The sequence below is a fragment of the Scyliorhinus torazame genome, chromosome 6, assembly GCF_047496885.1.
Source record: "Scyliorhinus torazame isolate Kashiwa2021f chromosome 6, sScyTor2.1, whole genome shotgun sequence".
NCBI classification, from domain to species: Eukaryota; Metazoa; Chordata; class Chondrichthyes; order Carcharhiniformes; family Scyliorhinidae; genus Scyliorhinus; species Scyliorhinus torazame.
The window spans coordinates 85,740,513-85,811,858 of record NC_092712.1 but is presented as its reverse complement, the minus strand read 5'-3'; the positions used below and the strand labels follow the sequence as shown (position 1 = coordinate 85,811,858).

The 71,346-nt window shown below is 48.7% G+C and overlaps 1 protein-coding gene across 1 annotated transcript; it reads left to right on the top strand.

The window, feature by feature from the left end:
• Window positions 1-23,102: 23,102 nt before the first annotated feature.
• LOC140424871 (phthioceranic/hydroxyphthioceranic acid synthase-like) lies at window positions 23,103-54,990 on the top strand. Its single transcript, XM_072508409.1, has 4 exons — window positions 23,103-23,258; window positions 24,097-24,300; window positions 48,114-48,295; window positions 48,414-54,990. The coding sequence occupies exons 1-4, from the start codon at window positions 23,153-23,155 to the stop codon at window positions 53,988-53,990; spliced, it is 6,069 nt and encodes a 2,022-aa protein (XP_072364510.1). The 5' UTR covers window positions 23,103-23,152; the 3' UTR covers window positions 53,991-54,990.
• Window positions 54,991-71,346: the final 16,356 nt, after the last annotated feature.

Below are 71,346 nucleotides of genomic sequence, written 5' to 3'. Positions count from 1 at the left end.
ATTCCTTCTCGATCTGCGCATAGCGCTGTTCTGTGGGGGTCATGGCCCGCGACGCATAGGCAACCGGAGCCCATGACGAGGTGTCGTCCCGTTGCAGGAGGACCGCACCAATACCCGATTGGCTGGCATCCGTGGAGATCTTTGTCTCCCGTGTGGTGTCGAAAAACGCCAATACCGGGGCGGTGGTGAGCTTGACCTTGAGCTCCTCCCATTCACTCTGGTGTGCGGGCAGCCACTGGAATTCCGTTGTCTTCTTGACCAGGTGGCAAAGAGCAGTCGTGTGTGAGGCAAGATTGGGAATGAACTTCCCCAGGAAGTTGACCATCCCGAGAAAGCGCAGCACTGCCTTCTTGTCTGACGGCCGCTACATGGCTGTGATGGCTGCCACCTTGTCGGCATCCGGCCACACACCCGACCGGGAGATGTGGTCCCCCAAAAACTTCAGTTCAGTCTGGCCAAAAGAGCATTTAGCTCGGTTAAGGCGCAGGCCCTGATCTCGAATTCGTGCAAAGACACGCTGGAGACGACTGATGTGCTCCTGTGGTGTTGTTGACCTGATGATAATATTGTCTACGCAGACGCGTACCCCTTCGATTCCCTCCATCATCTGTTCCATGATGCGATGGAACACTTCGGAAGCAGAAATGATGCCGAATGGCATTCTGTTATAGCAGAACCTGCCAAATGGAGTGTTGAAAGTGCAGAGCTTCCGGCTGGGCGGATCCAGTTGAATCTGCCAAAAGCCCTTTGAGGCATCAAGCTTGATAAATATATTTGCCCGAGCCATTACGCTCGTGATCTCTTCCCGCTTAGGTATAGGGTGGTGCTTCCTCATGATGTTGGAATTCAAGTCTTTCGGGTCAATGCAGATCCGGAGCTCGCCGGATGGCTTCTTCACACACACCATGGAGCTGACCCATGGCGTTGGTTCCGTGACCCGGGAAAGCACTCCTTGGTCCTGCAAGTCCTGCAGCTGTTGCTTGAGGCGGTCCTTGCGGGGTGCTGGGACCCTACGAGGGGCGTGAATGACTGGGGTGGCATCCGGTTTGAGCCATATTTTGTACATGTAGGGCAGCGTGCCCATGCCCTCGAAAACCTGCTGGTTGTGCGCAAGGATTGAGTGGAGCTGCGCCCTAAAGTCTACATTTGGAAAGTCAGATGTGCCGTCAGGAGACAAAGTGTGGACTCGCCGAACGAGGTGGAGAATTTTGCATGCCTGTGCGCCTAACAGAGAGTCCTTCGAGGATCCTACGATCTCAAATGACAGCTTGGCCGTGCGCGAGTTGTGGGTGACTTCCAGCTGGCAGGACCCCGTGGCCGGGATGACGTTCCCATTGTAATCTACCAATTGACATTGGGAAGGTAGAATGGGTGGTTTGACCTTTAATGCCTGGAAAGCTGACCATGCGAGCAGATTGGCGGAGGCACCAGTGTCCAGGCGAAATGTGACTTGGGATCAGTTGACCGTCAGGTTGGCACACCACTCATCGTCCGGATCAATGGTGTGAACTGACAGCTGCTGGTGGTGCCTACTTGGGGACAGCCTGTTCTTATGGATGACCGCAACGCAGAAGGACTCGCTGTCTCGGTGTCACCGGTCTGCAAGGTGTCTGGAGGTGAGCCAGTGAATGTAGGCTGAACGGCCCGCACAGTCCTGCGAGACTGGCGGAATTGTTGCGAGTTGGCAGGTTGAGGAGCTCGACAACAGGCAGCATAGTGGCCCAACCTGCCACAGCGTAGGCACGGTTGGGTTCTAGCAGGACATTGCCGCTTTAAATGTGCAGATCCACAGTTGCTGCACGTCGTGATGTCATTATGTTCGTAATGTTCGTTGCGCCACCGTGCATGTGCGGTGCGGTCCTGCGTAGTGTTCGCCTGCGCATTGTGTTCCTCTGCCTCAGCGTCCCCTCTTTCGGCACGTACCAGCGCAGGAGGCCTTGGAAAGCATGCGAAATGACCGCCCCCGTCGGCCGGGAGGTACTCGATCGACTGGATCCGCTCCACCTCAGGGGCCCCGTGCCGCACCATTTCGGCCGCCTGGATGTGTGAGTACCGGCTGGTCGCGTTTTCATGGAAGCCACCGGTCTCGATTGCAGTCGCTAGGGTGAGTTGTTTCACTTTAAGGAGCTGCTGGCGTAGGGTGTCTGACACAACCCCAAAAACTATCTGATCCCTTATCATGGAGTCGGAGGTGGCCCCGTAGCTGCAGGACTGCGCAAGGATGCGGAGGTGTGTTAGGTATGATTGAAAAGGTTCGTCCTTACCCTGCAGGCGCTGCTGAAATAGGTACCGTTCGAAGCTCCCATTGACTTCCACGCTGAAGTGTTCATCGAACTTGAGCAGCACCGTTTTGTATTTTTTTTCCGCCCTCGCCTTCCGTGAATGCCAGGGAGTTGTAGATGTGGATGGCGTGTTGCCCTGCCGTGCAGAGGAGAAGGGCTATCTTCCTGGTGTCCGATGCATTCTCCCTGTCTGTGGCCTCGAGGAATAGCTGGAAGCGCTGTTTGAAAAACTTCCAGTTTACACCTAGAACGCCAGCAATTCGGAGCGGCTGCGGCGGGCTGATGTTTTCCAATGGATCAGGATGGCGGATTGCTGAAATGGTGCAGGTAGGTCTCACAGTCGCTGGTCTGTGTCCACTCGTGGTATCATGTCGTGTTGGGTGTCCTGATACACAAATGAGCCAACACGGCTGTAGATGGTACAACTTGATTTTATTATGTTAACTAACAGATGCAACTAGACTTGGGTACGTTCGCTACCAGCTAACCTATGGACCTAGCCCTATCACTGATGTTGGTGAGGCACTCAGCACATGGTCTATGTCTGAGTGGCGCGCTGTGAGCTCTGTGTCCCGAGCTGTCTCCTACCAGAATGAGCGGGAACTCTCGTGTTCCCCCTTTTATAGTGCGTGTGCTCTCACTAGTGATTGGCTGCGATGTTGTGTGTGTGCTGGTTGGTCCAAATGCCTGTCCATCAGTGTGTGTGTGATTGCACCATGATATGCTGATGTGGATATCATGACAGGGGACAGGAGAGGAGACTGAGGGAGATGCTGTTCAAAGTGGTGGGAGGGAGTTTTAGTTACCTGGGGATTCAAGTGGCAAGGGACTGGGGTCAGCTTCCTAAATTAAATTTGGGCAGGTTGATTGACCAAATTAAAGGGGACTTCCATAGGTGGGATGTTATCCCGCTGTCATTGGCAGGGAGGGTACAGACTGTGAAAATGACCTCCTCCCAAGATTGCTATTAGTGTTTTAATGTCTTCCAATCTTCATCCCTCAGGCATTTTTTAGGAAAATGAATGCGGCGACCTCGGGTTTTATGTGGGCTGAGAAAGCCCCGAGAGTGAAGAAGATCCTTCTTGAGCGGGGGCATGGAGAGGGTGGCTTGGCCCTTCCAAACCTTATTAATTACTGCTGGGCGGCTAATACATCGATGGTTAGGAAATGGGTTGTGGGAGAGGGGTCGGTGTGGCAGCGAGTGGAGGCGGCATCTTGCAAAGGCACGAGTCTGAAGGCTTTGTTAACGGCACCTCTGCCGTTCTCGCCGGCTCGGTACTCCACAAGCCCAGTGGTAGTGGCAGCCCTGAGAGTGTGGGGGCAATGGAGGCAGCACATGAGACTGGAGAGGGCGTCGGTGTGGTCACCATTCTGTGACAATCACCGGTTTGCTCCAGGGCTGCTGGAAGGGGGCGTCAGGAGGTGGCAGCCGGCAGGGATTGAGAGATTTGGGATCTCTTCATTGAGGAGGGTTTCCTGAGCCCGGGGGAGCTAGAGGAGGAGTTTGAGTTGCCAAGGGGGAATGAGTTCCGGTACTTGCAAGTACGGTATTTTGTCCGGAGACAGGTCCCGGGCTTCCCACACCTCCCACTAAGGGGGCTACAGGATAAGATGATGTCAAAAACAGGGGTTGGGGAGGGGAGGGTCTTGGAAATAGATAAGTAACTGATGGAGTGTGAAGGCGTTCCAATTGGGGAGGTGAAGAGAAAGTGGGAGGAAGATCTGGGAGGAGAGTTGGAAGTCGGGTTATGGGAGAAGGCCCTGAGGAGAGTCAATGCATCCTCGTCGTGTGCCAGGCTTAGCCTGATCCAATTCAAGGTGGTTCACAGGGGTGATATGACTGGCCTGGATGAGCATGTTTTTTGAGGAGGTGGAGGACAGGCGTGAGCGCTGTGGGGGAGGTCCTGCGAATCAGGTGCATATATTCTGGGCTGAGGGGATTTTGGCAGGGATTTTTGGATGTCATGTCGGTGACTCTGAGTCCAGAGGTGGCAATATTTGGAGTGTCGGAAGATCCGGGAGCCCGGGGGGGGGGAAGAGAGACCGATGTTTTGGCCTTTGCCTCCTTGGTAGCCCAGAGACGGATTTTGCTGGGATGGAGGGACTTGGAGCCTCCAAAGTCAGGGGTTTGGGTCAGTGACATGGCAGAGTTTCGTAGGCTAGAGAAAATTATGTTTGCGTTAAGGGGTTCATTACAGGAGTTCGCTCGGAGACGTACAGCCGTTCATCGACTTCTTCAAGGAGAATTGACCATCAGCAGGGGGTGGGGCGGTGCGGCGGGGATGTGGTGGATGGGATGCATGGAAGTGACGAGGGGAGGGAATCTAATGTATGGGTAGTTAGGGCCGAGGGCTGGGGGGAGTTGGGTATGCTATTGTGGGGTTTTTTGTGTGTGTTGGATCTCTTTGTTGTTTAAAATGTTAAAATTATAAACGCCTCAATAAAATATTTTCTAAAAAAAAAATTCCCCCATTATTATTTTCACAGTAACTTCATTGCAGTGTTAATGCAAGCCTACTTGTGACACTAATAAAGATTATTATTACGAATAAAGATTATTGCCGTACCTTTCTTGCAAGCCCCCAGTATTTCCTGGTTTTTACTCTGCCGCACTGTAGAACTACTGTTTGGGGACCTATAGATTACTTCCACAAAGGACTTCTTCCCTTTGTTATGTCTTATTTATACCCAGACTGATTCCACACCTTGATCTCCAATGCTTATATAATTTCTCATGACAGCACTGATCCCTTTCCTCACCAGGACTACACCACCTCCTTTTCCTTTTATCCTAGCTTTCTGAAATACTGAATACCCTTGAATATTCAAATTCCAGACCAGGTCTCTCTGTAACCACGTTTCATTTATCATCACCAAAGTCATAACCTTTTTTTCCTATTTGTGCCGTTAGCTCATCAAGTTTGTTATGAATGCTTCTTGCATTTAGACACTTAGACACAAAGCTTTTAAATATATTTTAATGTTAATTTTCCCTACTCTTCCATAATTCCTTGGTGCATAAATTCATTCACCTGTTCTGTCCCTCACTTTTATTTTCTGGTAACCATCCACCACATCGCTAACCTGCATTCTTACCTCCTCCTTTAAATTGGGTTTTCTAGTTTCCCCGACAACTAAACCCCCCCTCTATTTAGTTTAAAGCCCTATGTTCAGCCCTAGTTACGCGATTTGCTGGGACTCTGGTCCCAGCATGATCCAGATGAAGATCGCCCCTTCGGAACAGCTCCCTCCTTCCCCAGTTCTGATGCCAATGTCCCATGAATTCAAACCCATTTTTCCCACACTAATTTTTGAACCACACATTTAGCTCCTTAATCTTATTGACCCTGTGCCAATTAGCTCGTGGCTCAGGTAGTAATCCAGAGATTATTACCTTTTTGGTTCTGCTTTTTAATTAGGGGCTGGTTGAGCACAGTGGGCTAAACAGCTGGCTTGTAATGCAGAACATTGCCAGCAGTGAGGGTTCAATTCCCGTACCGGCCTCCCCGAACATGCGCCGGAATGTGGCAACTCGGGGCTTTTCACAGTAACTTCATGAAGCCTACTTGTGACAATAAGCGATTATTAGTATATATTATTTTTAATTTAGCTCCTAGCTGTTCATACTCCCTTAGCAGAACCTCTGTCCTTTTTCTACCTATGTCGTTGGTCCCAGATGAGATATGCTGAACTCAAGCACCAGGTAGACAACACAACCTTCGGGATTCTCGATCCTGGTCACAGAAAACAGTGTCAATGCCCCTACCTATATTATCCCTGATTCGGGCTACATTTCTTTTCTCTCCCCCCACTGGAACGGCTCTCTGTACCACGGTGCTGTGGTCAGTTTCCTCATCCTCGCTGCAGTCTCTATTCCTGTCCACACATGAAGAAAGACTCTCAAACCTGTTGGACAGGGATAAAGGGTGAGGCTTCTGTAACCCTACCTCCTGGAACCCTCTACCTGCCTCACTCGAAGCCACATCCTCCTGTCCCTGACCACTGGCTGAATTTAAGTTAGTTATTCTAAGGGATGTGACTGCCTCCTGGAATACAGTGTCCAAGTAGCTCTCCCCCTCCTGGATGTGTCGCTGTGTCTGGTGCACAGACTCCAGGTCATCAACTCTGAGCCGGAGTTCCTCAAGCAACCACAGATGTGGTCCCTGGGAACCACAATGGGGTCCACCAGCTCCCACATCATGCAGCAACAACATTTCACCCGACTCTCCATCTCTATTCTGTTTAATTAGTTTTAATTTGTTTTTTAAATTTAAATTTTGTTTTATGAACTGTTTTTTATAATTTCTCCTTATTATCTTGGTCTGAAAGCAAATTATAAACTGTAATAAAGTGGGTTTTCAAATTTAACACAGCTTCCCTATTAGCCAATCAAATCACAGCCTTCCTGTGATGTCACTTTCAGTTGATTTTCTCCCCAGTCGGAACTCTGTCAGTTTCAGTGAGAGAGAGAGAGCGCAAGTGATGGAGATAGAGAGAGAGAGAGCACGAGAGAGAGGGAGAGAGAGATATGAGCACGAGAGAGAGACAGAGAGCGATAGAGAGAGAGCGAGAGAGAGAAAGAGCATGAGAGAGAACGAGAGAGAGAATGAGAGAGAGAGAGAGAGAAAGAGAGAGAGAGGGAGAAAGAACGAGAGAGTGAGGGAGAGGGAGAGAGCGAGAAAGGGAGAGAGGGAGAGAGAGAGAGAGAGAGATGTTAAGTAATGGGTTAAGAGACATTCCAATTAGTTGTCTCATTTATGTTAAGTATCCAATAATTGACACTGATATGTAAAGGGGCTTCAGGTGGCCTTTGTGTCGGGTGATGTGAAGATAGAGTTTTGTGCAGAGTCTGTTAAAGTGAAATAAAGGTGTTTGTGGAAAGGAGAAGAATCTTTGACTCTTTATACAACAGCAGCCAAACATCTAACAAATGGTAGCAGTGGACGGTTGCTGTGCAAATGTGAAGAGTTGAAAGATACAACTTTTCCAGACCAAACCAAGGAGTGAGTAAGAAGAAAAAATAGATATATGGCTGATCATAGGATAAAGATAGCTGGATATGACTATCCCCCTTTGTTTTCTGAAAGTGGATCGTACGATCAATGGAGAAGTGCAGTAGTTTTGTGGCCTGAGGTAACTGCCTTGGGAAAGAGAAAACAAGGTATGGCATTGGCTCTTTCTCTACCTTATGACAGTAAAATCCGAAGCAAAGTGTTTTCTAAGCTGGAATTGGAAGAGTTAGACTCAGAGGAAGATCTGGAGAATCTATTGCGTTATATGGATAAGATTTATAAAAAGGATGACTTGTTAAGTGCATATGAAGCATGGTCGGATTTTGATAGATTCCGTAAAATAGAGGATTTCTCCATGGAAGACTATACAATGGAATTTGGCAGACTATATAAAAGGCTGCAGAATCACAACCTGGAATTTCCACAGTCTGTGTTGGCCTTTGAATTACTTGACTGTGCTAGAGTGAGCAACATGGATAGGCTCCTGGTTTTGACAGGAGTTCAGTTTGTGGATATGGATACCTTATTCGATCAGATGACAGAAGCTTTAAAAAAGTTTCTGGGGAAACATTTGATTCCGATGCCTGTGATAACCCAAATAGGTAAGTCTGCAATAAAGCAGAATATGGAAGGCACACTACTAACAGGATGGAGAAATCGCATGGCTACAAACAGGTTCCAAGATGATAGAAGGAGATCGGGATCTGGAAATTATTTTGCATTTTGTAGCTTTAGTAACCAGATTTAGTCAATCAATGATTGTACGAAGTAAAGAAAAGAGAGTAATTCTGGATCAAATCGTGGAAAAATGGATAGGGACAGGAATGGGCCCACCGGCAAAATTCCTTACAGACAATGGGGGAGATTTGCTGATGATGAGTTTCGGGATATGTGTGAAAACGTGAATATCACAGTTATGAATACGGCTGCGGAAAGTCCATTTAGTAATGGTGTGTGTGAAAGGCACCACGTGGTAATAGATGATGTGCTCCAGAAAATTTTGTCAGATAGACCAAACTGCAAGCTAAATTCAGCTTTAGCATGGGAGGTACATGCAAAGAATTCAGTGCAGACGGTTGGGGGCTATAGTCCCTATGAATTAGTGTTTGGTAGAAATCCTAAAATTCCGTCCATTTTAGATGACCAGCCTCCAGCTTGGGAAGGGACTACAATTAGCTCTGCCTTTGCTGAGCATTTAAATGCATTACATAGCAGTAGAAAAGCTTTTTTGGAAGTATAAGTCTTTGAAAGAATTTGCAGAGCTTTAAGACATAATATACGGCCATCAGATACCATTTTTCAGCAAGGAGACACTATAAGAGAGACAATTTTAATGAATGGAAAGGCCCAGGGAAGATCATAGGCATCGATGGCAAAACTATTATTTTGCAACATGGCAATCAAACTGTTAGGGTACATTCATCAAGGATAATGTGTACAGATTACAAATTTTCAAATTTAGACAGAGCAGACAGACATGACGAGGAACCAGAGTCATCTGGACGCACATGTTACAGAACTAGGAGGACCAGTTAACTGATGTAGACAGGGGACGGGATTCTCCGACCCCCCCGCCGGGTCGGAGAATCGCTGGGGGGCGGCGTGAAACCTGCCCCCGCCGGCCACCGAATTCTCTGGCACCGGAGATTTGGCAGGGGCGGGAATCGCGCCGCGCAGGTCGGCGGGCCCCCCCACCGATCCTCCGGCCCGAGATGGGCCGAAGTCCCGCTGCTGTAATGCCGGTCCCACCAGCATGAATTAAACCACCTCCCTTACCGGCGGGACCAGGCGGCGCGAGCAGGCTCCGGGGTCCTGGGGGTGGGGGGGGGGGCGTGGGGCGATCTGGCTCCGGGGGTGCCCCCACGGTGGCCTGGCCCACGATCGGGGCCTACCGTTGCATGGGTGGCCTGTGCCGTGGGAGCACTCTTTCCACTCCACATCGGCCATCGCATGCGTGGGGTTGACGTCAGCAGCCACTGATGCTCCCGCGCATGCCGGACTTCTGGCTGAGTCCCTTTGGGCCCGGCTGGCATGGCGCCAAAGGCCTTCCACACCAGCCGGCGGGACGGCAACCACTCCGGCATGGGCCGAGCCCCTAAAGGTGCAGAGAAATCCGCACCTTTGGGGTGGCTCGACGCCAGAGTGGTTCATGCCACTCCATCCCACCGGGAACCCCACCCCACCGGGTAGGGGAGAATCCCGTCCACGGTTTCTGTAGAGGAACACAACACTTCTTATGAATTAGAACAGGCCATTTTTCCAAAAGGACAACTGCCAAAAGTTGGTACAAAAGTGACATACTTGTCTGAAGTGTCTAGTCAATGGAAGGATGCAACTGTTATTAGTAGAGCAGGGAAGGCCACTGAAAAGTATAAACATTGGTTGAATGTACAGCATTCAATGTCAGGGGAGGGAGTCAAGACAAAGGATTGGGAACACAAAGTTCAAAAATGGAGTGCACAGAAACGCAGTGCCAGTTCAGATAGTACATCAGACAGTGAACAGGTCCGCAGGAAAAATTCGAGAACTATTGAAAGGACATCCCATAGCAGAAGGGAAAGATTAAACAGTAGCAGTACCAAATGAGATACCAGGCGGGAGAGGCGACGTAGTTAATCAAGATCTCGGAACATGAGTAAGACTACAAATACTAATACGAGTAGAAGCCCACATGCACGTGAGATTTTGGCGGCTTCCAATAAATTAGATGGAAATGTTATCAAAGATGCAAAACAGCAAGAACTGCATAGTTGGAGTGAATTTGGGGCATACACGGAAGTACCGGATTGGGGACAAAGAGCTCTATCCCACAAATGGATTTACACGGAAAAGGTTCTTCCGGATGGAACTTATAAGGCAAAGGCCAGGCTTGTGGGAAGGGGATTTGAAGAAAACTTAGAAGATCAGAATTTAAGGGTAGATTCACCTACGGCAGGAAAGGTTATTTTAAAGATCTTCTTGGCTCTATGAGCCACAAAGGCATGGGAATGCAAATCTATAGATATAAAAGCAGCCTTTTTGCACGGGCATCAGCTCCAGAGAGACATTTTTCTCTGTCTTCCTAAAGAGGCAGCTAACACAGAAGGGGTACTCTGGAAGTCGAACAAATGTGTCTATGAATTGAATGATGCGTCTAGAGTCTGGTACTTTCGGTAAGGTCAGTTTTGTAAAAGTTAGGCTGTTGCCAGTTGAAAGCAGATCCGGCAATGTTTTATTGGCATCATAAAGGAAATTCTCCTGGCATCTTTATGATGTATATCGATGATTTTTTTGTGGGGTGGGACTAGTGATTTCGAAGCTATTGTAATCTCTGGTTTGGGGAAAGAATTCAGGGTTGGAAGTCAGGCTTCCGGTGTATTTAAATATATTGGACTGGAAATCGGCCAGACTAAGTTAAGGGAAACTTTAGGTCAGCATTCTTATTTGGAAAGCATCAGCCCAATAGCAATTAGTCATGGCCGGGTTTCACAAAAAGACACAATGGTTTCAAAGATGAAAAAAAGAGCAACTGCGAAGTTTAATTGGCCAACTGAATTGGTTAGGTAGACAGACTAGACCGGACGTGAGTTTTGATGTCTTAGAGTTGAGTACAAAAATGAAGTGGAAGACAAAATAAGAGCAAATAAAGCGTTGGTCAAACTAAAAATGCAGGAGTGTGTTTTGAGGTTCCCGGTTTTAGATGACCGTAGACACTTGAAACTCATAGTTTATGGTGATGCGTCCTATGCAAATTTATGTGATGGGGTTTCAAGCGCAGGAGATTTAAAAAATTTTCTTTTGGGGAACAATGGTAAATGTTGCCCTCTTGTGTGGGAAACAAAGAAAATAAGGAGAGTGCTCAAAAGCACTTTGGCTGCTGAGACGTTAAGCCTTGTAGAGGCGGTGGATATGGCCTTTTATATATCTCAGATATTGACAGAAATTTTGGGATTAGGGGATTTGGGTAATATACATATTGAATGTCACATTGATAATAAATCCCTGTGGGAAAATGTGCACTCTACAAAAAGTGTCAATGAAAAAAGGTTAAGGATAGACATCGCAAGTTTGAAGCAGATGTTGGACAGAGGGGAAATAGCGAAAATTAAATGGGTCGACAATAGCTATCAATTGTCAGACTGTTTTACAAAAAGAGGGGCTAGTTCACAGAAACTTTTGTATATTGTTAACGAAGGGCACCTGTTTCTGTAATTGTTTGGGTTTTTTTCTTTCAAAATAAAATGAGAAAGGGGGGAAATTGCGAGTATGTTTTTGAGTTTCTTGTAATTTTGTTTTCACCTAATTTTTTTTTCTTTGACTCTTTATACAACAGCAGCTAAACGTCTAACACGAAAGAGGGAGAGAGAACGAGAGAGAGAACGAAAGAGCGAGAGAGAGCGAGAGAGATAGAGATAGAGAGAGAGAGAGAGCACGAGAGAGAATGAGAGAAAGAGATAGAGAGAGAGAGAACCAGAGAGATGGAGAGAGAGAGAGAGAGATAGAGAGAGAGAGAGAGATAGAGCGAGAGAGAGCATGAGAGAGAATGAGAGAGAGGGAGAGATAGATAGAGAGAGCACGAGAGAGAATGAGGGAGAGAGATAGAGAGAGAGAGAAAGCGAGAGAGTGAGGGAGAGAAAGCGAGAGAGGGAGAGAGAGAACAAGAGAGAGAGAGAGAGCAAAAGAGAGTGAGAGAGAGCGAGAGAGTGAGAGATAGAGCGAGAGAAAGAGAGAGTGAGAGCGAGCGAGAGCAAGAGAGAGAGATGGTGTTGTTCTTTACGGTTTGCGGTGGGCACACATACAGCCTCATAAAGAGCCTCACCCACCCACAGCTGCCGGATACCTGGTCGTTCGCCGCGTTAGTGGCCTTAGTAAAGGGACATCTAGACCCGCAACTGCCATCAATCGTCCAAAGGGTCTGGTTTCATATGGCTGCCCAGACCCAGTCGGAATCGACCAGTGACTTTCTGGCTCGCTTTCACAAAATAGCAGAAAACTGCGAGTTTGGTGCCATGCTTTCTGAATTGCTGCAAGACAGATTCATATGTGGAATCCGTGATGCCGACCCACAAAGAAAACTTTGGGTTGAACCCATCCAGCTTTCGTTACAAATGAATGGACATTCCATCCAAATGGTAGTCAGCCGCCAGATCTTCGTATTCGTTCCAGCCTCCACAGGCTGACGCTTGCCTCGCTACCTACACTGGTCAACCACTGGCAATAGCGTGTGCTTCATATGGTTGTAACTATCCTGACATTGCAATGCACTGTGGAGATAGCCGTCTCCTGTGAAGGTGCTGAGCAAGTGGTCCAGGAGCTCTGAGGAATGGTGGTGATGAAGTTTGGTCGCTACATTGTGCGCCACCTGGTTACCGCCCCTGAAGCAGAGTCCTGATGGTGGGACGCCCGCCACAGAGACAAAGGCTTCCACCACTGCGAAGAACACTGCAGAACACCCTCCCGGCAACCAGGAGTATTGTTCCCGGCCGGCGACCACCAGCAGCAGGACACTGAAATACAGCCAGCCGAGAGAGTGCTGTCCGTCCCGCCACACTGCGAGGTGCGACCGCCGCCCAAGGGATCAGACCCACTCCGTGGATGATGAAGAAGAGGCCTATTGTAGGCTGCATTATGTTTCTTCATCTTGGGTCGCTCCCATCTAGCTTTTGTTATAAACAAACGATCCATCCAAATGGAAGTCATCTGCCAGATCTTCGTATTCGCCCCAGCCTCCAGAGGCTGGCCCTTCGGGACTCCAGCGTTTGCCTCGCTACATAAAATCATTGGCAATAGCGGGTACCTCTCTGGTCCTGATGGTGAACCTCCCATTAGTAGTCGTAAATGGCAGTGGTCCGCGTCTGCTGGGCCGTGACTGGCTGCGCCACCTTCAACTGGCAGAGTTTGCTGAATGCACCCGCATGGGCCTGAGGGAATCCTGCCAGATTCCCACCACATTCCAAGAGGGATCAGGCACCCGAGGCTGGTTGTCCTGCATCAGGGTTGACCCATATGCCCAGTCAAAATATTTCCATGCCTGGCATGTCCCGTACACATAACATTTCGAAGTGGACACAAAGCTAGACTGACTTGAAGGTTAAAAATAATACACCCTGTCCAGTTCCCCGACTGGGCGGCATCAGTGGTGCCAGTGCTGAAACCCAATGGCTCCATCCGCATTTGCGGAGATTACAAAATGACAGTCAACCTCAACTTCCAGCTGGCTTGCTACCCTGTGCCTCACATAGATGACATATACGCAAAGCTCAGCGGTGACCACACGTTTTCCAAATTGGATATGAGCCATGCATACCTGCCTTTGGTCCCTGACTCGAGGAAGTTTGTTACCATCAATACACACCGAGCACTATATGAGTACACCCGGCTTTTTTCGGGGTTTCCTCCTTTCGCGCAATCCTCCAGTGGGTAATGGAAAATATCCTGCGCGGAACCCTGTGAGTGGCAGTGTACCTCGATGACATCTTAATCATTATCTCATTGGACCAGGAGCATTTGGAAAATTTGGCCGAGGTCCTCTGGTGTTTTGAGGAAGCATTTGTACGGAAAAATGCATTTTTAATGTAACCGAGGTCACCTGCCTAGAATGTCATGTAGACCGTCACGGGTTGCACCCCATGGAAGACAAAGCTCCGTTGCCACTCAGACTGACTGAATTACACTCGTTTTTGGTCCTGGTGAATTACTGTGGAAAATTGATTCTGAATCTCACACGATCTTGGTTCCCCTCCACCTTCTGCTAAAGAAAAGTAAGTGTTGGGAATTGTTCCAGGCCCAGGAGACGGCTTTCGTATGGTGAAGAAGGTTTGCACTGAGTATAAGGGAGTATAAGGGTTCATTTTTATCTAAAGTCTAGTCTTTCTTTTATATAGTTAATTAACTTAAAAGTTGCTGTTTGGTTTAGAAGAAGGTGAATTTTCAATCAGCTTTAAACAAAGGTTCTACTTGTAAGTACTTGCAGCTGGAGCTTGTTAATTAGTTAATTGGATTAGGCCAATTTTCAGAGGCTAGATTCACAGTATAAAAGTGATCCAACTACAGTGCAGACTTTGTTTGCACTGAGTGCTGAATTCGGGTGCATTTGAGTGCTATGGTGAGAGTTTGGTGACTGAGGGAGTGCTGAATTCGGGTGCATTTGAGTGCTATGGTGAGAGTTTGGTGACTGAGGGAGTTAGGTGACGAGGGAGTAAGGTGCTCCTTTCATTTCATTTCCTACATTTCCACAAAGAGCGTGAAGGGAGCCAGGAGTTTACAGAGAGTGCAACTGACTGGGAGCAGAGTCGGAGGGCGGAGGTCCAGTTGGTCCACAGGGCAGCTATATTCTGTAAGGTAAGAGGGGATGGAGGCTAGGCCAGTTGTATGCTCCTCCTGTAGAATGTGGGAGGTGAGGGATACCATTGGTGTCCCCGCTGACTATACCTGCGGGTAGTGCACCCAACTCCAGCTCCTCAGAGACTGGAGCTGGAGCTGGATGAACGTCGGATCATCCGGGAGGCAGAGGGGGTGATTGAGAAGAGTTACAGGGAGGTAACCACACCCAAGGTACAGGACAAGAATAGCTGGGTTACAGTCAGGGGGAAAAAAACAAACAGGCAGACAGTGCAGGGATCCCTCCTGGCCGTTCCCTTTCAAAACAAATATACCGTTTTGGATGCTGTTGGGGGGGATGACCTACCGGGGGAAGGCCCTAGCGGCCAGGTCACTGGCACTGAGTCTGGCTCTGGGGCTCAGAAGGGAAGGGGGAGAATAGAAAAGCAATAGTAATAGGAGATTCAATGGTTAGGGGAATAGTTAGGAGATTCTGTGGTCGTGAGCGAGACTCCCGGAAGGTATGTTGCCTCCCGGGTGCCAGGGCCAGGGATGTCTCAGATTGTATCTTCAGGATCCTTAAGGGGGAGGGGGAGCAGCCAGAAGTCGTGGTGCACATTGGTACCAACGACGTAGGTAGGAAAAGGGGTGTGGAGGTAATAAAAAAGTTTAGGGAGTTCGGCTGGAAGTTAAAAGCCAGGACAGACAGAGTTGTCGTCTCTGGTTTTTTGCCGGTGCCACCTGATAGTGAGGCTAAGAATAGGGAGAGAGTGCAGTTGAACACGTGGCTGCAGGAATGGTGTAGGAGGGAGGGCTTCAGGTATTTGGATAATTGGAGGGCATTCTGGGGAAGGTGGGACCTGTACGAGCAGGCCGGGTTGCATCTGAACCAGTGGGGCACCAATATCCTGGGAGGGAGGTTTTCTAGTACTCTTCGGGAGGGTTTAAACTAATTTGGCAGGGGAATGGGAACCGGATTTGTAGTCCAGCAACTAAGGTAGCCAATATTCAGGACGCCAAATGTGTAGTGAAGCAGTGGGTAAGGGAACTCTGACAAAGGAGAGTACTTGCAGGCACGGAGATGGGTTGAAGTGTGTATACTTCAATGCAAGAAGCATCAGGAATAAGGTGGGTGAACTTAAGGCATGGATAGGTACTTGGGACTACGATGTGGTGGCCATCACAGAAACTTGGATAGAAGAGGGGCAGAAATGGTTGTTGGAGGTCCCTGGTTATAGATGTTTCAATAAGATTATACCGTAGATTATACCAAAGGTATTAAGGGTTATGGTGTTCGGGCCGGAAAGTAGAGCTGAGTCCACAAAAGATCAGTCATGATCTCATTGAATGGTGGAGCAGGCTCGAGGGGCCAGATGGCCTACTCCTGCTCCTAGTTTTTATGTTCTTATTAGGGAGGGTGGTAAAAGAGGTGGGGGTGGCATTGTTAATTAGAGATAGTATAACAGCTGCAGGAAGGCAGTTCGAGGAGTATCTGCCTACTGAGGTAGTATGGGTTGAAGTCAGAAATAGGAAAGGAGCAGTCACCTTGTTGGGAGTTTTCTATAGGCCCCCCAATAGTAGCAGATATGTGGAGGAACAGATTGGGAAACAGATTTTGGAAAGGTGCAGAAGTCACAGGGTAGTAGTCATGGGTGACTTCAACTTCCCAAACATTGAGTGGAAACTCTTTAGAACAAATAGTTTGGATGGGGTGGTGTTTGTGCAGTGTGTCCAGGCAGCCTTTCTAACACAGTATGTAGATTGTCCGACCAGAGGGGAGGCCATGTTGGATTTGGTACTTGGTAATGAACCAGGGCAAGTGATAGATTTGTTAGTGGGAGAGCATTTTGGAGATAGTGACCACAATTCTGTGACTTTCACTTTAGTAATGGAGAGGGATAGGTGCGTGCAACAGGGCAAGGTTTACAATTGGGGGAAGGGGAAATATGATGTTGTCAGACAAGAATTGAAGTGCATAAGTTGGAAACATAGGCTGTCAGGGAAGGACACAAGTGAAATGTGGAACTTGTTCAAGGAACAGGTACTCCCTGTCCTTGATATGTATGTCCCTGTCAGGCAGGGAAGAGATGGTCGAGTGAGGGAACCATGGTTGACAAGAGAGGTTGAATGTCTTGTTAAGAGGAAGAAGGAGACTTATGTAAGGCTGAGGAAACAAGGTTCAGACAGGGCACTGGAGGGATACAAGATAGCCAGGAGGGAACTGAAGAAAGGGATTAGGAGAACTAAGAGAGGGCATGAACAATCTTTGGCAGGTAGGATCAATGAAAACCCCAAGGCCTTTTACGCATATGTGAGAAATCTGAGAATGACTAGAGCGAGGGTAGGTCCGATCAAGGACAGTAGCGGGAGATTGTGTATTGAGTCGGAAGAGATAGGAGAGGTCTTGAACGAATACTTTTCTTCTGTATTTACAAATAAGAGGGGCCATATTGTTGGAGAGCACAGTGTGAAACAGACTGGTAAGCTCAAGGAAATACTTGTTAGGAAGGAAGATGTGTTGGGCATTTTGAAAAACTTGAGGATAGACAAGCCCTCCGGGCCTGATGGGATATATCTAAGGATTCTATGGGAAGCAAGAGAAGAAATTGCAGAGCCGTTGGCAATGATCTTTTCGTCCTCACTGTCAACAGGGGTGGTACCAGGGGATTGGAGAGTGGCGAATGTCGTGCCCCTGTTCAAAAAAGGGAATAGGGATAACCCTGGGAATTACACGCCAGTTGGTCTTACTTTGGTGGTCGACAAAGTAATGGAAAGGGTACTGATGGATAGGATTTCTGAGCATCTGGAAAGACACTGCTTGATTAGGGATAGTCAGCACGGATTTGTGAGGGGTAGGTCTTGCCTTACAAGTCTTATTGAATTCATTGAGGAGGTGACCAAGCATGTGGATGAAGGTAAAGCAGTGGATGTAGTGTACATGGATTTTAGTAAGGCATTTGATAAGGTTCCCCATGGTAGGCTTATGCAGAAAGTAAGGAGGCATGGGCTAGTGGGAAATTTGGCCAGTTGGATAACGAACTGGCTAACCGATAGAAGTCAGAGAGTGGTGATGGATGGCAAATAGTCAGCCTGGATCCCAGTTACCAGTGGCATACCGCAGGGATCAGTTCTGGGTCCTCTGCTGTTTGTGATTTTCATTAATGACTTGGATGAGGGAGTTGAAGGGTGGGTCAGTAAATTTGCAGACGATACGAAGATTGGTGGAGTTGTGGATAGTGAGGAGGGCTGTTGTCAGCTGCAAAGAGACATAGATAGGATGCAGAGCTGGGCTGAGAAGTGGCAGATGGAGTTTAACCCTGAAAAGTGTGAGGTTGTCCATTTTGGAAGGACAAATATGAATGCGGAATACAGGGTTAACGGTAGGGTTCTTGGCAAAGTGGAGGAGCAGAGAGATCTTGGGGTCTATGTTCATACATCTTTGAAAGGTGCCACTCAAGTGGATAGAGCTGTGAAGAAGGCCTATGGTGTGCTAGCGCTCATTAACAGAGGGATTGAATTTAAGAGCCGTGAGGTGATGATGCAGCTGTGCAAAACCTTGGTAAGGCTACATTTGGAGTACTGTGTACAGTTCTGGTCGCCTCATTTTAGGAAGGATGTAGAAGCTTTGGAAAAGGTGCAAAGGAGATTTACCAGGGTGTTGCCTGGAATGGAGAGTAGGTCTTACGAAGAAAGGTTGAGGGTGCTAGGCCTTTTCTCATTTGAACGGAGAAGGATGAGGGGCGACTTGGTAGAGGTTTATAAGATGATCAGGGGAATAGATAGAGTAGACAGTCAGAGACTTTTTCCCCGGGTGGAACAAACCATTACAAGGGGACATAAATTTAAGGTGAATGGTGGAAGATATAGGGGGGATGTCAGAGGTAGGTTCTTTACCCAGAGAGTAGTGGGGGCATGGAATGCACTGCCTGTGGAAGTAGTTGAGTCGAAAACATTAGAGACCTTCAAGCAGCTATTGGATAGGTACATGGATCACGGTAGAATGATATAGTGTAGATTAATTTGTTCTTAAGGGCAGCACAGTAGCATTGTGGATATCACAATTGCTTCACAACCCCAGGGTCCCAGGTTCGATTCCGGCTTGGGTCACTATCTGTGCGGAGTCTGCACATCCTCCCCGTGGGTTTCCTCCGGGTGCTCCGGTTTCCTTCCACAGTCGAAGGATGTGCAGGTTAAGTGGATTGGCCATGATAAATTGCCCTTAGTGTCCAAAATTGCCCTTAGCGTTGGGTGGGGTTACTGGGTTATGGGGATAGGGTGGAGGTGTTGACCTTGGGTAGGGTGCTCTTTCCAAGAGCCGGTGCAGACACGATGGGCCGAATGGCCTCCTTCTGCACTGTAAATTCTATGATGATCTATGATTAATCTGGGACAAAGGTTCGGCACATCATCGTGGGCCGAAGGGCCTGTTCTGTGCTGTATTTTTCTAAGTATTTTTCTATGTTCTATCTTCTATCCTCGTCCCGGCTAGTGCCTCATTTCGACCCAACCAAGCCGCTGTTGTTAACATGTGATGCTTCGATGCTTCGATGGGGTCGGGGCTGTCCTTGCCCATCGAATGGATGACGGGTCAGGGCACCTCATTGCGTTCGCATCTCGGACATTGGCTGACGTGAAAACAATGACACGCAAATGGAAAAGGAAGGCTTTGAAGTAGTATTTGGAGTTAAAAATTCCATCAATATGTCTACGGACACCGTTCATCATCTACACCGATCACAAGCCCTTTTAGGGTTGTTTAAGAAGACCGGGCGATTTCCTCCCCCATTGTGTCAGCCAGGATCTAGTGGTGGGCTCTGTTGTTAGCGGTATACCAGTCCATATTGGAACACCGTTCCGGGTCCGCAATATCTCACGTTGATGCTTTGAACCACCTTCCCCACCCTGCCAGGCCGCCTGCACCGGCACCGGCTGATGAAGTGATAGCCGCACTTCATTTCATGGATACTTTGCCAATTATGGCCTCCCACATCTGCAGTTGGACTCAAACAGACCTGCTGTTGCCCCAGGTGCGACACATAATCCAAATGGGACCCAACAAGGGATTTGAAGCACCACTCCTAAAATTCATGAGTTGAGCATTGAGGACGGTGTCATATTATGGGTTCCCGAGTGCAGAAGAACGACACTCTTACAAGACCTCCAAAATGGACATCCAGGAGTGTCAAAAATAAAGATGCTGGTCTGGAGCTACATTTGGTGGCCAGGAATTGAGGCGGACATTGTGAAGGTTGCCGAACATCGCACTCCGTGCCAGGAGCACGTGAAACTGCCGGCGGCGGCACCGCTCCAAGCATGGTAATGGCCGGGCCGTCCTTGATCCCGTCTCCACATCGATATTGCGGGTCCATTCCACCATTCCAGGGGGCAGTGTTCCTCATTGTTGTAGGCGCCCACTCCAAGTGGATGGAGATCTACAAAATGCAAAGTACGAGGGCTCGAGCTATTATCGACAGGCTGCGGCAATCTTTCAGCGCGCATGGGATACCGGAGATGCTGAAATTGGATAATTGGATAGCATTTGCAAGTGTGGAGTTTGGGGCATTCATGGCCACCAACGGGATATGACAAGAACACCGCTCCGTGCCACCCAGCGTTGAATGGATTGCCGGAACGCGCCTTCCAGACTTTTAAAAACGGAATGAAGCAGACTTCAGGGCATGGTTCCTTTTTTGCTATAGGACAATGCCACACATCTTCGCTCCGACCGAATGGTTGATGGGTCATCGCCTGCAAACACGTTGGAGTTTAGTCCTCCCGGACATTGGCGGGAAAATCTGCAGGGGCCAGTATCGGGCCAAGGCTGACGCCGGGCGATGTTCGCCCTTACGCACCTTCGTGGTAGGAGAAGGAGACATGTGAACACCAGGCGTCATCTTGGCCCAGACTTGACCGGTTTCATATCGAGTAACGGCACAAGGACACTATTCAAACCGGCATGTGGATCACCTCCGAGGGAGCATCCAAGATACGCCGGATCTGATTCCGGAGGTTTTGGACCAAAACCGTCCCCAACTTGAACTGACGCCTCTACCCCAGTCGCCGCTGTTGGTCTAGGGTGCACCTGCCATAGAGCAACCGATTTCAGACATAGAGGGCACTGAAATGCCGGACAAAGACCCACTGAACTGTGATTTTGTGGTCAACATGGACATATTGCCACCACCAGAGCCAACGGTGTAAACAACTCCGGCCACCGCCTACGACCCTGCCCAGATGCTCCAAGTGGAAGCGCCACTCACCAGTTCAGTACATGGCACTGGATACCACATGTTGGGCCCTTAATGGCCATTCCGGGGCTAGGACACCTAAGGCACTATTAGACCCAGCTAATGGACATGGACAGGAACATATCTCCGGATGTTCGGGGGGAGTGGTGTTGTAACCCTCAAGGAGGTCACGGTATCAGGACAATTAGATTTCAGATGACCTCCTTTGAATATGAGCTACCCCAGTAACCAGGGGGCGGGGTTTCCCCCTTAACTGGGGGAATCCCACCTCCAGAATAAAAACCCCGACTTGGGAGTAGGTCGAAGAGGGAGACACTGTAGGAAGTGGAGACAGCAATAGTGTAAATAAACATAACCTTGGTCAATGAGGAAATTGTGGAGGCATTAGTGATGATCTTTCAGGAATCACTGGAAGGGTCCCAGAGGACTGGAAGGTGGCTAATGTAACACCACTGTTTAAGAAAGGAGGGAGGCAGAAGGTGGGAAAGGTTAGCCTGACTCCGGTCATTGGTAAGATTTTAGAGTCTGTTATTAAAGATGAGATTGCAAAGTACTTGGAAGTGCATGATAAAATAGGACTGAGTCAGCACGGCTTTGTCAAAGGGAGGTCATGTCTGACAAATCTGTTAGAGTTCTTTGAGGAGGTAACAATGAAGTTAAACAAAGGAGAATCAGTGGAAGTGATTTATTTAGATTCCCAGAAAGCCTTTGACAAGGTGCCGCATAGGAGACTGTTAAATAAGTTAAGAGCCCATGGTGTTAAGGGTAAGATCCTGGCATGGGCAGAGGACTGGCTGACAGGCAGAAAGCAGAGAGTGGGGATAAAGGAGACTTTTTCAGGATGGCAGCCGGTGACTAGTGGTATTCCTCAGGGGTCTGTGCTGGGACCACAACTTTTTACAATATACATTAATGATCTGGAAGAAGGTACTGAAGGCACTGTTGCTAAGTTTGCAGATGATACAAAGATCTGTAGAGGGACAGGTAGTATTGAGGAAGCAAGAAGGCTGCAGAAGGACTTGGACAAGCTAGGAGAGTGGGCAAAGAAGTGGCAAATGAAATACAATGTGGAAAAGTGTGAGGTTATGCACTTTGGAAGGAGGAATTTAGGCATAGACTATTTTCTAAATGGGGAAATGTTTCGGTAATCAGAAGCACAAAGGGACTTGGGAGTCCTTATTTATGATTCTCTTAAGGTTAATGTGCAAGTTCAGTTGGCAGTTAAGAAGACAAATGCAATGTTAGCATTCATGTCAAGAGGGCTAGAATAGGGATGTACTTCTGAGGCTGTATAAGGCTCTGGTCAGACCCCATTTGGAGTATTGTGAGCAGTTTTGGGCCCTAAATCTAAGGAAGGATGTACTGGCCTTGGAAAGGCGCCAGAGGAGGTTCACAAGAATGATCCCTGGAATGAAGAACTTGTCGTATGAGGAATGTTTGAGGACTCTGGGTCTGTACTTGATGGAGTTTAGGAGGATGAGAGGGGATCTTATTGAAACTTACAAGATATTGCGAGACCTGGATAGAGTGGACGTGGAGAGGATGTTTCCACTTGTAGGAAACACTGGAACCGGAGGACACCATCTCAGACTAAAGGGACGATCCTTTAAAACAGAGATGAGGAGGAATTTCAGCTAGAGGGTGGTGAATCTGTGGAACTCTTTGCCGCAGAAGGCTGTGGAGGCCAATTCACTGAGTGTTTTTAAGACAGAGAAAGATAGGTTCATGATTAATAAGGGGTTCAGGGGTTATGGGGAGAAGGCAGGAGAATGGGGATGAGAAAATATCAGCCATGATTGAATGGCGGAGCAGACTCGATGGGCCGAGTGGCCTAATTTTGCTCCTATGTCTTATAGTCTTAATGCGTGCTGCTTTACCGGATTCTACAGTAACCATAAATGATCATTAACTCAAACCTCTCTCTCTGTTCCTGCATCTCTTTAAAATTGTGCCAATTAGCTCTCCTTTTCTTCCTTGCAAATAAATCACTTCTCATTTCTCTCACCTTCCTAATTTATCACCATGGGGTAGCGGGGGGGGGGGGGGGGGGGGGGGTGTTATCTCGATAATTTATTAAACTTCAGCAATAGAGCCACAGAAACTCTGGAATAACATTAAATACCCTTTCTGCCATTTTTTCTGCATTTTCAGAGCTCTTCAGCTGAAATTATATCCGATGAGCAGGAGAACATTCCACCCATTGTAAATTCACCTATATGTAGTTAATGTAAACTTGTTATTTTTTTAATTCACCAGGTTTAATGAATTTGACCACAAGTTGTTCAGCATTAACCAAACAGAAGCCAACAGTATGGATCCACAGCACAAACTTCTGTTAGAGTGCACATACAAAGCATTTGAAAATGCAGGGATGCCGATGGAAGACATCAGTGGCAGCAGAACAGGAGTTTTCATCGGTGAGTTCCATCTGTTACATGGGAACAAACCATTCTGCCCCTCAAACTTGTTCAGCCATTCAACTGGATCTTGGCTGATTTGTATTTCAACAACATTTACGCATCTTTCATAACTTTTGATACCCTGACCAAACAAAAACATAACTCTTGAAAATTTCAGTTCACGAAGCATCCATACAGCCTGTTGGGGAAGGGCATTTCTTTGGATGGGTAGTATAGTGGTTAGCACTGTTGCTTCACAGTGCCAGGTTCCCAGATTCGATTCCTGGCTTTGATCACTGTCTGTGTGAAGTCAGCACGTTCTCCCTGTGTCTGCGTTGGTTTCCTCCGCCTGCTCCGGTTCCCTCCCACAAGTCCTGAAAGACGTGCTGTTAGGTGAATTGGACATTCTGGATTCTCCCTCTGTCGGTGTGTGGTGACTAGGGGATTTTCACAGTAACTTCATTGCAGTGTTAATATAAGCCTACTTGTGACAATAATAAAGATAATAATTATAAAGATAAAGACCCATGTGCACATTTCACTTAGTGCTAGTCCACAGGTACAAAAGGAATCAAAACGATTAATATGGAAGTACAGATATACGCCTCAGCAATATTCTTCAGTAATATATGACACTTTATTCTTTATTCTGAGGGGCTGGTTTAGCACACTGGGCTAAATCGCTGGCTTTTAAAGCAGACCAAGGCAGGCCAGCAGCACGGTTCAATTCCCATACCAGCCTCCCCAAACAGGCGCCAGAATGTGGTGACTAGGGGCTTGTCACAGTAACTTCATTTGAAGCCTACTTGTGACCATAAGCGATTTTCATTTCATTTCACTCTTGGCTTTTTTTCAGGACTCATGAATCGTGACTATGAAGGAATTTTAAATAATGCTGCCAACAAAATCACCCATTACAATGGGACAGGGACATCAATGAGTATCGCAGCAAATAGGATTTCTTACACTTTCAACCTTACAGGACCCTCATTGGCTATCGACACAGCATGTTCATCATCCCTTGTTGCTCTACACTATGCTTCAATGGCTATCAAGCAAGGTACGAGTAATTATTTCACGTTTTAATAAGCCTGAAAAAACAGAGGCAATAGGAGCATAAAGATATTATTTGGCCTCTCAAGTCTCCATCGCCATTCAGTAAGATCATCGCCGATCTGAATTTGGCCTCAACTCCATTTTCCTACCTGTTCCTCCACCCCCATAACCTTTTGATTCTCTTATAGATCAAAAATCTGTCTAATTCAGCCTTGAAGATACTCGATGACACAGTCTCCACTGTTCTATGAGGTAGAGAATTCCAAAGATTAACAACCCTCAGAAGTAATTCCTCCTCATCCTCTTAAATGGGAGACCATTATTTGGAATGTTTTTGTACTGTACTTGTTAAAAACACATTCAATAAAAACATTTGGCTGTTAAGCTTCACTTCAGGCAGAGAGGAGATTTGATAGAAGTATTCATGAGGGGCCTGGAGAGCGTACAAAGAACAAAGAACAAAGAAATGTACAGCACAGGAACAGGCCCTTCAGCCCTCCAAGCCCGTGCCGACCATGCTGCCCGACTAAACTACAATCTTCGACACTTCCTGGGTCCGTATCCCTCTATTCCCATCCTATTCATGTATTTGTCAAGATGCCCCTTAAATGTCACTATCGTCCCTGCTTCCACCACCTCCTCCGGTAACGTGTTCCAGGCACCCACTACCCTCTGCGTAAAAAACTTGCCTCGTACATCTACTCTAAACCTTGCCCCTCTCACCTTAAACCTATGCCCCCTAGTAATTGACCCCTCTACCCTGGGGAAAAGCCTCTGACTATCCATTCTGTCTATGCCCCTCATAATTTTGTAGACCTCTATCAGGTCACCCCTCAACCTCCGTCGTTCCAGTGAGAACAAACCAAGTTTATTCAACTGCTCCTCATAGCTAATGCCCTCCATACCAGACAACATTCTGGTAAATCTCTTCTGCACCCTCTGTAAAGCCTCCACATCCTTCTGGTAGTGTGGCGACCAGAATTGAACACTATACTCCAAGTGTGGCCTAACTAAGGTTCTATACAGCTGCAACATGACTTGGCAATTCTTATACTCAATGCCCCGGCCAATGAAGGCAAGCATGCCGTATGCCTTATTGACTACCTTCTCCACCTGTGTTGCCCCTTTCAGTGACCTGTGGCCCTGTACTCCTAGATCTCTTTGACTTTCAATACTCTTGAGGGTTCTACCATTCACTGTATATTCCCTACCTGCATTAGACCTTCCAAAATGCATTATCTCACATTTGTCCGGATTAAACTCCATCTGCCATCTCTCCGCCCAAGTCTCCAAACAATCTAAATCCTGCTGTATCCTCTGGCAGACCTCATCGCTATCCGCAATTCCATCAACCTTTGTGTCGTCTGCAAACTTACTAATCAGACCAGTTACATTTTCCTCCAAATCATTTATATATACAAACAGCAAAGGTCCCAGCACTGATCCCTGCGGAACACCACTGGTCACAGCCCTCCAATTAGAAAAGCATCCTTCCATTGCTACTCTCGGCCTTCTATGACCTAGCCAGTTCTGTATCCATATTGCCAGCTCACCCCTGATCCCGTGTGACTTCACCTTTTGTACTAGTCTACCATGAGGGACCTTGTCAAAGGCCTTACTGAAGTCCATATAGACAACATCCACTGCCCTACCTGCATCAATCATCTTTGTGACCTCCTCGAAAAACTCTATCAAGTTAGTGAGACACGACCTCCCCTTCACAAAACCATGCTGCCTCTCACTGATATGTAGATGGGGAGAAATTGTTCCCATAGGTGGAAGAATTGAGATCCAGAAGGTTCAGATTTAAGTTAATTGGGAAAAGAAGTAAAAGTGAAATGAGAGAAAAAATGTTCACTCAGTGAGTTGTGAGGGCCTGGAATACACTGCCTGAGTTTATGTTGCAGGGAAGTTCAATAGAGGCATTCAAGTGGGAGTTAGATGATTATTTGAAAATAAACAATCTATTGGGTTATGGGGAAGGGCGGAGAATGGCACAAGGCTCATTCATAGAGCCGGTGCAGACATGGGGGGCTCAATGACCTTCTGTGCTGTAACAATTGTGTGATTCTGTGAAAGTGTAGCACAACATCGTAAACTCAAACCCGGATCTGACAACAGTTGATGATAATTATATTAGCATCCAGAAAATGCATTTTACCTATCCGCCTTATATGTATTTCTGTGCCAAGAAGGATGGTGTACAACCATCTCTTCAACAAACTTAATTTCATACATATTGGGTGCGATCTTCCGGCCTTATTACACTCGCGCTCAAGAGTAACGAGGCAGATGAATAGCGGGAGAGGCCAAAAACGGGAACCGCACAAGGCGCCAAACAGTTTGTGATGCAACCGGCCTGCTCCTGTAGGCGAATTCGGAATCTCGCCGTCGTATGGCGAGAAACCAATTATCACCACTTAAGTCCCATTTCCATCCAATTAACGAGAGCCACTCGTCCTCCAACGTCCCCCTGTAATTCACCAGCCTCCACAGCAAGTGGCGCCGATCAGTACTCCTTGTCAGATAATGTGAACCTGACGGAAGGGCTTCCGTGGGGAGCCCAGGAGTGGAGTAGCCATCTCAAAACACAGGCAAAGAAACCGGGGGTACTGACCTTGCCACCCCAGTACTCGGCAGGGGGATGGGGGGGGGGGGGGGGGGGACACACACGGAGGCACGAGAGGGGCAAATAACGGGGCAATCGTTCGCAGCAGCACCATGTCAACCGCTGGATTCCAACACCATTCTGGGGCCAATCCCTGCCCCTGCCTGTCTGCCCCACCGATCACCCATAACCCCCACCAACTGCTGAGGCCTCTGACTGCGCGGCTGAAGGCAACCGCCAATAGGGAATTGGCAATCGTGGTTAAGTGAGCACTTGACATATGCCCAGTGGGTTCCGTGGGTAGGCAGGCCATGTGGCTTGTGGGAGTCATTGCCTAGCATTCCGATCGCACCTTGATGCTTGGACACTATGTGGGAGTCAATACCACACACGCAGCAGACGACATCCGAACATCCAGGAGATGGGACACAGCTCCCGGGACATGACCACTGCCGGAGGGTGGGTGGGTGCCAAGGTGGGGGTTGCCTGGAGAGACAGGCAAAGGGTCTGGGGTCAGCCTGCATTGTGGAAGAAAGTGACAGAGGCATCATAATGTTTGTGCAAAATTTTTTTTAATGTGCTGTAAAATACCCCATTCCTGACATTGCTGCCCCCTCAACCCCCCGGCCCCTAGTCCCAGCCCCTCCCCACCTGCTACCTAACCCCTGAGCCAATGCCCTCAGTGACGCACAACTGGCCTGGCCCTCCTAGCTCTACCACTACGTCTTCCACAGAATGCAGATCTGAGGTGGAGGCAGCCAGCTGTTTGCCTGATCCGGTGGCCTTCAATGCCCCTGCGGGCGTCCTCTGGGTGTTCTGGGACCGGAGGGCCCTGGTTCACTTGTCAATGGTACATGCATAGCCATGGCGCTCTGTCCTGTCTGCTGACCCCGAGTCATGGCCTCATCAGGGGGTTGGAACCTGGGAGTGCTGGTGGCCACCTTTGCCACCCCATGGGGCGGGCCCAGTTGGCACTTTACGTCCCGGTCAATGCAGATAGGGCTCTGCGGTTCACCTTGGGGCACCGGCTCTGGCACTGGCTGGGGGTGGAAGGAGAGGGGTCTCCGGATGGACCGGCCCCATCTCCGGCAGGTTCCGTAAGATATAAGACGGCATGTATGGTTAGACAGCGGGCTAGGGGGCGTGGGGTTGGAAGGGTGAAGGGGGTGAGGGTGCTGAGGGGGTGAGGGGGGGGTGGTGTCCACTCATGTGTCATGGGCATCCGCAACTAAGCGGGGTCTCACTTGCTCGCCCGCCACCGACCTCCACGACGTCTACCTGCCTTCCCTCCGGGCCACCGACCATGTCCAGTGCCCTCTTCTCGGGCATGGTGAGGGAACAACAGGTCTGGTGGGGCGCCTGGTGGTCTTCCTCCCGGGCCGGCGTACAGGGTCATCCTGCTCTCCTCCACGGCATCCATGAGGGTGTCCACCTCAGCGTCCCTGAACCGTGGCGCTGCTCTCCTTGCAGCCATCTTGTTGGCTGGGATGGTGTGTGTGGGGGGGGATGGATCGTTTAAGTGCGGCTACGGCGTGCGAGTCTCATGTGCGCCAATCACGGACCTGGCGAATCCACGCCGTTTTTCATGGAATCGGCTGCGTTCCATGTGGCGATGGTGCTAGCCCATTTAGAGTTGCTGAATCGGTGCAGCTGTGCGCCATTTTTCCTGTCGTAAAACACCACTGTTCTCACACCGGCGTCAGCACTTAGTCTCAAAATCAGAGAATCCAGCCCTTTGTACCCACCATGCATGATTTTTCCAGACATATGTGCAAAAGTGTGCCACAATCAGGAGCAACAAGGGCGTTGCCCTATTTGTTATCAACCTTCTAGACACTTTGTACCAAGTGACTTGGTGTTTGTTTAACACCCAGTGGATCTCCAGTGTTATCCTTCACCAAACAGGGCCGGTTTCTTACCAGGTGCAAGCCCAGGATCGTACTATGTGAAAGCATCTTGGCCATATTCGGTCCAGTGACAGCTTTTTCGAAAAATTCCTCGTCATTGTAAACCTCTTTTACAACCACATCTCCTGCCTGGCCTGATCAGGACACAGCAGAACCTTAAGACACCAAGGTGACTGAGGTCGTCAACTTGGACTCGGAGGTGGAGCCGAAGGAGGTCTCTGATTGGGAACCCTCGGATCCACAATCTTGGGAATTACAGCTGCCATGGCATTCCAGTTGGAAGCAGCATCACCTTTGAGATAGATGACGTCCGATCCAGCACCTCAGGTGCACAATGCTCAGCCAGGCGCCAAAATGGTCCGGTGCCCTCCTTCACCGCGGTCTTCAGAGGATTCTCCAGACTTTGGCGGGGAGAGATGTTACAACCGGCACGGGTCTTACGGAGTAGGGATGATAAACTACCCCTTGGGTCTTGCAGAATACGAACTCTCCCGATATGGGGCGGGGGACTTTAACAATAATTGGCTTTGAGTCGGCCAGTAAGACACTGACTGCAGGAGACCCAGATGGGAACTACTGGAGCTGTATATGATAGTTATTGTAAAATAATGTAAGATTTTTTGCTTCGACCTACTCGGTGTGGATTCTTTGTTGCGCTTACAAAATTAACCAACTGCCAAACAAAAATATATTGGTTAGATTTTAGATTTTTGCAATGGTGTCAAGCATGATTGCTTTTTACCTGATTTGGTTACATTTATTTGCCACACATTTCTATTTTTCTTCATTTGGAAGGCGAGGCATGCCCAACAGTTTGTCTTGAATGTATAATTTGATCCTGTCTGCTGCAGAGTAATTTGATGTTCTCTCTAATGTGTAATTTGATCCAGCCTTTATCAGACAGACAAGCAAGTCTCAGGGCTGTTGTGGTTGTGCTGTATGGTTCAGGTCATGTGAAAACAATGATATGGTAGAGTGTCCAAATGGAGCTGTGTTTAGTTTTGTGAAGATTTCTATGATCTAGTGACTTGCAATTGTAATTCTAGTCACTCTTGGTTGCTAAACTAAAAGACTTTATGCTCTAATTAGTGGATCAGTTCATTGTTTGGAGATTTGCTCTTTTTCCCCGAAGTGCTAAAACGATTCTGTAACTCAGTGAATTGACCAAGTTCAGAACAAAGAACAAAGAAAAATACAGCACAGGAACAGGCCCTTCGGCCCTCCAAGTCTGCGTTGTTGTTCAGGATAACAATTGTTAGGCAGTTAAAAAGTGCGAACATCAGCGGCCTCAAGATCTCAGTGGTGCTAAGGTGCTAGTATGGATGCTAGTAAGTGGTGCTAGTATGGAATTTGCTGGTCAATAAACCAATGGGTGCTGTTGTGTTTTATGCCTCAGAGATAGACAGAGATAGTGGGGCGGCACGGTATCACAGTGGTTAGCACAGTTGCTTCACAGCTCCGGGGTCTCAGGTTCGATTCACGGCTTGGGTCACTGTCTGTGTGGAGTCCGCATGTTCTCCCCGTGTCCGCGTGGGTTTCCTCCGGGAGCTCCGGTTTCCTCCCACAGTCCAAAGGTGTGCAGATTAGGTGGATTGGCCATGTTAAATTGCCTTTTGCGTCCCAAAAAAAGGTTAGGTGGGGTTATTGGGTTATGGGGAGAGGGTGGAGGTGTGGGCTTAATTAGAGTGCCCTTTCCAAGGGCCAGTGCAGACTCGATGGGCTGAATGGTCTCCTTCTGCACTGTAAATCCTATGATTCCTATGATAAACTTGAGCTTCTACGTGTGCAACAGGGATTTTATTCAATGCTTTAAAATATCGGCTCTCATGCTTACAGTTACATGCTAACAGTTTTATTTATTTTCTTAGTTACCAGACTCAGGCTTAACTAATTAACTAATATAATGCTGAGAAGAATCAACAGATACACATAATCAAACACCGAACAACTGAATAGTAAGGTGTCTGTACCTGGATGTGTGTGTGGGGGGTATGAGTCTGTGCATGTGCATGTGTTGCAAGAGTCCTCCCTGTTTATTCCCTTATCTACCCTTTTATTTTTGCTGTTACATTTTTGATCCATGGATGATTAATGGACATGTGTCTTTAAAGCAAGTAGCCTGTCTATTTAATCCAAGCAAAATAATCCAGAAGCAGAAGAGATCACTGCTAGTTGTTGCTGGTTTAAACTGGAGTTGCCAACTGACCAGCACCTGTGAGAAAAATGGGCTGGGACTTGGTTTGATTGATTTGGCTAGTGGCACAAAAGTATGTGCTCTGGCCGGTAGCAGGCGATGATTGGATCTTAGAGACCTGAAGGTTTCAGTTTCAATTCCGGCAGCACAGATGTAAAAGCTCCAGCTAATCGTCTCCAGAATCTCTCTCCAGAAAACCTGCTGTGAGGGCTGTCACTCTCTCCAGTAGCCGGTGGTGCTGCATTTCTGAAACTACAGACCTGAAGACAAACGACAAACTGAAAGCAAAGCTTGATGAAACAAAGACTCTGCCTCTTCAAGAAAGTTGAGAGTGCTTTGTTTCTAAGCTTCAGAGAAGACCAGTACAGGCTGGAAAACAAAGACTTTAATCTGCAAGCTCACTGTGAAGGAAGTGTGCTAAAAACCATCATCTGAAACAAACTCTTTTCCTTTAACCTATGACTTTTACCCTTTTCCACCCCTCTATGTTTGCCCGTAGTGTGTGTGTGTGCGTAAAGGGTGGAAGGGCAAGTTAAAGTGGGAGTTAGGTATTAGTTAAACGTTAACCAACTGTATCTGCTATGCATTTCATTATAGTTCTTGTTATAAATAAACAGTCATTGTATTTCCATTTACAAACCCGCTGACTGTAATTATTGAGCACCAAGGATCAAAGAGTTTGTGTATTTTTATCAAAATTATTGGTTAATTCACTTGTGTTGTAACTCCAGGATGAGTGGTGCTGGACTTAATTGCCCACTTACCCAGAGTGTGTAACACTGTGCCGAAAATAAAATTGATTTTACCTGTTTGTTCTACTCATTTCATGGAAGAGACCCAATGCATTAGATAGAGTAAATATTCCAGACACCAGCATGCAGCGCTTGTCTCTCCCCGCCCCAAACTACTCCAGTGCAGTCATGGCAGTACCATCTACCTGTTAATGTGAACGGTCATCTCCCTGTTCTCTTAAAACATCATATTGTGCTTTGAAATGTTAGATTAAGAAATACATTAATCATCTGATGTACATTAGCTCTGAACACCATTGAAAAAAAAGCATGTTAAACCACACTGGAGTTCACAGATGCTGGGCGAAATTTTCCTTCTGGGAGATATGCTGGAGTTGAATTGCACTTGATTAAGAGCAAATCATGAAGCAATTCACTATTCCTCGCCATGCAAATTTATGCATTGTGAGGAATACGAGGGATCCTAAGGAGTTCCTGCTATCAGGCCGCCATTTTGAACGGGAGGCCCAATAGCGATGTCCCGTGGCCTGCCACCTCCCATCGCATCACAAAGCAGCTCCCTCCACTGCCCCCCACATCGTGAATCAACCCCCCATCTCACAAGTACGTGGATGACCTGGCCAATCTGCCCCCAAGGACCTAAATAGGAAGTCCGCCCAGGAACCCCCCATTGATATTCCTTAAATAGGTAGACCAACACCCCCCCCCCCCACAGGGAACCCCTAAATGGGGAGGCCCCCCTCAAGACCACCTAACTAAAGGGACCCACACTGAGACCCCCAAAATAGGGAAGACGCCCCCAGAAACCCTGGAAATAGGGAGATCCTCAGGACGCCTTGAACAGAGAGACCCCTCAGAGATCCCCTAGCTAAAGGGACCCCATCACTGAGACCCCTTAAATAGGGAGTTCCCCCCCCGAGGCCCCCAAAATAGGGGACTCCTTCAGGTTCCCCCTGAATAAGGAGACCTCCCCATGGACCTTTGAATATGGAGACACCCCAGAGAGACTCTCAGAATAGGGAGATCTCCCCCACAGGGACCCCCTCACAAGAGGAACCACCCCCTGAGACATCCTAACTAAAAGGCCCCCTCCTCAACAGAAATCCCAGAAAAGAGGTCCATACCTGGGCTGGACAGCAGTCCAGCCAGGGGCAGTAAAAACATTTACTGTTGTATCAGTCACCTGGAAGCACCACGTGTTCCTGGAAAGAATGAAGCAGTGAACTGTGTTTAAACTCCTCCGATCCTTTAGCTGCAAGCCATTCAGGCGCTGGAATGTGGCGACTAGGGGCTTTTCACAGTAACTTCATTGAAGCCTACTCGTGACAATAAGTGATTTTCATTTTCATTTCATTTCATTCATGTCTCCTCCTGAGCTGTGATTGACAGCTTCCACAAAACAGCTGTGAGCCTTGCTTCATTCGTCTTCCTTCATGGATGAGTAACTCTCAAGTGTTGTAACAACAATGTTTACAAACATCAACCACTTCAAAGAGATTACTCTCTAGTTTCCAGACAGGGGTCTCTTTTCTTGGGAATCTGTTGGAGGGATCCTTTTAGTTTGGGGGTCTCTGGGGAGGCCTTTAGTTAGGGGGTCTCTGGGGGGATCCCTTTAGGTAGGGGGTCTCAAGGGGGCTTTAGTCAATGGGTCTCTGTGAAGGATCTCCCTATTTAGGGGGTCCCTATTGAAGGCTCTCCTTATTTTAGGGGTTTGCTGGGGGTTTCTTCCTATTTATGGGATCCTGGGAGAGGCCCTTCATTTTGGGGGCCCCTGGGGAGGGTTGCGGGGTCCTGGTGGGGAGGGGTGGGCAGGTCATGCATTGTAGAGGGGGAGGAAAGGTGACCCTCAGATGAACTTTGGGGGAAGGTCCACCACGTCAGGGCCACATTGGTAAATCAGTAGTGGTCCGCGCCCATGTGCTTCGCAGCCCGGTAGACCAGAGAATCAGAGAATCGCGAGAGCCGTTGATTCTGGTGCCGGGCCAACTAAGTGGATGCAAATGGGTCATTTGGACACATTTGCAACTATTCACATCCTCCCGCTTGCGCATGCATGCGAACCCCGATCACGCTGCCAGCAGAGGGCAAGAATATAGCGGTAGGTTTGGTGCCCGACACGAACCTCGATTTTGGCTGGATGCCAGATTCACCACCAAATCACGATCCACCTTGCCGGCATCGCGGGGCAAAGAATCCAGCCCACTGTTGTTAGCTCCATATATATTGCTTTGTAATTATTTGTATTACAAACCAAGTACTCTTATGAAGCTGAACCTTGCCCACAAAAACTTCATTTTGTGTTGTTCCTTGTATCTGAATAAAGCTTGTAGTCTTAAAGTTGAACTATATGCTTTATTGTGAGTTTGTTCTCTTTCCAGCGCTTAACGTAATGTTACATCTGAGCTGCCTGCCTGTTCTGCTCCCTGCTGCCGTTCTTGTGAAGTGCCCTCTAATTTCCTGTCTCCCTCTATACCTCTCCCGTGCTCCCTCTGGTGCTTGCTCAGTTGTATTGCACCTACATTGACCCCTTGTATAGAAACAGATCACTACAGCCCCCTTTTTTTCTTTTACATATTTTCTGTACAGTGGTAAAGAAAATTGTACAAAACAGATAGATTACTTATGATATGCTTGTGATATGTATATCTGTACAAGTGGTGATGACATTGGTTATTATACAAAGTCTATTGATATTTATGAGTCCAATCTGAATAAAAACATTTATGAGTCCAAACTTCATGAATTTGTTCGGTGAGGTTTTTTTTCTTTTCTTTTGTTGATGTGGTGATATTGATATTGCAACTACTTTGTGAATGTCGTCAGTGTTCTTGTGTGTTACGTAACCAACAAGTCATCCCGAGGTGTTTGAATGGTTGAATCACTGATGTTGACTGACGGGACTTTTTTTTTTCTGTGCTTGCGGTATCGATTTAGTGTGTTGTCTGCCTTGAAAGCTGGTGTGCTTGCTTGTTCTGGAGCAGATGTGAATCCGTGAGATTCTTTGTCATGCCATAGCATGTTTCTAGTCTTGTCATTGTTTTGCAGTGTGCTGTGGCATTGTCCTTCATGTGCACAGTTGTACCATTTTGTACAGGTCATTGTTTCATTGTTGTTGTTTCTGTTGTTTCTGTCTTTGTTGTTTTCGTTGTCATTCTTGTTGTTGTTTTTATCGTTTCTGTCTTTGTTGTTTTCATTGTTGTTCTTGTTGCTGCTTTTGCCGTGCTTGTTGTTTCTGTTTTTGTTGTTTTTGTCGTTCTTGTCGTGCTTGTTGTTGTCTTTGTTATGCTTCTTGGTGTTTTTATTGTTGTTCTTGTAGTTTTTGTTGTTGTGCTTGTTGTTTTTGTTGTTGCTGTTGTTGTTCTTGTTTCTGCAGTGCTTCTGGTGGTTTTTGTTGTTCTTGTTGCGCTTCATGTTGTTTTTGTTCTTGCTGTTGTTGTTCTTGTTTCTGTCGTGCTTCTTGTGGTTTTTGTTTTTCTTGTTGCTCTTAATGAGTGTTCAGTGTGGATAATTTGCGTAATTGTCACAGTTAGTGCGAGTGTCTTTTGTGGTATCTGTTACATTGAGCGTTTTGTCTAGAGAATGGTGAGAATGATCTGATGTTGCATTGATGTTGGTGACATCAGTCATTTGTGGTGGATTTGATTCCTCTTCTTTGCTTCCTTGGTGCTCCTCTGCTGGAATCATTTGCGGTGGATTTGATTCCTCTTCTTTGCTATCTTGGTGCTCCTCTGCTGGAGTCAAAATCTTCACGATTTCATTTTCTTGTTGGTCTTGGTGCTCCTCTTCTGGAGTCAAAATCTTTACGATTTCTATTGACGTGGTCTCTCTGGACTCTTGGTGCTCCTCTTCTGGAGTGAAATCTTCAAGACTGCAATTGACGTGGTCTCTCTGAACTCATGAGTAGCCCTACTCTGATTGTTGAGTGCTTCTGTACAGACGAGCTGAGTTCTGTCAGTCTCGCTGTGATCCTGCACATCCTGTATGTCAATTGTGATCACATTGTGACTATCTTCACATACAGTTGGTAGCCTTACATTGTCTTCTTGTTGATTATGTGAGCTTGGCAGACTTTCATAGTCTGCTTGTGGTTGCTCAGATACGGTGGGTTGACCTTCATGGTCTTGTTCATGCATGGCGTTCGCAACGGAGTGTTTGTTTGCTTCCATTTTTGAGTCTGTCACCGAGCTGTCTGTGGAGGCTTGCGTCACTCTCTTTGTGGCGGCCTGTGTCGCTCTCTTTGTGGAGTCTTTCATCGCTCACTCTGTGGAGTCCTTCATCGCTCTCTCTGTGGAGTCTGTCGTCGCTCTCTTTGTGGAGTTGTGCAGTGTTCTTGCTGTAGAGTCAATCTATGCTCTCTCAACAGAGTTGTTCTGTGCCCTCTGTGTGGCGTCGTCTTCATCTTGGGTAATGCTGTCATCCAATGTATCGATGATGATCTGCCATGGCACCATGGTATTGGATTCATCTCCCATGAGAAGAGTAGTGTTAAGCTTTTCAACCTTGTTGCTGATGCTGTGATCAGCATATCCGAATAACTCAGCCATGTCTGAGCAGTATTGTGTGTATTGTTCGATAGACAAATCATCCCTTTTTGTTTCGAAGTTGTTATCGTTGTCTTCATGTTCAATGAACAAATCACCTTCTTTGGGTTTCGGATTTTTCATTGTGCTCTTCACTTTGGGTGGTGCAGACTGCTTGTTCCAGGGTGTTGTGAGAGTTATTTTCAACTGCTGGTATAAGTTCAGGCATTGTTCTGTCTTTTGGGGTAAGAAAATTGAGTTTTACAGCGTCTTGTTTTCAATTTTCGGGCATTTCCCTTTTAAGTGGGCATGATCCGGGTCCTCTGACATAATGACGCTCGTGACATCATGCGTTGGAATCGATTGCACATGCGCAAATCGATCTGCCTTTACTCTGCGTTTTTTTGTGCAGTGTGCATGCGCGGCTTGCGCATACGCAGAAGGTAAAATGGCTGATTTTAACTGCGCATGGGCGGCTTCTGTTTCCTGTGCATGCGCAGACACAGATTTTCGTCTTTTGTTCCCAGGAGACTGTAAAATGTGCTCAGACGCCATTTTACAGTGGATTTCAGCGTTTCTTCTTTGTAAGAAGTTCAAGTTATTTTTTCCTTTCGATCTGGACTTTTCACTCGCGATTTCTAGACTGAACCCTTTCTGTGTTTGTAAAGACTGATAGTATTGATTTGTTTTTGTTCATAAGCAAGGCATTTTTGTAGAGCAGTTTCTAGAGTTAGATGCTTATTTTGTGAAAGTTCTTCCCTCAAATTTTTATCAGATAGTCCAGAAATTAATTGATGCATTAGCACAGTGTCTCTGAAATCAGCATAATCACAGCCTTGTGGTATTAACTTGAGATTTGTAATAAAATCAGTGATGGGCCCTCCATTTCTCTGGCATTTATGACAATTGTTAAAGCTTTCCAGCATCTCACCAGGAGGACTCTTAGTGTTCATCACATTTTTTGAGTATTACTTCTATTTTGGTGCCGTCTTCACCTTCTAAGTAATTAAAGCAATTATAGATTTTTCTAGCTTCATGCCCTCCTATTGAGTGTAGTAGTGCTATTTTTGTTGCGTTAGAGAGCGTGCTTATACCATTTGTTGCTCTCTTTGGTGTTGTCTCTTAATTTGGCTCTGTTTAATTACGTTTGCTCAAGAGTTGCCAGGTATCTTTTGACACCGCTGCAAGGTTCAGAACTGAATACTGATCAAAGACTCGATACACCAGTTAGTAAGTTCAAAAGCAATGCTCATTTATTTACACACAGTCAAATCTACTCATGCATAAACTCTACAAACTAAACTATCACTATTAATAGCTTCAGGTGCCCACTCAGTCAGAGGAACAATTGCTTGGTTCTGAGGCTGCTACGTTCAGCTGTTTACAGGGTAGCAACTAGGAGCATCTATCTCGTAGCGTGCGTTGACTTGGAACTTACTTGGTCTGGTGTAGCTGCTCGGCTGGTCTCTCTCTTTGCTGAGAGCCAAGGCCAAAGAAGAAAGATTCTTCCTTGGGGAATACTTTTTATACCTAAAAGGGCTTCGCGCGCCTTTGGGCGGGCCATGAACTTTCCCTCAATTAATTGGGCCTTTCTCAATCATTCGTATCGATCTTCCTCCAATAGAGGGGTGGGTTCCCTGGTTGCTGGGCATGTCCTAGGTGGCTGTTGGTTTGCTTTGTTGGAGTCTCCTCTGGCACCAGGGTGTCTGCCTTGACATTGTTTATCTAAATGTTTCCCTTTTGTCCCCGGAGCTGGCTCATTAGTATGTAGGTGGCTTAACAGTTTCTGTCCTGTCTGAGAGCTAAGGCTCTGATCAACAGACAGACCTTGCACCTGCTTGTTTCTCAGTATTGTCCAATTTTCCCTGCATTCTTTGCAAGTGTCCATTTTGTAATCGGGACGTGGCCATCCCAGATGGCTACACACCCTCCTTGTGGTCCTCAACGCGAAGCGTGAAGGATCACACTACTGCGTCGTCTTCATCCTCTGACCAATCGGGGCACCCATACTTAGGTTCTACACTGTCCTATCCTATGCAACACAATTTTACCTTAACCATTTTAAATACATTCATTATCATAAAACTCTACGGGGCGCTATGACATTAATACATGCATTACAGAAAAATAAAAAAACTTGAACCTCTAACTATTCTCAATAAACTATCCTCATTCGAACAATCCAAAAATAATCTATACATCTTAACCTGTACAAAATAGCAGCACACAAATTTCTCTGGCCTGGCAGTCAGACACAGAGGTTTACATCTCTTTATTCCACAGAATATGTAAAGAAAAATGGATGCACTTTAATCTGTCCCAATGGGTTCGGGGGTCTGGTGAAATCCGAAAATGGGGGACCTGAACCTGCATACCAGGGTACGAGAGCGATATGCTCTCTTTCACCATTTTCTAACTCTAAATGTTTGCACGATGCTGCAAAGTATCGCCAGCACTAAGAGTGCTTTGACTACATATGAGAGTGAGTACCAGGTGATAAACTTATCACACCAGGTCGTGGTATTGCTAGCTGTCGCGGGGCTAGTTATCTTGGGGTGAGAATCATTTATGGTTTGTGTGGTAGGGGTCAGGGGGGTAGCGTCCGCGCGCAACTGAAGGGATCCCGCTAAGATCCATGTGAACACGAAGGCTGTCTTCATCTTAGTTGGTCTACATCTTTGTCTTCCTCTGGGGTTCCTGAGGTTCCGGAGTTCTGTGACCAGAAGCATAATATCTGTTATTATCTTGCTTAAGATCTTGTATGTCTGTCTATCTGTCCTTTGTTGCCAATTTCCCTTTATAATTGGTCACCATCTGTGTCTCCCTCATTTTTAAAAAAAAAACGAATATTTGGACACTACATCTAAGGAAAATACTGCCGTACTGTGAGCCATCTCGCAGCCTGTGAGATTTACCATCCCAGTGTTTGAGGATGTAAATAGCACAGGGAAGCAGCCTAAGGGTTGCCAAAACCAAACAAAAGAATGTCAAACGTAATGAGCCAAAATGGGGTGCGTATGGGCCGCGGCGGGTAAGACATGGGTGGAATCCCCGGGTAGGACGGTGATCAATGCCGTATGTGCTCTACCCGAGCGTAGTTGACCAGAGGGGGGGTCCTCAGGCAGGGCGGGGACCACTGCTGTTTCTCCACTGCCTGAGCAACTGGCAAGAATGGGTAAGAATGTGGTCGTCGTGGGGGCTTCCGCTCGAATCAGGAGAGTAGCTATGAGTCGTGTTCTGTCGACAAACTAGTTCCTCTGAACTATTGTCTGGGGACAAACTTGTTCCTTTAACAGGCATTGGGCGTCCAAGGCGTGGTGACGTGGGGCCATGAAAACTTTCGGGTTAACGTTAACACTAACGAAAATGGTGCCGGTTCCATCAGAAAGGACACCGTATCTCTCCATCGGTTCCTTTTTTCTCCATCATCTGGACACCTCACTGCTCGATGGCGAACAGGGTCGCAAAGGGATTCATTTGGTGGGAGTCAGACTCTAAGTCATCATCTTCTCCCAGCTGCCAAACTCTTGACTGTAGTAACCGTGCTAAAGCTGCTTGGGGCGAATTGGGGTCCATCTCATTCTGGATGAGCCTGAACGAATTGTCTTGGTGCCAGAATCGTGTGTCGAGGTTGGAGCTACTATGAACATAGAACATAGAACATAGAACAATACAGCGCAGTACAGGCCCTTCGGCCCACGATGTTGCACCGAAACAAAAGCCATCTAACCTACACTATACCATTATCATCCATATGTTTATCCAATAAACTTTTAAATGCCCTTAATGTTGGCGAGTTCACTACTGTAGCAGGTAGGGCATTCCACGGCCTCACTACTCTTTGCGTAAAGAACCTACCCCTGACCTCTGTCCTATATCTATTACCCCTCAGTTTAAGGCTATGTCCCCTCGTGCTAGCCATTTCCATCCGCGGGAGAAGGCTCTCACTGTCCACCCTATCTAACCCTCTGATCATTTTGTATGCCTCTACTAAGTCTCCTCTTAACCTTCTTCTCTCTAACGAAAACAACCTCAAGTCCATCAGCCTTTCCTCATAAGATTTTCCCTCCATACCAGGCAACATCCTGGTAAATCTCCTCTGCACCCGTTCCAAAGCCTCCACGTCCTTCCTATAATGCGGTGACCAGAACTGTACGCAATACTCCAAATGCGGCCGTACCAGAGTTCTGTACAGCTGCAACATGACCTCCTGACTCCGGAACTCAATCCCTCTACCAATAAAGGCCAACACTCCATAGGCCTTCTTCACCACCCTATCAACCTGGGTGGCAACTTTCAGGGATCTATGTACATGGACACCTAGATCCCTCTGCTCATCCACACTTTCAAGAACTTTTCCATTAGCCACATATTCCACATTCCTGTTTTTCCTTCCAAAGTGAATCACCTCACACTTCTCTACATTAAACTCCATATGCTTCAATCCGTAATCGTCGGGCGGTGGGTCTGGGTCAGGGGCTTTGATATATGTAATCTCAAAGGGGTCAGTGGAATCATGCTCGGATTCGCTGGGAGTGGGGCCTGGTACATGGGTATAGTTGTAACGTGGTGTGCTGTGGCTGTCATCATCTTGGTTGCTATCACTGTCGCTGCTGGTTGAGGGAAGGGAGAGGCGGAGTCGTGTCTCTGGGGGCGGAGTTGAAGTCGTGTCTGAGGGCGGGCTGGTGTGGTTGGGGGAGGGTAGGAATACGTCATCTGCGGGTGGGGCGTGATAGTCTGCTGCTGCGAGCAGGATGTGGTGTGTGTGGTTATTCTGCGAGCCATAAGCCTTGAGCTGGTTTATATGGAACCACGCAGACTTACCATTGGGATATGTAATTTTGTATACTGAGTGGCTGACTTTGTCCGAAATGGAGTACGGTCTGGAAAATTTTGGGGAAAGGAATGGAATGGGGTTGTAAAGGGAAAGCATAACTTGTTGCCCCCTACTGTAAACTCAGTGGCGTGTACTGTTTTGTCGAAACAAGCCTTGCTGTTTCTTTCTGGTTCCAAGTCTCACAGCTGCTGCGAGTTGGGCTGCCTTTATGTTCGCTAACAATTATTTAACCGCATTTTCATGCGTGAGGGCTGTAACTGCGGGGCTGGCCAAGTCCAGTCCTAATAAATACTCAGTGCCTTTCATGGGGCGTCCGATCATGAGGGTATGGGGGGTGTATCCTGTGGACTTGTATACTGTGTTTATTAAAAACATTAAAGCAAATGGGAGTACTGAATCCCAGGTGCTGTTATTCTGCTGTACCATTTTCCTGAGGGTGGCTTTCAATGTCCTATTCATCCGCTCTACAATACCACTTGACTGGGGGTGGTATGTAATGTGAAACTTTTGTCGAATGCCGACAATCGTGAGGACGTTTTTCATTACACGTCCAGTGAAATAGGAGCCTTGATCGGACTCTATACTGCGTGGGAGGCCCCATCTTGTAAAGATGTGGTGTGTTAATATTTTAGCCGTTGTCTTGGCCATATTAGTTTGTGATGGAAATGCTTCCACCCATTTTGTGAAGGTGTCCATGACCACCAACACATACTTGTAACCATTTCTGCACGGGGGTAGGGGTCCTATATAATCTATCTGGAGATTTCTCCAGGGTCCATTAACGGGGCGGGTATGACTAAATTGAGCCTTTTTTGCATATCTGTCCGGATTATTTTGGGCACAGATTAAGCAATTCTCTATGTAATGCGTTACATCAGTTTTTAAATCAGGCCACCAACAGAGCGGTCTGAGGTGGGCTAGGGTGGGTTCAATACCTTGGTGTCCATGATTGTCATGGGACTGACAAATGATCTGGTTCCTGTCCTGGCTGGGAACTATATAAATGCCATCCTTTAAAATCACACCATCATGCGTGGTTATTGCGTTTTTGTATTTATCATACAGGGCTGGAAAGGCTCCCTTTAAAACATCCCTGAGTTTCTCGTCCTCTTTCTGTACCTTCGCTAAATCCTGAATATTGGTCTGTGAGACCTGAACTGCGAGTACTGGGGTGCTTTCGGGGGGGTTCCAAAAATAACCATGCCTGGAGCCTGCCTTTGCTAGGGCGTCTGCTTTAACGTTACCGGGGGGGAAGAACGGTGATGACTGCGAACCTTAATTATTCCATATTTCCTATCCTTCGCTGTCTCCAAGATATGGCAGAGTAATGGGGCTGAGGGTAGGGGTTTATCGTCCGCGGAAACAAATCCTCTTGTTTCCCAGAGTGGTAGGAACTCTGTCAAACTATTACAGACATACAAGCTGTCCGAATAGATGTCTGCAGGGGTCGGGAACGAGGTCGGGGTGGTCTACAATATAAGCGAGTGCTGCCAGTTCTGCTGCCTGCGAGCCTAAGTGCCCTGGCAACTTTAATGCAATCTCATCTAGGGTGCGTCCCTGCGCGTCCTCTACGTAAATACCGCAACCGGTAATTCTCTTTCCATTCAACACTGTGGAGGAGCCATCCACATAAATCTTCAGGGGTGCGCACGTGTCTGTGGGCTGGGGTCTCTGGGGTGTACTATCTGTTTTCCTGGGAGTTGTTTTGGGAATAAATGGGCCTGTGTTATGTTTTATGGTGATGATCTCACATTCATGAGGGGTGCCTGCATACTGCAAATTATCGGCAAGGAAGGTGTGTGTCTTGGTTCCTTTCACTGTGATATCCTGTCCCTGTAAAAGAAGGGTCCAATGGGCTGCGCAGATTTGGCTGACTGTGCCATCCTGTGCCGTCTAACAATAGTTCTGTCGGGGTGTGTTCTGTGAGGATGGTGATGGGGTTGAGTCCTGTAATGTAGGTGAAGTATTGTACTGCCCAAAAAACTGCGAGCAGGTGCCTTTCACAGGCAGAAAATCCTTGCTCGACGGGGTCTAACAAGCGTGAGGCGTATGCTATGGGGCGTAATTGGTCATGGCGTTTCTGGAGGAGTACGGCCGAAAGGGTTCGGTCGGTGCTTGCAACTTCGATTGCATATGGGGAAAGTGGATCTGGGACCTGTAGTGCGGGGGCTGTGCTGAGTGCTCTTTTTAAAGCGTCCACGGCATCTGTATGCTGTGGAAGCCATTCCCAAGGTGCCTGCTTCTTGAGAAGGTCGGAAAGGGGCGCTGCTTTAGTGGCAAAACCGTCAATATGGTTTCGGCAGTAGCCAACCAGTCCTAAAAATGACCGGAGGGCTGAGACATTGTGGGGAAGGGGCAATTTGACGATTGAGTCAATTCTCTTTTGCTCGGTCTCGCGTTTACCATGAGTGATCACTGTTCCCAAGTAAATCACTTTCTCTTTCAAAATCTGGGCCTTCTTGGGGTTGACTTTACAACCAATTTCTTTTAGGAGTGCTAGGAGTTCGGCGAGAAGCGAAATGTGCTCTCCCTTTGTGTCTGTCTGTAGTAACAAGTCATCTCCGTACTGGACCAGACAATCGGGTCGGGAAAATTTTGCTAATCCATTTGCCAGCTGTCGGTGGAAAATGGAGGGGGAGTTGTGGAAGCCTTGTGGAAGGCACGTCCACGTGTACTGTTGCCCTTGGAATGTAAAGACGAACTTGTACTGGCAAGCTTTAGCCAATGGAATGGCCCAAAAGCCGTTACTAATGTCCAAAACCGAAAAAAAATTTGACTGGAGTCCCTGTTTGAGCATGGTCTCGGGAGTCATGGCTACGGTGGGGGCTGCTGCTGGGGTTACTTTGTTCAGTTCCCGGTAATCAATGGTCAGTCGCCATGATCCATCCGGTTTCCTGATGGGCCAAATCGGTGTGTTGTTTGTGGAGGCTACTGATCTGAGTACGCCTTGATCCAACAAACTCTCTATTACTTTGGAGATTTCTCCCTCTGCTTCCTGGGGAAATCCGTACTGGTTCTGGGGTTTGGGGTCGGGACCTGTAATGTTCACAAAGCCAGTCAAATTGCCACAGTCATGCTTGTGCTGTGCAAATGATGCTTTATGTTCCTGCAGGACTGCCCTAACTTGTTTGTCTGCACTAATGGCTCGAGGGTTCAACCAGAAGTCTCCTACTGAGCTAATGCTGTTTACATATTCTCCTACTGTGAGCGTGGCGGGGGCTCATGCTGCCTTTGCCATTTTCCAAACACATTTGTTAACTGGGTCAAAGGAAAGATTATGGGAGCTCATGAAATCGATCCCAAGGATAAGTTCTGCTGTCTGGGGCAGATCAATTAAAATTATGGGGTGCTTAGTTGTGATGTTCCCTATTTGTATTGCTACAGGGGCTGTGATGTGTCCCTGTTGTAAATGGCCTGTAAAACCGCTGAGTGTGATGGTGTCTATTGTGGGCCACGTGTCTCGCTGGAACATCGTGGAGGAATTGAGTGTGGTGTGGGACCCTCCTGTGTCCCAAAGAAATTCTACGGGTTGTCCCCGAACTTTGCCTGCCACTACCAGTCTACCGGACTTGTCCCAAACGGTGTCGCAGACCCAAATTGGGGAGCCTGAACACCGTCAGTTGGTGCCGTTCATGTCTGCATTCTCTGAACGGGCGCTATTGCTATGGAACGGCTTTGCCCTATTCCTGTTTAGGGTGCCTGTCTGTTGGCTTCTCTGCTGCTTTTGGGGCGCGTTGCACTCTCGTGCGAAGTGTCCTAGCTGCCCACAATTGTAACATTCCTGAGCTTTTGGGCTGAGGTGGGCTGTTCCTGCCCTCATTTACCCATGCGGGATTCTGGTGCGCTTTAACTGGGTTCATCTCTGGCCTGCTCTTCATCGGGTGTTATAAATACGGTTTTGCCTGTAATTGATTGCTCCCAAGCGCAGGACAATCTCTTCAAAACCCATTTTTCATTGTGGGCCTCATCTGAGGGGTCATAATTTGCGCAAGCTTTTCGTCCTGTGTCTGTGGCCATATTATCTGGGGACAAATGGGCGTGGGCTAACTCTCCGAAAACTGTAGTGAAGTGAATCCACAAGCGTCCAGCAAACGCTGTGGGGTGCTCGGTCTTCTTTTGCCGACACTTATTTAGGCCTTCTACAGGGTCTCCTCTGGTAAAGCCGATCGCATCAAGGATCGCAGTGTGCATCTCTTGGAGTGTGCCTCCTCCAACATTCTGTGGGTCGGGAAGGGCTGCCACGACTGAAGGGTCGAGGCTTAAAACTGTGAGCTTCACTTGCTCCTTTTCATCCAGGCCGTACATGGTAGCCTGCTGTTTGACTTTAGCGAAAAATTGGTGGGGGTCTGAAGTGGGAAGGAACGGTATAATTTTTCCACACGCGTCCCGTAATTAGGTCACGGTTAACGGGGTTGTGTAAAGGAAATATCCTTCTCCTTCTCCTGCGGCCCTGCGATGTGTGGTTACAGGGTTCATGGGGGTATGATCTGCCTGTTCGGTTGGGGGTTGGGGCGCCTTCCTTTTCTGGGGGTTTTCCTGCGTACATGTCCCATGTATGTATCTATGGGCAGTCGTGTTTAATTCCTGCCAGTCAGGGCCGTTTTCATGATCTAATTGTGGTCCAAACGTGCTTTGAAACCCATTTTGAACGGAAAGCAGAGATTGCAATTCTGCAATTTGCTTCCGGCACTTTGCGTGGTCTACAGAGCTCTGCCTTTGTTCCGTCGTGGAATTATGGAGTGCTCGTAGGGCTGCTTTCAGATCATTGCATTGTTTCTGCAATTTCTCAACTTGCTGTTCTGTCTCTTGTCTTACCAAGACCGCACGTTGCGTGTCCTGATAGGCCTTATCATATTGCGTCTGAAAACTGTTCAAATGTGCGAGACAAGACTGATGTGCCCCCTTGGCATCATCCACCTCTCTGTCTCTTGCTGCTAACTGCTCGATTAAATCTCTATTCTCCTTCTCTACTTCGCTCACGTCTACCTCACTACTTCTGTCTCTCTCCTCTATCTCTCTACGGAGCGTCCTAATGACCTCCTCTATGCCTCGCAATTGTGCCAAGCAGGTCACGATTGCCATCGGCTTTCGAGCTTTCCCTAAGCTCTTCTTGTGGATCTCTGACAGATTCTCCCACCAAGTATGCCCTATACTCCCGGGACCTGTTTCCTCATTATCGCAGAATTCACTCCAAAGGGGTCATCCTTTCCCTTTGAGATATTTCCTGATCTCATCTTCCCAAATGGGGCACTGTCCCACTCTACTGGTCGCTGCGACCTCGAATTCCTGGGGGTTCATAAGGCGTTCCATTGCCTTCATTGCCATTTTCTCTATCTCGGTCTTCTACGGAATTTGGAATAGGGGGTGATAAAGTGGTGATGTAAACACGGGTACGGCTTATGCTAATTTCCGACCTACAAAACTCCCGACAGTTTTACGCAACAAAATCTCTCAGGTTTACCTTATGTCCCTGTTAGTACGCATGCATTAACACACTTCCAAATCTCAGAGGCTTGATCAGTACGGTTCTTACGCTTGTGGTTTTTCTGTTTCCAATTGGATCCTCAATTCAAATTTTGGGTTCTCTCGGAGTGGTTAGGCCATTTCTAAGTCGATTCCCATCAGATGTCGCCAGTAAATGTTGCTCTCTTTGGTGTTGTCTCTTAATTTTCTCTGTTTAATTACGTTTACTCAAGAGTCACCAGGTATCTTTCGACACCGCCACAAGGTTCAGAACCGAATACTGATCAAAGACTCGATACACCAGTTAGTAAGTTCAAAAGCAATGCTCATTTATTTACACACAGTCAAATCTACTCATGCATAAATTCAACAAACTAAACTATCACGATTAATAAAGCCTATACTGAGCTTCGGGTGCCCTCTCAGTCAGAGGAACAATGGCCGTTGCTCGGTTCTGAGGCTGCTGGGTTGAGCTGTTGACAGGATAGCAACTAGGAGCATCTATCTCGTAGCGTGCATTGCCTTGGAACTTACTTGGTCTGGCGTAGCTGCTCGGCTGGTCTCTCTCTTCGCTGAGAACCAAGGCCAAAGAAGAAAGATTCTCCCTTGGGGAATACCTTTTCTACCTAAAAGGGCTTCGCCCGCTTTTGGGCGGGCCTTGAACTTGGCCTCAATTAATTGGGCCTTTCCCAATCATTCGTATTGATCTTCCTCCAATAGAGGGGTGGGTTCCCTGGTTGCTGGGCGTGTCCTAGGTGGCCGTTGGTTTGCTTTAGTTTGAGTCTCCTCTGGCGCCGGGGTGTCTGCCTTGACATTGTTTATCTAAATGTTTCCATTTTGTCCCTGGAGATAGCTCATTAGTATGTAAATGGCTTAGCAGTTTCTGTCCTGTCTGAGAGCTAAGGCTGTAATCAACAGACAGACCTTGCACCTGCTTGTTTCTCAGTATTGTCCAATTTTCCCTGCATTCTTTGCAAGTGTCCATTTTGTAATCGGGACGTGGCCATCCCAGCTGGCTACACATTAGCTGCGATAAATATTTGGAATATCTGTTCAAATCTTTTCCAGTCATAACTTAAATTTCCGGTTGTTCCCAGCTGCCCTAGAGGTCCAATGAGTCCCATAGTTAGTCGTCGAGGATCCATTTGCTGCGAAGTCTTCCACAGTCGAATGTCCAGTCTTCTCTTTTTCTTCTCTTTTTGTCCAACCTAATCTAACTAGTTCTGTTAAAGCCACTCAACTGGTAAAATGTGTTGTTCCTTGTCTCTAAATAAAGCTCGTTGTCTTAAAGTTGAAGTAGATGCTTTATTGTCAGTTCGTTCTCTCTTCAGCCCTTAACTTAATGTTAAATCTGAGCTGCCTGCCTGTTCTGCTCCCAGCTGCCGTTCTTGTGAAGTGCCCTCCAACTTCCTGTCTCTCTCTATTTATACCTCTCCCGTGCTCCCTCTGGTGCTTGCTCAGTTGTATTGCATCTACATTGACCCCTTGCATATACACAGATCACTAAACATTTCAAACTCCATGTTCATCTTTCAGGTGATTGTGAGATGGCTGTTTGTGGGGGAGTGAGCTGCATCATTGAACCAAGAGTCAATGTAGCACTTAGCAAAGCAAAGATGATATCACCAGATGGAATGAGCAAGCCATTTTCCAGCGACGGTAATGGGTACGGAAGGGGAGAAGGTTGTGGAATTCTTCTGTTGAAGAAGCTTGCAAAGGTAATGCATAATTATCACACCTGTTTCTCTCCATTTTTATCCAGAATATGCACTTAAATATTGATATTTATTCCAATATCTATCATTAAATTGCCATATCCATTAATCTTGTTAACAGGCACAGAAGGACCATGATCATATTTGGGGAGTAATAGTCCATAGTGCAGTCAATCAGGATGGTCGGACAGTCACACCCATCACCAGACCCTCAAAAACACAACAAGAAGAGTTATTGAGAAGTATTTACCCCAGAAATGTTGACCCATCAGAGGTTCACTACATGGAGGCTCATGGAACCGGAACACCAGCTGGTGATCCTACAGAAGCAGCCAGCATATCAAATATCCTTGGGCAATCCAGGCATCCAAACCTACCTCCACTTATCATGGGTTCTGTCAAAGGAAACATTGGCCACACAGAGTCCGCTGCAGGAGCAGCAGGTTTAATTAAAGTGCTCCTCATGATGTATCATGGAAAAATTGTGCCATCACTCCACTACTCTGAGGAGAATTCAAGCATCAATGCAAAAGCTTTGAATCTACATATTCCTACCAGTGTGAAACAATGGAATGAAAGTTGGATGAAACAGAAGATGGCAGGGGTCAATTCATTTGGTTTTGGGGGAACAAATGCTCATGTAGTAGTAAGGGAGTACCGGCAGGATTCTGTACATAACTGTGCACAAAAACCATTCGAGATATTTGTGCTTTCAGCTGCCTCCCAGAATTCCATTCAGATGATGCTAAAAGACACAAGTCACCAAATAAAGGAAAATGGTGACATTGTGCTCCAGAACCTGGCATATACATCTGCCTGCAGAAGAAGCCACAAAAATAACAGATACAGAAAAGCATTTGTGGCATCTTCTCTCAGTCATCTGCAGCAGCAGCTTAAATCAGCCACAAATACTGACGTAACTCCGGTAAAGACAGGGGTAAAGCTAGTATTTGTATTTTGTGGCAATGGTGTTTTATATCGAGGTATGTGCAAACAATTTCTACAAACAGAAGCAAAGTTCAGGTCACAAATTGAAGAGATAGAACGAATACTCAAACCATACACAAACATCAAATTGCTAGATTTAATTCAAGACGACTGTGCCGACTTCACAAAACCAGACGTAGCACAGCCGGTGCTATTTGCCATTCAGATGGCAATTGTGTCTCTTTTGAAGTTTTGGGGAGTGCAGCCAGATGTTACCATTGGTCATTCTGTTGGGGAAGTTGCTGCAGCTCATTGTGCTGGGATACTTTCACTACAAGATGCTGTAAAGGTGCTTTACCACCGAAGTGTATTACAGTCGACAGTAACAGGAGGGAGAATGTTGGTGGTTAGCAATTTACCCCTGTCAACAGTGTCAGACAAACTTGATTCATATTCAGGGAGATTGTGCATTGCTGCATTCAATAGTCCTTCATCATGTACAGTGTCAGGTGACTCGAAAGCAGTGGACGAACTGCACACAGAATTGTCCCGTTCATTTGGTGACAGAAATGTATTCCTTCATATTTTAGATGTTCCGGCAGCATATCACAGTCACTTAATGGAACCAATTTTAAAACAGGTGGAAGTCAACATAGGCAACTTAGAAAAACATGAAACAGAGACAAAAGTAATTTCCACTGTTACTGGACAACTGGTTTCAAGGGGTGACTGTGTCACAGGGGAATATTGGGCCAGAAATATTCGCAATCCTGTTGCTTTTGAACAAGCTATAAGAACTGCAGTTGCAGAGGTGAAAAATGCTGTGTTTGTAGAAATAGGTCCAAGAAGGGCCTTACAAAGGTACATCAAAGAAATTGTAGGGCATGACGCTCTGGTTCTTCCCACAGTACAGCCAGAGAGGGATTATGAAACACTGATTTCAGTTTTATCAAAACTATTTGAACTAGGGTACAATCCTGACTGGAAAAATATGTATGTAGGATGTGAGACTGCTCCAACATTGTATCCTTGCTACAAATTTGATCGTACCAAACTTCAGGTCAATTTTGAAGATTTGAGGCAAAGGAATGAAAATGCAGCATCTACCACACACCCCTTCCTCTGCAGTTCAAACAGAGATGGCAAGGAATTCAACTACAACCTAACACCAGCAACAGTGCCATATATATTGGAGCACAGAAACAACAATGTCCCTATATTACCTGGCTCTATTCACGTGGAGCTTGGCATAGCATCGGCCCTGGCAAGTATTAAGCCAAAGATACCACTCAGTTTGTGTCAAATCAGTATTACTTTTTTGAATCCCCGTATTGTGCAAGCAAACGCAACTGAGCTCAAGGTACAACTTATCAAGGAAGACAAAGTGTCCAAGTTTGTGGTTTTTGAATCTTCTGCCACGTATGCAAAGGGAGAGATTCGTCAAGTACCGGAATGCATCGTTGAAGAAAATATTATCGCTCTTCAACATATTTTGCAACGGGCCAAGGAAAAGATAAAGGCAGAAGACATCTATGACAAGCTCTCCTCTTTAGGTTTCCAATATGGTTCAGTTTTCAGACACCTTGGGGATGTGTTCTGTGGGGATGAATTAAAGGAAGCTATAACATGTATTAAGGTACCTGATGAAATTGTGCTGCAGATGCACGATTACCACATTCATCCAGTCATTTTAGATTATTATATGCAAATGACAGCTGTCGTAACAATGAAAATGTCAAATTCTGGAGCAGGATTCCCGACATCCGTAGGGAGTTTGACAATATGCCGACCAATGCAACAGGAAATGATGATGTATATGAGGACATGTAATAGTACTGCAGAATTTTATGAGGTCTCCGGGGGGTTTACAGATACAAAGGGAGCCCTCATTGCAGAACTAAAACATGTCAGAATTACATATCTTAGCAAACAGAATTCTGCAGAATTGAAAGACTATTTTTACCAGAATAACTGGGAGGAAATACTTCATCTTCCCAAAAGTATAGATCATCCTTCTGCCCCCAAATTGTTGGTCTTTGCAGATAACTGTGGAATTGCTGGTCGCCTTCAAAAGTACTTGCACAAGCAGTCCTCATATATTCCTTACCAAGAACCTAAGACATTGATGGACACAGAAATTACACAGGTTCTAAGGCAGCACAATATAAATGATTTGAGCAGCTTTGATGAAGTGTTATTCATGTGGGGGATGCAAAACCTAACTGACCAGAACAGCAAAGCAGTGGTGGAGCATATTAGCAGCTGCTGTGAGATTTACCGTCAACTCCTTCAACTAGTTCAAGGGGAAAATTCCACAAAGTCTATCAGAACAATCACATTCAGGACATCAGACAAAACAATAGATCAGATCACGGCAGGCTTTGCGTTATGGGGCATGACCAGATCATGTGCCGCAGAACTTCAAGATGTTACTTTTCACCTGATTGACATCAGTTCTGCCGTTGATGCAGATATTGGGGCATTAGCAAATGCAATTACCTTGCCTGACAATTATCCCGAAGTAATGATTAGGCGAGGAAAGCTGTATACAGGCCACATCACACGGATGCCCAATAAAATGTCTGATAATGTCCACAGCACGGTTCCTTACTCTGGTTTTGAAAATGTTAGTTTCCAAACATTGGATCCCTACAAAGTTGCAAATTTCCATGCAACACCACAGCAAGGGAAAGTGAATAAGCCAACAAAACAAACTGTGCATATTAAAATTGATAAAATTTGCATCCATTCATCAGATTACTTTCCAATCAGTGTATCAGAAATGCACTTTGGACAGACAATGTACTGGAACAAATCAATGACAGAGGGGCACAAACTACTTGCTCTAGATTTCAGTGGCACAGTCACAGCAGTCAGCAGTGATGTAAAGACATGTAAAATAGGAGATCACGTTGCTGCATGTTACCCAGTTGCAGCACTTTCCACAGTCACGCTTTCTGCATCTGTTTGTTACAAGAGCAGTAAGATTCCACTGTTGAAGCAGACACCATGTATTTCATACTTTGTCCTTGCATGGGAAATACTGCATAACATTTTGCCTCGCGTTAAATATCACAAACGTTTGCTAATTGTTTCCATGGAGCCAGAATCATGTCTGATTAAAGTGCTGTCCATGGCAGCCAATGGTTTGGGGTGGAGAGTTCAGATTGAATCTCATGACTTTTCACCTGCTTTTACTCATTCTGATGCATTGCTTTTCCTGCCCCCTATTAATACATCTTTAATTGCAAAGTATGTCAACAGTTTTTCTGCTAAACATGTTGTTGTTCTATTTGACAACAACCAGGTGTTTCATACTTCTCAAAACATTGCTGGTTGTGAAAAGGACGATGTTTATGTTCACGTTTTGCAGGTAGCTAACATATTTCAGAAGGGATATCTTACAAAATCTGCGTGTGATATTTACAAGTGGATGAGATTAATGCATTTGGAAAGAAAACTGCTTGATTTACCAAAAGTTGATTTTCAGCAAGTGATCTCTGATGTGGATGAATGCAGGGCAGAATCATACTTTACCTGCAAAGCTGTTTCAATTGTTGACCTGAAGAGCGCGCAGGCACCAAATAGTAGGATGTCACAGATACAAGTATATCACAGCCAAAAGCAACTTTTTAGAAGTGATGCTGCATATATAGTGACAGGGGGACTTACAGGGCTTGGCTTCCTCACAGTAAATTTCATTGCCAAACATGGTGGTGGATATGTCATTGTTCTGTCAAGAAGCACTCCATCTAATGAGAAGCAGGGAGAATTTAGAAATCTCTGGAATCAGTTTGGGACTAGGGTAACTAGCATGGCCTGTGACATTTCAGTGCTGTCGGATGTTGAGAAAGCCATCAATGCCTTTCATGACATTTTTCCAAAGATTGCAATTAAAGGAGTTTTTCACAGTGCTGTTGTATTGCATGATGGCCTTCTTCAAAGTCTAAATCAAACATTGTTTGAAAAAGTTCTGAATCCCAAAATTGCAGGTGTCCTGAATCTTCACTATACAACACAGTCCCTCCAGTTGGACTACTTTGTATGTTACTCCTCAATTGCATCATTTAGTGGGAATTCTGCCCAGTCAAACTATTCTGCAGCAAACTCATTTCTTGATTTCTTTGTCCACTATCGGAGAAACCAAGGGCTTGTAGGGCAATCTTTAAACTGGGGTGCGTTAAACCTCGGCCTGTTACTCAATAAGGACAGCACCCAAAGATTTCTCGAATCGAAAGGGATAATGACACTGGAAGTTTCAGAAATTTCTGAATGCCTTGAACACTGCTTGGTATTGAACAGTCCACAACAAGCTGTCTGTAAATTCAATTTCTCGAATTTATATCAGAATGTTGTCTCTCAGAATCAATTTCTCAAAGCACGATTCCTTTCACTTGTACAGGATGAAATCAGTAAAACACAGCTCATCCAACAGCAGGTTTTACCGAGTAATTCAGCAATGACACCTGAGCAGTATGTCATTGCATTGTTGTCTGATGTCAGTAATACTGACCCTGCAGAGTTTACGAAAGAATCATATCTTTCCAGTTTTGGCCTTGATTCCATGCTCAGTATGACAGTGCAGAATCGTATTTATCAGGAAAAAAACATCAACTTGCCACTCGTAACGTTTCTTGATCCAAAGACAACAATACATACTGTAGTGTCACTGCTGGAAGAGAAAACTGCTGTTCAACCACACTTTGGAAAACCAACTCTGCCACTGAACACATCTTTGAGTGATACACTTGAAGAGCTCACCCGGTTATAAAATAATTACTATCAACGGCACTGACGAGAAGAAAGTACTTTCCATGTCTAAAAATCGGAATGCTTTTCCAGCAATTCCCAAACAGTTAGACACAGCGTCTAGATTCTGAATCCTATATTACTCAAATAATGATCTGGACATTAGTTCATGATTAAATATAAATATTTCAACCAAGGTATTTGCAGAAGTTTGCCATGGTGACAAGTTCATGGAAACCTCAGATTCTGAGAGTCAGTCAGGTCTTGATGGCTTATTGTTCAATAGAAGGTGATTAATTGGTGATATGGTAGATTAGCTATATTCTTTGTTAATTAACTCCTTTCTGTATTATAGGAAATGCTCACAACTAATGAGAACTGAACAGTAAATCATTCACCTGCAGTGCCTGTGACTCAATATGATTGCATGGAATGATAGTATATTTCAAATATTTTCCATTTGGATGTTCTATCCTGTAAATAATGAAATGCACAATATGTTTTTTAACACTGTTCATCACTTGGGAATATTTTCACTAAATGTTAAGGCTTTGTTTGATTCTTGCTGGCTTATTGCTTATTAGGAGGTGATTAATTGGTGACATGGTAGATTAGCTATATTCTTTGTTAATTAGCTTATTTTATTGTTTTCTTTCTATATTAGAGGAAATGCTCACAACTAATGAGAACTGAACAGTAAATCATTCACCTGCAGTGCCTATGAATAACTATGATTGCTTGGAATGATAGTATAATTCAAATATTTTCCATTAGGATGTTCCAAAATGTAAATAATGAAGTGCACAATATGTTTCTAACACTATTCATCACTTGGGAACATTTTCACTAAATGTTCAGACTTTGTTTGATTGTTACTGTGGAATTCTAGCTGAACATGTTATAATTTTCTTAATTAAAGGGCAAAGTTGAACTATTTTGTTATTTATGGTGTATATGGATGTAACTGTTAATGTTCTTATCAAACTGTCCTGCAATAAAACATTTGACTATTGGAAATACAACTGAATACTAATACAGTCTTATGATTATTCAGTTAAGGCCAGTATTGGATGGTTTGAGGTCGGTTTGGTTGGGAAACAGATTTCTCACATCGAAAACCCCCACCCAACCCAAACCCACCTGTTCTCTCAGTTAATATTCAGTCCAGGGTCCCTGTGCAAATTGCACTTCCATCAGGGCTGGTAGAAGAAGCTTCCAGTCAAAGCAGACAGTTGATTCATTTACAATATGTTAATAATATGGAAGTGCCATTTTGACCTCTTTCAAATCTTCTCCCAAAATCAATACCACGTCAATGACAACAGAAAATAATCTTCACCACCCAAGAATCAAAGTTATTTATCAGCACAAGTAAAATTGATGCACAAGGATAGTTCTTACAAAAGCACCTAAATAATAGTGCTACACTTTCTGTAGTAGCACTGTTGCTTCTTACTTTAGCCTTAGTTTAATTGCTCTTGTTCTATCACCTTTGCTCTTGAGTCGCCAGGTATCTTTCTGATATGGCCACGTGGTTCAAGTAATGATCAATAATCCAACACACCGCTTAGCAAGAGTTAAATCAACGCACATTTATTATATACAGTAATCAATACTTATGCATAAATTCTACTTCTAAGCTACTTCCTACAATTAACAGGCCAATACTTGACTTTGGAAATGGCCCACCAGGTCAGGGAAACGAATGGCCTTTCGTTATGGTTCTGAGCCTGCGGGATTCGAAGCTGGTACAGATCGATAGCTAGGAGCGCCTATCTCATTACGAGCGTTGAAGTAAGACTTACGATTTGGGCGGTTGTTGCAGAAGGCAGCAGGGGTTGCAGCAGGGTGAAGAAGGGTTGATTTGAACTTGGACTCTATTCTTATAGTCCCCAGGGGCTTCCCGCCTTTCGGGGCGGACCCTGTACCTGGTTCCAAGTGATTGGACTTCGTCCCAATCACTTGGTTCGATATCCTCCAATGCTGGAGCGATTCCTTGATTGATGGGCGGTTTTGGGGTGGTCGTTCACCTCCCTTTGTGTAGGCTCCTGTTGGCGCCGAAATGTCTGGCTTTGTGTGCCTAATTTGTTGCACATTGTTCCCGGGGATTGCTAATTAATATTCAGATGGTTGGTGTTTTGTTATGCTGATGGCTGCAAGTATCGATCCTGTCTGGCTTTCCCAGAGGCGAATACACAGTTTTACCTGCAGCTGCTTGTTTTAGTCCTGTTGGCTGATTTTCCCATCAGCCTTTTCCGTTCGTCATTTTAAATCGGGGTTAGCCATTCTAAATCAGGAGTTAGCCATTTTAACTGGCTACAGCACATAGTACTCCAATCCCAGACCAGATCCCAACAGTGGCTAGGATACTGGTCAGGCATCCCAATATTTATTTAAATTTTGTAAGACTGTGAGGAAGGATACATCACTCCAGGAGTGATTTCACGAAGAAATAGGATATGGGGAGTGTCAGATGGATGTACCTTTAAGAAATGGGTGTTTATCAAATACCTGCAGTGATGTCAGTGTGTGGATGGAGCTGGGCTCTGCTCTGCTTTTTACTTTCGTTTTGTGCTGAAAGCTGGTTTTCGCTGAAAGCTCTGTGTTTCGTTTAGTTTTCAGAGTTGGAGAGCTGCATGTGAACCAAGCAGATGTGTGTATTGATCTTTCTCGCTACAAGCTAAAGAATGTCTTCAGCTCATTGATGATTTCAAGTAATACCTGTTTCTGTAGAGAATTTAAACCTGCTGTCTTTAAAAAGGGTTTAACTTATGGATGTTGTTTGGGAAGTTATTAAGGGTTATATAAAGCACTGTATCTTTTGGGGGGTGGGTCAGGGTTGATAGTTGATAAATTGTTTACTGTGTATTTATAAAATGTTAACTGGATTCATAGAATAAACACTGTTTTTGTTTAAAAATACTTTTAGTTCTCTGTTGCATCACACCTGTAAAGTGGGCCCTTGTGCTCCCCATAACCAAAATATATTAAAACTTGTGGGCCAGGTGAACTCCATGGTATACTTCAGTATTCTCTAAACCCTGGGCCATAATAGGCGGGATTCTCCGAGCCTCCATTCCGCATTCGCGCTTGGCGCGGGGACGGAGAATGGGTGTCAGACCCGCGAATGGGTCTAACGCCGCTCCCGCGATTCTCCGGGAGAATCTCCGCCAATCGTACGCGCGCGGTCGACGCAGCCCCGGTCGGGGGCCATTGAAAGAGGCCCCCGCGACAATTCTCTGCCGACAACTGGCCAAGTTCCCGCTGGGGTGGGAATGCGTCACCGGGGGGCCTCCAGGACGGCCAGGCTCGCGATCGGGGGCCACCGATCAATGGGCGCGTGCGATCCTGGGGGGCCTATATAGTCGGGGCCAGCCCACGGTGTGGGTCCGCCCTGTTGCACGGGGTCGCCACCGCGGCCAGAGGTGGCGGCCCCGTGGAGGTGGAGTTTGCCCTGTTCAATGTTTCGCTCCAGAGCCCCCACCCTATTTCTATCCCTAGTTCTTCCTCCCATTTTCCCTTGTCTCATCCAGCAGGGAACATGCCTCCTCTAACAGTCGGCCATGCAATTCCCTGCAGTTCCCCCTCACTAAGTTACCTGTGCCTAACAGCCCCTCTATTAGTGAGCATTCCAACGTTGTGGGTATGTTGCTTTTTCTTTAAAGAGAAACTTTTTAATTTGAAAGTGTCAAAGTTCATTTCCTTTGGCCTGTTCAAACCACTCCACGTGCTCCTCCAGCGTTGCTAATCTGTCGTTCGTATAGAAGTGCCTGTCAGTGTCCCCCGGTCCTGTCTCTACCTAGTAGAGGTAGTGTCCATTGTGGCTGACGCGACTTGTGATTGTTTGAATTGGGGGCCATGGAGGACATTTTGGTCAGCCAAAGTGATACCTTAGCTGGTTCCATGTCTGGAGCATGGCTATTACCACTGGACTTATAGAGTGCTTGGCTGGCAGGGGTGGGAGTGTTGCTGTGGCAAGGGTCCTTAGGGACGTCTCTATGCAGGATCCTCCTCCATCCTTACCAATCCTGTTTCCGGCTCCCCTACCTATTCTTTCACTCTTTCTGCTGTGACCACCCAGTGGTAGTATTGCAGGTTTGGGAGGGTCAGGCCTCCCAAGATTCTCTTTCTTTGCAGGAATTTTTGGGGGATACTTGGATTCGAGCCCCCTTCCCCCACATGATCATTTTGTCTACTGTGTTAAAATAGGTCTTGGGGATGTAGATTGGTATGGACCTGAACAGGAACAGAAACCTGGGCAGTACGTTCATCTTGGTCGTCTGCACCCTCCCTGCCTGGGAGCATGGGAGCATGTCCCACCTCTGCAGGCCCTTCTTCACGTCATCTACCAGATTCATCAGGTTCCATTTCTGGATTTGTGTCCAGTCGTGGGCAATTTGGATCTCCAGGTAGCGGAATTTGTTTTGGGCTTGTTTAAACACCAGTCCCTCCAGCTCTGCCCCTTTCCCTTGTGGGTCAATTGGGAAGATTTCACTTTTGCTCAGGTTGCGTTTATAGCCCGAGAAGGCTCCAAGTTCTTTCAGGAATTTCATGATCTCCTACATGCTGCTTTGGGGGTCTGAGACGTAGAGGAGCAGATCATCCGCATTGAGTGAGACTCTGTGCTTTCTGTCCCCCTCTCTGGATCCCCTTCCAGTTTTTTGCCGTTCTGAGAGCGATCACCAATGGTTCGATTGCCAGAGTAAATAGAAGCGAGGACAGCGGGCATCCCTGCCTGTGCCACTGTGCAGCTGCAAGTATTTAGAGCTGGCGGTGTGGGTTTGTATGCTCGCCATGGGAGTGTTGTACAGAAGTTACACCCAGGCAGTGAACCCTGCTCCGAGCCCAAACCTCTCCAGCACTTCGAGGAGTTTCTTCCGCTCGACTCTGTTGAAGGTTTTTTCTAAGTCCAGGGAGATGATCACCTCTGTTGTTCTCTTCCTGAATGGGGTCATTATCATGTTCTGCAGGCGCCTGATGTTCAATATTAGCTGCCTATCCTTAACAAAGCCCGTCAGGTCTTCTACGACCACCTCTGGTACGCAGTTCTCCAGTCATCTGGCCAGGATCTTGGTTGGTATTTTCACGGTTACGTTGAGCAGCGAGATGGGTCTGTAGGACCTACATTCGGTTGAGTCTTTGTCTTTCTTGGATATCAGTGAGATTGAGGCTTGTGCTGGTGTTGGAGTCGGGGTCCCCCTTGCTAGCAAGTCTGTGAACATTTCCTGCAAGAGCGGGGCCAGTGCTGTTGCAAATTTTTTTTATAAGTCCATCGGGAATACATCTGGTCCTGGCATCTTCCTGCATGCAGTTAATGCTCCCCATGACTTCTCCCAGTTCAAATGGTGCTTCCAGCTTCCGCTTTCTATCCTCCACCACATTGACATGTCCAGTCCATCGAGGAACTGTTTCATCCTTGAGTTCCCTTCGGGGAGCTCGGATGTGTACAGCCCCCAGCAGAAGGCCTTGAATGCTTTATTGACCTTTTCTGGCTCGGTTACTAGTCTGCCATTGTTGTCCCTAATCTGGGCTATTTCCCTCGTGCTGCCTACTTTCTCAGCTGATGATCCAGCAGGTTGGCTGGCTTTGTCTCCATGTCCGTAGAAGATGCCTGTGTCTGATGGAGTTGGTGCGCTGCCTTCCTGGTGGAGAACAGGTCAAAGTCGATTGGTAGCTTTTTCCTCTCCGCGGAAGCTCTACGGTCAGGGCCCTGGTGTATCGCTGGTCCACCTCCAGTCTGGAGTCGACCAGTTATTGCCTGGCCACCATCTCCTGCCTGTCTGCATGCTTTACAAGTGATAATCTCATCCTTGATCACAGCCTTCAGTGCTTTCCAGAACATGGAGGATGAGACACCCTCATTTTGGTTATTGGTAGTATACCTGTCAATGGCCTCTGCTATTTTATCGCAAAAGTCCTAAGGACGGCCATGTCCAACCACCATGGGGGTGTTGGGTAAAGCTCATCTCCAACCTCACATCCATGTAGTGTGGAGCTAGATTATGATTGCAGAATATTCCGCTCTTACTATTCCTGGAAGCACCACTTTCTCCACCACAAAATGTTCAATGCACGAGTGTACGCTATACACCTGGGACGAGGCAAACTCCTTCTCCCCTGGGTGTGTAAACCTCCATGATTTCACTGCCCCCATCTGGTCCATAAACGCGCTTAGTTCTTTCATCATATTTGAGGTCTCCCACAATTTGGGGTTTGATCTGTCCATCCGTGGGTCCTGTATACAGTTAACGTCTCCCTCCATGATTATTGGTGCATATCTATGTCGGAAATTTCTGCCATGGTCTTTATAAAGTTCATGTTGCCCTTCTCCCTCAGGTATGTCTCTTGGAGGAAGACTGTGTCAGCTTTCATACTTTTCAGGTGGGCAAAGACTTTGGATCTTTTCACTGGGACGTTTAAGTCCCCTGACATTCTAGATCACTTTAGTTGGGTTTTTTTGACCCCCCCCCCCCCCACCACCTGCGGGATCCATCAAACTTACCTTGAGGATGCGCCCCTGCACTCGGGGTTTCCCTTTGTTCGGGGCCATCCAAGATCACCGTGGTCACCGTCATCACCTTGAGGCCGGGCCCCTATGCTCCAAGGTTTCCCGTTGTCCAGGGCCACCCAACATGGCCGCCAACTATGTGTAGGCCACGTGGGTGAGTCCTGCACTCCGTGGTTTCCCTTTCTTTGGCTGTCTGTAGTGCCATTTTGTTGTAGCCTGTTGTAGCCAGCCTAGAGACCTTCCCCCCCTTGTCGCTCTGTTCTCCCTATGGTTCTTCTTCCCTTCTCTCCTCTCCGCCTTTCCTACTGTTGTCCCCGCTGCTCTTCCTCCACCGTTTATCCCTCTAACTGTCCCCCCATTGGTGGTGTACACCCCCCCTATCGCCAGGCGCTCTCTAATCGGTGGGAGATGCGCCGTGGCCTCCCCTCGCTTGTACCTCTTGCCGCTATCTTTCTCGCTGGTGTGGTGGCACCCCTCCTGAGGTCAGTCTGTAGCCTATCCTTCACGTGCTACATAGAACATAGAACATACAGTGCAGAAGGAGGCCATTCGGCCCATCGAGTCTGCACCGACCCAGCTGAGCCCTCACTTCCACCCTATCCCAGTAACCCAATAACCCCTCCTACCCTTTTTTGGTCACTAAGGGCAATTTATCCTGGCCAATCCACCTAACCTGCACGTCTTTGGACTGTGGGTGGGAAACTGGAGCACCCGGAGGAAACCCACGCAGACACGGGGAGAACGTGCAGACTCCACACAGACAGTAACCGAGCAGGGAGTCGAACCTGGGACCCTCACTTGTGCTACCGTGCTGCCCACTCTCCTCTCTCCTGCGCTCCGCTGCCCTCACCCCTTCCTTCCTGCGTTTCTCAGGTGCAGCGTGAGGCGGTACAGGTCCGCACAAATTGTCTCTTGGTTCTTTAGTTTCTTCAGGTGATCTCCTCACCTCTGCCTTTGTTGCTGTCTTCCCAGACTGTACTCTTGGACAAATTGGTCCACATCCACAGGGGGCGTGAAGTAATGTTTGCTGCCCTGGAACATGACCTATATTTTGGCTGGGTAGAGCATGCCAAATTTCACCCCACTTTTGTACTGGGCCGCCTTTGCTCTGTTGCACTCTGCCCAGTGTTTGGCTAGGTCTGCCCTAATGTCTTGATATATCCTAATCTGGTTTCCTTTCCAGTTGCAGTTCTTTTTCTACCTGGCCCAGTGCAGGATTCTTTCCTCGTACCAGCGATTATAGCCTTCGGCTGCTCCTGGCCCTGAGTTTCGGCCAGAGCTTCCTGGGGCGCTGTCTGTCTCCGGCAGGTTGGGGACGCCAGCCCTTCCCACCGGGTTTCTCAGCATCTGGGCCATGTAGTCCGTGGGGTCCCTGCCTTTGGTTCCCTCTGGCAAGCCCACTATCCTCAGATTGTAGTGCCCCGATCGGTTATCCTATCTTCCCCTTTAGGTTTCCCTGCTTCGCCATCAACCTCGCTATCTCCGTCTCCAGGGCGACGATCCGATCGCTCTGATCTGTTGAAACTCTTTCCTATTCATTGTTGGTGTTCCCCTGGGCCTCCAGATGCCTCTCTGCCTTGTCCAAGGCCACCTGCATGATGGCCAGGTCTCCGCGACTGCCACCCTCACCACAGCTTTAATGTCGGCCTTTATATCTTCTTTGAGCTCCCTTAGCTCCCTGGTGAAGAACTTCTTCCATCCACCTCCGTGTGTCCGGCTCCGGCTTGTTGGTCTCTCTCATTCTGGTGTTGCTGGCGTTTCTTTGCCTCGCAGGTCCACCATCTCGTTTGCTCTCTTCTCCTGATCTCGGCCACATTTTTGTTTCTTTTCGGCCTCTGGAACTGCTGTTGTTCAACATTGCTCCTTGTGTTTCTATTTGAGAGGGTGAGGGGATGCTGTTTTCCCTGTTCTTGTTGGCTATTTTGGATAAACAAGCCTAATTTTGAATTCTTAGGAGGAGAACCACCTTTTGTGGGTCTGAACAGTGCATTGCCGACACCGGAAGTCTTCAGCATTAAAATCTTTAACATCACACTAGGAAACAGCTTACAATTACCCCTTAAACAATACTACTCAATTCAGTGAACACAATACCCTTAATTGCTATCTTTATTCCATCTAAACAAGAAAATAAACCATCTCAGCTCTCAATCCACCTGAAATACCAATTGCACATAGGAATATTGTTTAACAGAGATGTCCTTTGAGAAAGAGAGATCTCGTGACAGTGCTTTGAAGACTAGATCTGACTCCTGCCAGATCTATGCAGAAACTCTTGGCTGTTTGTCTTTAAAAGCTGTTTCTCAACTTGGTTCAGCTCCCCCTTGCTCCCAGACAAGTCTGCACTGCTTTAAAGACTGTTAATTTCTTTTTAATTAACAATCACAAAGTGCACTCAGAGGGGGTGATTCTCCCATGCCCCGCCGCCCGGGAGAATCGATGGTCACGCCATTTGTTCGCGCGACGCCGGTCTGACGCTGTCCCGCCATTCTGCCAACCGGTGGGAACGGCTTCCTCTGGGTCAGCGCCTCACTCGCCGGAGAATCCGCCGAGAGAACAGTCGAGCCAATTCACCCAGCCACCCGCTATTCTCTGGCCCGGATGGGTCAAAGGGGATCACGCCGTCGTCGTTCACCCCTGCAAAATCAAATCGTCAGCCAGTCGTGCTGGCTGATGAAGTGGAAGAGGGAGGTGAGTAGGCGGGCCTATCCCAGCAACCAGGAAGTAGCGTCCGCGGATGGTGATGGCGTTGGGGGAAGGGGGGAGGGGGAGGGTATAAGGGGGGAGTGGGGAAGGGGGGGAGTGGGGAAGGGGGGGAGTGGGGAAGGGGGGAAGGGGGGAAGGGGGGAGTGGGGAAGGGGGGGAGTGGGGAAGGGGGGAGTGGGGAAGGAAGGGGTGTGGGGAAGGGGGAGTGGGGAAGGGGAGAGTGGGGAATAGGGAAGTGAGGGGGAGGGGGGAGTAGGGAAGGGGGAGTGGGGAAGGGGGAAGCGAGGGGGAGGGGGAATGGGAAGGGGGTGAGGGGGAGTGGGGAAGGGGGGAGTGGGGAAGGGGGGAGTGGGGAAGGGGGGAATGGGGAAGGGGGAGTGGGGAAGGGGGGAGTGGGGAAGGGGGGAGTGGGGAAGGGGGGAAGGGGGTGGGTGCGGAAGGGGGGAGTGGGGAAGGGGGGAGTGGGGAAGGGGGGAATGGGGAAGGGGGAGTGGGGAAGGGGGGAGTGGGTAAGGGGGGAGTGGGGGTGGGGGGAAGGGGGTGAGTGGGTGGGGGGGAGTGGGGAAGGGGGAAGAGGGTGTGTGGGAAGGGGGGCGCGGGGAAGAGGAAGGGGAGGGGGAAGTGGGGAAGGGGGAGGAGGGGGAGTGGGGAAGGGGCGGAGTGGAGAAGGGGGGAAGGGGGAGGGGGTACTGGGACGGGCGACGGCAGGGCTAAGGAGGAAGGGTTGTGTGAGGGTATACAGGGAAGGGGAAGATGGGGTCGGAGAAGGAGTCGGTGGTGGGGTACGGAGAAGGGTGACAGTGGAGGGTGTGGGGCGAATGATGCCACCATCGTTCCGGGTTGTGGGAGGGGGGGTGGGACGAGGGGGGTGGGGGACACTCCCGGCCTCACCCCTGCGATGATCCTTGGCTAGCACCGTCAGTGGGCACCCCAACCCCCCCCCCCCCCCCCAGGCACCGGAAATAGGACAGACGCATGGAGGTTTGGTGTAGCGACTTTTATAGTGACATTGAAACACACGTGCCCTAGCCCCTATAACTAATCTGTGCCCTGCACCCGTGCCAACTCACTACGTGTCTAACATTTTGGCCTTACAGGCCCTCCAACTACGTCTAGGTGTCTCCCCAGATGGTACATCAGGAGTGGAGGTGGACTGCTGAGAATCCTGTCCTGCGACTTGGCTTCCCGTCGGCGCGCGCTTCCAGGGGCGGCACGGCCTGGATGGGCCAGGCTGCTCGCCGGGTGTGCTGGATGGCGTGCTGCCACCCTCCTCTGCCCGCTGCCCACCAGATGCACCAGGGACAGAACGGGGAAGTGCGAGTGTTCCGGTCCCTCCCTTGCTGTGGTTACCGTCACAGGCACCGGGACCTCCTCCTTCCTCGGGGAGCCTGTTGGCCCCCGGGCCTCTCTAAGGGACGGTGGTGCACATGGAGGCAAGCCCCGTTGCACCACCGACACCTGGCGCTGCCAGTCCTGGAGGCCCGCTGTGGAATAGCCCAGGGTCTGAACGTTCCCGGCGATGGAGCTCAGGGAGTGTGACATCCCTGTCAGGGTCAGCGCTACCTCCTGCTGGGTCAGGGCAATGCCATCCATCACATGGACAAGGCCGCCGATGCTCTCAGCGATGGCCTGCTGGGACAAGGCCATGGCCTGCTGAGGCTGGGCCAGACCTTGGAGAGCGGCGGCAATGTACATGTGGCTCTGGTGCATGGCTGCCTGTGAGAGGGCAGCCTTGTCATGGGCCACGGATGATGCGTGCGCACTAAGCCCTGAAGAACCTGACCCATGGCCGAAACCGTTTCCCCCATTGTCTCCATCACGGACGCCACCTGGTGGTGTCGGCCTGGGCGGAAGCCATAACCGGCACCACTCCCTGCTCGTGGATGCGGGTGGACTCCTGCAGCTGCGAGTGCAGTTGCCGGAAGATGGCCGTCATCCCGTTGTCTGGTCCCTGGAGGGCGATTGCGCCGGGTCTGCGGTTGGGCTTGGGATGGCTAGGAAACCGGGAGCCGTCTGGGCAGCAGCTGGGTGCTGGGCCTGGCCTGCCCTCTGACCATCCATGCCCCTCGGCTGCTCCTACCTCCACCTGCTGTCCTGGTTCGACTGTGTGGTGCGCACCAGTATGTGAACCAGAAGCCTTGTCACTAACTTGCCTAACCGAAGTGAGTGTATCTGCGATGGTGGAGGGTGTGGGTGACAGCAGTGCCGCGACCGCTAGGTCCTCGGCTGTCCCCAGCTCTGTCTCCTGTGTGGAACCGTGGCCCAGTGCATTGCGACCACGGCCGGTGCCAGATGCCGTGCCCCCATGCCTCGAATGTTGCGATGTCCTCTGTGCGTCACTGTCCGGGCTCACTGTCACCTCCTCGCCCGTCACACTTTCAGAAGAGTCATTATCGTCCGTCCTGACGTCCCTGTCTGGACTCTGTGCATCAGGCCTTGGTGCAGTATGGCGGTGTGGAGATCGGGCAGTCCCATGGCGGTGCTCTTGTGGCCCTGGATAACACATTAAGGCAGGTCTCGTTAGTGTTGCAGTGGTGCAGTGTCAGGCGGTGGGGTGTGAGGGTGTGGGCTGTGGGGGTGGTGCAGTGTCAGGCGGTGGGGTGTGAGGGTGTGGGCTGTGGGGGTGGTGCAGTGTCAGGCGGTGGGGTGTGAGGGTGTGGGCTGTGGGGGTGGTGCAGTGTCAGGCGGTGGGCTGTGAGGGTGTGGGCTGTGGGGGTGGTGCAGTGTCAGGCGGTGGGGTGTGAGGGTGTGGGCTGTGGGGGTGGTGCAGTGTCAGGCGGTGGGGTGTGAGGGTGTGGGCTGTGGGGGTGGTGCAGTGTCAGGCGGTGGGCTGTGAGGGTGTGGGCTGTGGGGGTGGTGCAGTGTCAGGCGGTGGGGTGTGAGGGTGTGGGCTGTGGGGGTGGTGCAGTGTCAGGCGGTGGGGTGTGAGGGTGTGGGCTGTGGGGGTGGTGCAGTGTCAGGCGGTGGGGTGTGAGGGTGTGGGCTGTGGGGGTGGTGCAGTGTCAGGCGGTGGGGTGTGAGGGTGTGGGCTGTGGGGGTGGTGCAGTGTCAGGCGGTGGGGTGTGAGGGTGTGGGCTGTGGGGGTGGTGCAGTGTCAGGCGGTGGGGTGTGAGGGTGTGGGCTGTGGGGGTGGTGCAGTGTCAGGCGGTGGGGTGTGAGGGTGTGGGCTGTGGGGGTGGTGCAGTGTCAGGCGGTGGGGTGTGAGGGTGTGGGCTGTGGGGGTGGTGCAGTGTCAGCCGGTGGGGTGTGAGGGTGTGGGCTGTGGGGGTGGTGCAGTGTCAGGCGGTGGGGTGTGAGGGTGTGGGCTGTGGGGGTGGTGCAGTGTCAGGCGGTGGGGTGTGAGGGTGTGGGCTGTGGGGGTGGTGCAGTGTCAGGCGGTGGGGTGTGAGGGTGTGGGCTGTGGGGGTGGTGCAGTGTCAGGCGGTGGGGTGTGAGGGTGTGGGCTGTGGGGGTGGTGCAGTGTCAGGCGGTGGGGTGTGAGGGTGTGGGCTGTGGGGGTGGTGCAGTGTCAGGCGGTGGGGTGTGAGGGTGTGGGCTGTGGGGGTGGTGCAGTGTCAGGCGGTGGGGTGTGAGGGTGTGGGCTGTGGGGGTGGTGCAGTGTCAGGCGGTGGGGTGTGAGGGTGTGGGCTGTGGGGGTGGTGCAGTGTCAGGCGGTGGGGTGTGAGGGTGTGGGCTGTGGGGGTGGTGCAGTGTCAGGCGGTGGGGTGTGAGGGTGTGGGCTGTGGGGGTGGTGCAGTGTCAGGCGGTGGGGTGTGAGGGTGTGGGCTGTGGGGGTGGTGCAGTGTCAGGCGGTGGGGTGTGAGGGTGTGGGCTGTGGGGGTGGTGCAGTGTCAGGCGGTGGGGTGTGAGGGTGTGGGCTGTGGGGGTGGTGCAGTGTCAGGCGGTGGGGTGTGAGGGTGTGGGCTGTGGGGGTGGTGCAGTGTCAGGCGGTGGGGTGTGAGGGTGTGGGCTGTGGGGGTGGTGCAGTGTCAGGCGGTGGGGTGTGAGGGTGTGGGCTGTGGGGGTGGTGCAGTGTCAGGCGGTGGGGTGTGAGGGTGTGGGCTGTGGGGGTGGTGCAGTGTCAGGCGGTGGGGTGTGAGGGTGTGGGCTGTGGGGGTGGTGCAGTGTCAGGCGGTGGGGTGTGAGGGTGTGGGCTGTGGGGGTGGTGCAGTGTCAGGCGGTGGGGTGTGAGGGTGTGGGCTGTGGGGGTGGTGCAGTGTCAGGCGGTGGGGTGTGAGGGTGTGGGCTGTGGGGGTGGTGCAGTGTCAGGCGGTGGGGTGTGAGGGTGTGGGCTGTGGGGGTGGTGCAGTGTCAGGCGGTGGGGTGTGAGGGTGTGGGCTGTGGGGGTGGTGCAGTGTCAGGCGGTGGGGTGTGAGGGTGTGGGCTGTGGGGGTGGTGCAGTGTCAGGCGGTGGGGTGTGAGGGTGTGGGCTGTGGGGGTGGTGCAGTGTCAGGCGGTGGGGTGTGAGGGTGTGGGCTGTGGGGGTGGTGCAGTGTCAGGCGGTGGGGTGTGAGGGTGTGGGCTGTGGGGGTGGTGCAGTGTCAGGCGGTGGGGTGTGAGGGTGTGGGCTGTGGGGGTGGTGCAGTGTCAGGCGGTGGGGTGTGAGGGTGTGGGCTGTGGGGGTGGTGCAGTGTCAGGCGGTGGGGTGTGAGGGTGTGGGCTGTGGGGGTGGTGCAGTGTCAGGCGGTGGGGTGTGAGGGTGTGGGCTGTGGGGGTGGTGCAGTGTCAGGCGGTGGGGTGTGAGGGTGTGGGCTGTGGGGGTGGTGCAGTGTCAGGCGGTGGGGTGTTAAGGTGTGGGCTGTGGGGGTGGTGCAGTGTCAGGCGGTGGGGTGTGAGGGTGTGGGCTGTGGGGGTGGTGCAGTGTCAGGCGGTGGGGTGTGAGGGTGTGGGCTGTGGGGGTGGTGCAGTGTCAGGCGGTGGGGTGTGAGGGTGTGGGCTGTGGGGGTGGTGCAGTGTCAGGCGGTGGGGTGTGAGGGTGTGGGCTGTGGGGGTGGTGCAGTGTCAGGCGGTGGGGTGTGAGGGGTGGTGGGGGCAGTGATGGGATGACGGCCTGCATGCATGCAGTGGATTCTCACTTGGAGCTTCGCCTCCGACCTGACGCTACCACCCGGCTGGCGGCTCCCCCAGCAAGGTCCAGTGCCCTTTGCTCGTAGACAGTCAGGGGGTGCAGATGAGGAGATTCCCCTCCGGTTCTTGCACGCTCCCTGTAATTGTGCGCTGTCTTGCCCTGGGGGGGCGTGGGGGGAGGAGATGAAGCACAGGGTTAGGCAGACATTGGCAGAACGCACACATGGATGCAACATTATCACAAGGTGGGGACACTACGACCCACGCCATGGGGATGGGTGGGGAGTTCCACGTGGGTCCCAGGGCCCGGGTGCAACATGGGGCCCCAATCCCCCCCCTCCCAATCCCCCCCTCCCTCCCCCTCCCCCCCCTCCACCCCCCTCCTCCCTCCTCCCCCTTCTCCCCCTCCTCCCTCCTTCCTCCTTCCTTCACCCTCCCCTCCCACCCCTTCTCTCTCCCCCTCTCCTCCCTTCCCCCCCTCCTCTCTCCCCCCTCCTGCCTCCCCCATCCTTCCTACCCCCTCCACTCTTCCCCCCTCCTCCCTTCTCCCCCTCCTCCTTTCCCACCCCCTCCTCCCTCCCCCCTCCTCCCTTCCCCCCTTCCCTTGCAGGGCGGAGCTACCATACAGCTTGACCAATAGGAAACATACAATATCTCCAATGGTGTTCCAGCATTACCAGGTACAGTAATACCTCGACACAGACTACCACATTCACCCCCTGTTAAAAAAGAGTCCGGCGGGGGTGGTGGACTGATATTACAACATGGTAACGTGGTAGAAATTATAGTTATGGAGGTACCGTAATACCTCTGCGTTTTGTAACTATTTACAATTCTATTTACTATTTACAATTTATGATCATAATTAACTATACACTTCAAAATGAAGCAATCAGCCAATCAGGGGCCCTGGTCGTCCTCTGTGATCGTCGAAGCTTCGGTGGTGACTCCGGTGGAGGATCGGGCGTCTGTGACTCCGGGAGCGTGGCCTCGATCTGTGTGGCAGCTTCGACACCCTTAGATGGCGCTGGTGGGGAAAACGGTTGACCTGGGAAGGGAGTGTCTGCGGGGTGCGTCCGTGGGTGGGGGGGCCTAGACGGGGCCGGCGGAAGGACCGATCCTCCTGTAAGGTGCGCTGGTGGGAGGGAGGGTGGGACTGGTGGCTGGGGTGTTCGTGGGGCTCAGCGGACGGCAGGTCTCGAAGGGAGACCGTATCTTGTTGGCTGTCGGGGTATGCCACATGGGCGTACTGGGGGTTAGCGTGGAGAAGGTGGACCGTCTCACCACGGGTCCGACTTGTGTGCCCGCACATGTTTTCGGAGCAGGATGGGCCTGGGAGCTGCCAGCCAGGTCGGGAGCGAGGTCCCAGAGGAGGACTTCCTGGGGAAGACAAGGAGACGTTTGTGAGGTGTTTGGTTGGTTGTGGTACAAAGCAGTGACCGGATGGAGTGGAGGGCATCCGGGAGGACTTCCTGCCAGCGGGAGACTGGGAGATTCCTGGACCATAGGGCCAGTTGGACGGTCTTCCAGACCGTTCCGTTCTCCCTCTCTACCTGTTCCCCTTTTACCTCCACCCCCGTGGGCTTCTACCAGGCTTGGCACCCCGTCGTCCAAGCCCCACCACTGCCCGGGTGATCCTCTCTCTCACCGGTGGATTCGCTACCACCTGCGCCTGCTTCACCTGAGCAGCGCCCCCAAGAGAGAGAGGAAAGGAAAACCTCTGCCCACCTGTACCTGGCAGCCTTTCCTGAGTGAGCGGGTTCGAATCGACCAGGGATTTCCCTCAGTTCTCGACACCGGATTTATGGTAAGGAGTATTTTAATAGAGTGACTTGGCTAGAGCGCGTTGGTGAGGGATTGAAGGAATTGAGACAGACTCCAATTCAAAATCCAAACACATATATTTATTAATTGCCAAGATCAACCACCACCAAATACAGAAACACACAATTATCTTATACTTTAATGACTATTACTATGGAAGGAATACTATCGCAGCACAACGTAAAACTTACATACACAATTTTAGCAATCTTTTAAAAAGACAAAATAGGAGCATGCACCCCCTTTCCACAAAGCCTCAACCACTATACTAGTCGCAGGAGCTTCGCAAGCTGCTGTGGGATACTTACAATCCAAGGTCCAGCTCAATTCGAGATGTTGTAGGAGCAGAGAGTTCAGCAAGAGCAAAAGATCCTAAGAGAGCGAATGGCCGTTTGACCACCCTTTTTATAGTCCAAAATTCAAGTTTTCGCGCCAGTCCAGCTTCTTTTGTGTGAGCAGGTAAGTTATCATTTCAAAGTTCCCGCAGGTCCCGCCCCTTCTCCTGATACGTCCAGGTAGCCAGCTCCAGTCACCGAGCTCCATTGTCCTGGGAGATCGCGGTCTTCCACACCTCGTTAAGAAGATGGGATTTTCGAGTCTGCTATCCGCTCCGGAGATTGCTGCCATTACGACCTGGTTATGCTCATGGGTTTTCCAGCTCCGATGGAGACAAGGTCAACAAATATGCAAGGAATTTTTCCCAACACATTGTTTCTTGGCTGGGGAAGTTTCAGGGCTATGAGCATTTCCATTGTGCCCTTTGTTGATCCAATTAGTGCTGTCTGTCTACTGATGAGTTGTAAGTCCAGGGGGGGGGTTGCTGCAAACATTCCTTTCACACTCACAGACAGCCCTGCAAGCCAAGCTTTCTGGGAAAAATTTGGCCAAGCTCTTTGTTGAAAAGGTGTCCATTTTACAGTGTCTGAGTTTAAAGTCCGGTTTCACAGTTCAAGGGGACCAGGGGTTGCCCGAGATTCTTACAGATGCCCCTTCGATACATCCACACTTGCTTGGACTGTATCGATAAAAGTGTTGAGGGCAACAAAAATTCCTCTTGTCGTGAATGTGGTAGTATGCATTAGGGGTCATGTGGGACTGTGAAGCCGTGATGCCATTGTCTGACAGATCCCGGGTCCTGGTTGGCTGTTGATCTCTAGCTCCGCCCTGAAGGCGGAGTATAAGAACCAGGAGTTCTCCCCGCAGCTCCAGTCTGTTGCTGAACTGCGGGGAACAAGTCACGCTTAATAAAGCCTCATCGACTTCATCTCTATTAGTCTCTCGTAAGTCATTGTGC

What these genes read in the sequence shown, in the direction of transcription:
- LOC140424871 (XM_072508409.1), top strand. Translation starts at nt 23,153, where the DNA reads ATGGATCCACAGCACAAACTTCTGTTAGAGTGCACATACAAAGCATTT. An exon ending in TTCAATGGCTATCAAGCAAG is followed by an intron (nt 24,301 to 48,113) that starts GTACGAGTAATT and finishes TTCATCTTTCAG; the next exon opens with GTGATTGTGAGATGGCTGTT. An exon ending in TGTTGAAGAAGCTTGCAAAG is followed by an intron (nt 48,296 to 48,413) that starts GTAATGCATAAT and finishes TCTTGTTAACAG; the next exon opens with GCACAGAAGGACCATGATCA.